Here is a 58,400-nt window from a genome sequence, read left to right as displayed (position 1 = left end):
GGTTTCGTGAAGTGGGGGAAATCGAGATAAATAAAAATGGTACAAAAGTATTGTGTTTTATGTTCCATTATCCCCACTGGGTGTTAAAGTTAATCTCCATCGGTACATTATTGTGTAAGGTGGCGCTACACTGGAAAATTATCGTGTTGAGGTGAATGACTACGAAAACAAGTTGTCGTCACGCAGGTGAAGACGTGTCAATTTGAGATTACTTTGCTTTACGGTGAGTAATTATGTCGTGTTTTTAACTATGGAGAAAATCACATGTCTGTGATATGGTTTGTTTTCTCGTATTGACCTCGGAGATCTGTGACATGGTCTTCCATAGAAGGTGAATATATAAAACAAGACAAGAGTGGTGGCAAATATCAGTGCTCGTATTGTGTTCATTGTTTGTAACTATAGCAACCAGGTAACTTGAAATAAACAACGTCATACTTGCTTACTGATGTGACTATTGAATTCTATAGATTTGTATAACAATAGCAACTCTCCACGGATCACAAAGACCCAATGTGTTGTTTATCAATAACAATAGATAGACGGAACCATTAAAAAAACAATAGGGTGGTGACAAAGACGTTGTTATCGTATCAATCCCTGTAATTTTAGTTTGTTGTATCCATGTAAATTCGAAATTCACATAACATTTCATCACTTTTCGAAGTGTTGCGTACCGCAAAATAAAAGGGACGAAATTTTGTCCCCTCCGAGCTCCCCCTCTGTCAAATAGTCGATACGCCCTTCTGATGACAGCAGGGAAGGAATTTTAATGGTGGAGTTCGACGGTTCTTTGACTTGAACAAGGATTATACTGTGCTCGGTGAGAATAACTGCATATCAAGTGAAACGAGTTTTTATCAGCTGTTCATTTCTATGTTTTTATATGGTAGGTTGATTTACAGTTTCGATATTGTACATTCACACCTAGGGGACTAGGTCGCCGTCCCTCAGTGAGTGCGAGAGTCGGAACTTTTAGCACAAGTTTCGTTGATAGTTAACATTGTCGGTATAAACATAGTACTAGTAAGTGGTGGGCAGTTATTATTGAGTGCCTGTTACATAATGAACACTTTCGTCACTTACATAATAGACCCCGGGTCAGTAATTACATCCAGTTATATCAAAACAAGGTACGTCGAAAATGATGACACTGAAATGGTTTCGTGTTCAACTTCTTGTATTGTGTAGAAAACGTGCCGATGCCAATCAGAACACTACATAAGCTGGTGTCTCACATCTGTTAATGTAAATGTTGCTTCAGATAAGTTGTTTTAAAGATAAAACGGGTGAAGTATGAAATGTCTTATATTATGGGGGAGGGGTCCGTTAGTCGCCATCTAAAGTGGATAGTATCAGTCCCCGGGATTGAACCGTGGCATCACGGGACACAATTGTCTTTATTTTTCTCAATGCGTATTGCTTCCTATTGAGATGACAGGGTGTCAGGTAAAAATTACCCGCTGTAAATGAAACTTTCTAGGCTGGGAGTTTTTTTTTCGTGAAGGTACGGTACCATTCCTGATAATTCAACAAAACTACCCTTGTTAATAACTGGGGTAATAGCTTTACAAGGATATCCCGCTTTTTACAATATATATTTCATTATCTTGTGTGAACTGAAGTGAACTGGAGCGTACATTCATTTGTACTTTTCATGGTCAAAGCGATAATACTTTGAGTGAGACGGAATAGATCGAGAGCCGTCTTGTAATGTTCGGGATATGGATTCCATTAGGTATCATTCTTTCAGGCTTTCGTCTTAATTCCAGTTAAATTTACAATCGAATTAAACATGCAGCTTAGTTTGGCCGGTGGTTTTAATTCGGTTAGATTTTTAATCGGTTCATTGACCTATGGTGTGTCGGCGTGGATATGGCTGTGTCCTGTATTAGACAATTTACTGAATAGCAATAGCGCAATCGACAAAGTTAACTGTCGTTATTTTTTATACACTGTAGTAAGTTGTATTCCACTTCGGGAAAGACTTGGTACGGCCATGGAGATAAAAAAAAAGATCAACTTCGTGGGTACAGCTAATTTGAATTGCAAATGAGTTAGCGTGGGTCACGTCACAGAGAACACCGATATCACCTGTTGTTGACGTACCTGGTCGTTGTGAGCGATTCTTAAATCAACTTTCACTCTGTTTGGACATACTTAACAGCGGTAGTATTTCACGTTTATTTGCAGATTTTCAGACAATGTGAATTGCAGTGACGGATAGCACAACTGGGTTTACCATGTGGGCCGTATTTAGCGGGAATAAGTGCAATAAATGGAAGATTAACTCCGCGGTGCACCTATCAATATGTGTCTCCTCTTCTAACAATGCGTTCGCAGGGTGCCCGTTACCCTATTCACAGGATTATAGCTCAGCAAAGTACATTGCTTGTCTACGCCCTGGCGTTTATTACACTTTTTCCCGTTAAACTAACAGTGGCCGGTAAGTTTTCAGACATCAATATTATTACACGGTGTTCCGTTACGTGTTACGTCATTCAACACCTATACCACACAATGATATGACGTTGGATAAATATCGATCACGTGAAAACTATGTACGATAACAATTATGGAACATTGGTTTATCTGGTTCGTACTATAGCGATGGTGTGCTGGGTCAAATGCGGTCATTTGAAAACAAAAAAATTGTAGTCGCGTACTTATACGGTGCGGTACTTTGATTTCATATCCCATGTCATAATTAGGTTACACATGGACCTACAAATGTCCTCGAGTTACGTATATAGCCAGGTGGTAACCATGGCGATTCTCATTAGCTAATAGTAGACGGTCGTTACTTGGCGAATACTTGCAATATTCGACAAATACCATTGTGGCTCGTGTTTTTGTAGCTGAGAGGACCAGTCTGCTTCTTTGTCAGTGTCGCCGTCTGACGAATGTCTTGTTGACGTAAAATGTTTAAATAACTTGAATTCTTTTATTTTTGTTATACACTGAAGTGTTTCGTTTGAATACTGGATTGTGACTTTAAATGACAGCCACAACCTTTCGAAGTACGCTAATATGCATTGCACATCCGGTTGACTGGAAACTTACAACTAATAACGCTGGAATTCTCGCTGTCACGAGTGATGCGAACCTGAGTTGTTTATTAGTCAGTGCTTGATAATACACATGCCTTTGGGTTGAACAATGCATTGCCCTTGATTCAGTCGACTTTGTGGCCCAGAAACGCCCTGCATTCAATCTATCATCCGAGTCTAATATTTTCTCCAGACAAAAGTCACCGATTCCAATAGTTCGCGTTAACAGGTGGTAGTAGTTTGTTCCGTTATATTCGCGTGAATTATAGCAATACTTTTGACTCTAATAAATGTTCTTTTTATCAATAATATCTAATATATTAATACATTTAATATTCAATTTGAAAAATATTTAATATATTTAATATTTAATTTGGAATACTACTAAGTATTTCAAATCAAATCTAAGTTGTCAAGCGTTAATTATATAATATACTTAAACAGTTTCTTTGTGAATAGATAATATAGACATGTATTTTTCTCCCCTTGTTGCCAGAACATATCGTAGATTGAAATGGCTGTGTACAATACATATAAAGGGTGTAGCTAGTAAATGAAGACGAACATAGGTCACTGTTTGAACTATTGATAGAGTTGTGCATAGCCATCAATATGTGTATTGTCATTATTATTTTTTTCATTTGACCATATCGATTTCAGACCGTTGAGGCATTACACATGATTATGTAGTTAGTATGCATATCTCTACCAAACAGTCATATAAATAGGATAATGCGAGTAAACACTACACCAACTTTTGTTGCGGGCCGAGTACAACCCTTAAACGCAGGTGAAACCAAAATGGGACCCACTTGTGTCCTGGGTGAGCGAACCATATATTGAATCTCAGACAACTATAATAATTTAAGAACGTTTGCGAGAATCATTAACGAATTTATGCGAATCTTTATTAAAGCGCGGTAGACGTCGCGCAGCGCGTGTTCGAATTTCATGTAAATAAACAATGTATTTTACACGCGTTGCATACGTCGTTATGAGTCCCATATCGAACAGAACGCGGCGCGACGACTGCCGCCCTTTAAGTTCTGTCGGTGATTGTGTTCCGGTTTCGATTCTGATTCAACGACAGGTTAAAGAATTATGCCTTATTTGGTGAAGTCAATATAAATGTAGATGAGACTGCCAGGATAAAATTCATCCAAAAAATGCTATAATGCTACAGCTACACATCCGTCTCATGTAGTCCCAAACATGAAGTACACATGGTTTGTATGTTAAAATGCAGTAAAATGCACCGTGACGCACGTGTAATAAAATTCAGGAGATACAACAGTTCCTTTCAGTCTCCGGAATTGTCGCCTGCCACCTATAAAATAAACACAAACAAAAACAACAAAAGACAAATCGTATTAAACATTGTCATTGTGTTTCACACTATATTGTATTTTTGAGGTCGTTTGATGCCGACCTCCGTCTGAACTGAGCACCAATATGAGTGTAACATGGGACCCATTTGGAACAAGGCGCGCCGCGACGAGTAAGTTAACAATACCAGTTTCAAAAATCACGCCACGATACGTTGTTTTCTACAGTTCCCGCCACGATTAATCTGGCGACCCAACTATAGACCGATTATTACAACACAATCAGTATAAAACAAATCAATCATTGACAGAGGCGGACAAAAATATTATAGTTATTTATTAGGAAGTCCATACTTTGTCAAATCAGTTTTATTTTCATTAAATCAGTACATTAATGTTTGTATTATTATTTACCTTATGATATGTAGATTTGGGTTAGTTATATACTCATATTCCTATTATGTGATACTGTTCCCCTGGGACAACGCATTGACGACTTAAAGACAAAGTGTGTTGTCAGGGTTGTCTGTGACAAAAACGCACTCGACTTCGTGTCTATTAATGTACCGCGAACGACAGTTGCATAGACTGATAGACTGTCGTCTAGTCGTCTCGCCCAGTGGAATAATTGTCCTTTCTGTAAGAGCGCGAGATGAACACCGAATGTTAATACGAGAGCGATTGTTACACACTGTAAACGCCTTTGCGCGACCCTGTGACTTCTTCAGAATCTCGCGCTGTATACCCACTTACCACAATCAGAATTTGAATCTGAATCGACAATACTAATATTCAGCCAAAAAGTGGATCTTATTCACTAGACGTATCTATGCCAGAATTGGGATCTGTTGACCTGGGGCACATACCAATTCCACATTCCTGAATAACATACATTTGTCCTGGATCCGAAACCGCTACACAAGAATATCCCCATACACACACATTGTAAATGCGAAAAGATAAAGGCCACACTCCCCTCTATCAGATGACATTATTCTTTTAATATAACGCGTATACATGTATAACTATTGTCAAGGTTACAATATTTTCAGAAAAACTTTGTGTTTATCGAGCGGGTTCAGGAATGGTAGCTATGGTCATGTCTTTCTTGCCTAATGTATATGTGATCTTTCGACCACTATGAGAAACACGTATACGTGAACAGATTGGTACCGGTTAAATGGTTGATGACGTCATTATAGTTTGCATAACTGTATAAATATTGATTCTCGAAATTCATCACGTGGAGGTGCTTGTTGTCATCGAAACCATTGCGCTTGAATTGGAAACCATTTTGAAGAAATGTTGAAATGAAATTTTTGAAATATTATATATCCGAAAACGACCCAACCATAGAATTACGTACACGAAGTTTTCTGTAATGCGACAGCAGTGCTGGGTTGGTGGGGGAGGGCGGGACATGATAAGCATTTGGTCGCTCATATATAACTAGTGTAACAAATACTTATACCCTTTTCAATCTTGGTAGTTAAATTGTAAAATGATAGTTTGTTGATATGTTGCAATTTGTATTTTGAGCCGAAACATCTTATCTTCAAACAACTAAACAACAACAAAATCAACAGTCTCAAGCGAGGTTGGTGTCAGACGCGCTTTATTCGTTATTGTACTCTAAGGTGAAACCCCACACAGCAAAAAAAAAATGGTTTGTGTACATCGAAAAATTAGTATCATACGTTGTCAGAAACAGACATTAGGACATTAGATCATTGATCTATATGGTAATCGTTACGCGTGAGAATTTCATAGAAACAGTGTATTTTACACGCGTTATATACTTCGCATAGGATCCACCTTCGAACACGACTCGACAACTACCGCCTTTCCCACATACGTGTATTGGACTCAATTACAGTGGTCTGTTTGCGGATCTGAGACCAGTGTGTCACAAATAGTAAAAATACATGTATAATATTATAATTTTAGATTAAAAAGCAATTACAATTTGACTTGGTAAATTACTTTTTATTTTTGTTTCAGTGGTAATCACGATTGAATTGAAATAATCAGACTACATTTTGTGATAGTAGAATCAAGAGTTGCTGGGGCTCCAGAGGTCACAGCGAATCTTAATGTCGCCAGTCATGCCAGTTGCCCCGGGGTTGCACTCTAGCCTATTTTTTTTTAAAGAATCAGTTTGTGCATGGTGAGTGCAAACATGCATTCAAAGACATTGTTAACCACGGTTGTCATGGATACATGACCACCAGAGACAGGCGAAAAGGAAAGTATTGTCGCAAAGCACCGAGTGTAAACAGCACCTATACCTGTATTACAATGGGTGACGATCGTATGGACACATTGAATGGCAAACTGATAACTTACAATAAATACTATTAAACAATTTGGTGTAAAAACGTGCAACGGATTTCATGGAGATACGAATGTATGTAAATGTTTAAAATAATCATATAACATATACCGTAGAAACCCTCGAGCATCACTCCAATCCAGAGATTACGCTCCCATTGGCTATCGTGGCCATTCATTTAACACCCATTTACGGACCACAAGGTTTTGCGGGTTTTCATCAATCATTGATAGATTTACCGCCATGCATCCGTTAACACGCTATGATTCGTGTTCAAGTCGTTTTCAACTGCCATTTGAAATTTATAAAATATATATATATAGTTGATAAATAAAAACAAAGTCATTCACGCCCTCTATAGATTAACAGCTGATTGTGATGTACAATCCAGACTCCGAAAGTCACGTTACTAAGGGCCGCATTTCCCAGCATATACTGAGTAATCCATCCACTATTATGTGCATAAATACGATGTAAAATAAAATCTTCCATGTCTACTCTATTCTTATCGTATTTTGTTTTTTGAAATAACCACCATGTGGTTATAGAATAATCACACAGTGGCGACCACATTCTACTAGTCTGAGTCTAGAGTTGATACAAAGTCGGCGGCAATACAGCGATTAGTTGAACTCATTTTAAGGTTTGTGACCATTACATAGCAACACTTATTATGGCGTTATTGCTTCTTTTGTGAAGCATATCACCGAGATATGAGATTCCACTGAGATTCAAATGTTATTTCTCTTGACAAATAACGGACAGTCGTTCATTTCCATGGGTGGTCCGAGAATCTTAGCATAGATAAATAAGTAATAAATAATCTGGATAGATCAGTAAAATTGTTTCCTTATTTTGTTTATCAAGATAGATAACATATACATGCACACCGTATTGAATGTGCAAAGCAAATAATAAATAAATAAATAAATAAATAAATAAATAAATAAATAAATAAATAAATAAATAAATAAATAAATAAATAACAGTCTATACTCATTGCTAATATATGTACATGGAGCTCAGAATAATAATAATAATAATAATAATAATAATAATAATAATAATAATAATAATAATAATAATAATAATAATAATAATAATAATAATAATAATAATAATAATAATAACTTTATTTAATTAAGCGCAACAATTCCAACATATGAAGATCAAAGGCGCTGATACAATAAACAATCAGTCAAATATTAAAAGCACATTTAAATAAGTGCGTTTTCAGTCTGGATTTAAAAATGTCTACTGAAGGACTAGAACGAACAGACAGAGGTAATTCATTAAAAAGTTTAGAACCTAAATTTTCAAAAGCACGGTCTTTGTATAACACCTTGGACTTTTTACTACACACCTGACGAGTTTTAATAAGAAACTTCGATTCAGATCTTAAACTACGACTAGGTACATAAAATTCGATTAATTCACATAGATAATTTGGGGCAAAACCATACAAAGATTTATACACTAGTAAAAGTAATTTGAAATTGATTCTTTGTACAACTGATAACCAATGAAGTTTAATAAAAATGTCTGTAATGTGGTCATATTTTCGAGCACGAGTGACAAGGCGGGCTGCTGCATTTTGTACACGAATAAGAGGTTTTATCTTAGTTACAGGGAGACCAGACAATAATGAATTACAGCTGTCTAAGCGAGAAGATATGAATGCATGTACCAACTTTTCAGTATCAGATTGGGATAATGATTTACGAATCTTACCTATTCTATTCTATTCTATTCTATTCTATTCTATTCTATTCTATTCTATTCTATTCTATTCTATTCTATTCTATTCTATTCTATTCTATTCTATTCTATTCTATTCTATTCTATTCTATTCTATTCTATTCTATGCAGCTCTGTAGCTCTGTAACAGTATGGGAGATAGGATAGGTTAAAGCTAAATCAATGTTCAGGTCTCAAACTGCAAATAAACAGTTGAAATGTTAAATGGGAAGAACAATTTTTGAGACTAAGATTGAAACTCGGACAGTGACTATAAACTAACTATGATATCGAATACTAAACACATTTTATCATAACGCATCACATCTGTACACATGTTATTTGTAATAAAATAAAGTTGCCAGAATGTTGCGTCAAAATTGTTTGTTTCGTTCAAACAATACGTTTCAACCAAGAAATTACAACATCAGTTATATTTTAACACCATATTGCGCTATTGACATTATAATGAAATTTATTCTCTATTATTTATTCTTCAAAAACTACAAAAAATCCAATCACTAACATTGTAAAACCTACAGAAGATAATCAAGGTCATATAATCACGGGAATCATGAAAATCTTCTAACTCAAAAATATATCAATGATAACCGAACATGTAAGGTATATATAATTAAGTAGGTTAGAAGCATAGGCGTCGAGGTGTTTCCTCTTATTATAGTTTGTCTGCACATGTGAATAAACATCGACAAGAAAAAAAAGAAAAAACGGATAAAAACAAACAAATAAATACCCACGCCCCTCCGTCAATAACCACACATCGAAGTCCATACCTAGGGTAGCCTACACAGTCGTAAAAGCAACATATTGTTGTTGTATTTCAAGTAGTATCGTAACACTGCGCTAATTTTAAATACCAGCATATACCATATAAATCAAAAACATCAAATATAAATTCGGAAATCTGTTTAAAATCATACAATTTACCATTAATGCCTTTAATTATTTGTGGTAGTTTATTCCAAACAGAGCACGTTATTCAAAAAAGGTATTAGTTGTTTCCACCTAATGTCTTGGGTACAGCCATTTCAATAGCTCCCCTATATTTAACTGATTTATTTTGTTAAAATGTTTTTGCAGACAAGGTTGGCTATTGTCATTAAAATATCAAAAACATAACTAGCCGAAGTCATTTGCGTTACCCTGTTATTCACGTAATATATTTATTTCATTTCTTTTTCTCTGGTCCATGTGTGTTCAGCGGGTAGATTGAGACAAAATCTGACCATTTTATTCACAGACTGGCTGGTTCGTGGTTTATTTCATTTTTAGTGTTAGAACTCGACCACCTTAACCAAAATACATGCAAATAAAACAAAAACATGGAAAATATTACAATTGAAAAACGACGACGTAGCCTATAACTCCCATCTTTTTTTAATCAGATTGGCGGTTACTCGGAGTTTAACTAAACATGGAAGGTACTAACGGTTAGTACCTTCCATGAACCAACAAAATTAAAATCAACTGCGAACAAGTAATAAACAAACAACAGTGTCTACGAGATAATGATCCCAGAAAATGTTAAATAAACAATGGGTTCCCTCATATGTAATTGTTCATTCAGATATTGCACTATTTCGATGTTGAACATTAAAGGCCGGTGGTCGTCGTGTCGCGTCCTGTTCGATATGGGACTCATAGCGACGTACACAACGCGTGTAAAATACATTGTTTATTTACATGAAATTCGAACCCTGTGCGACTCGCATTAGATAAATCATAGAGGAGATCGTCATACTCCACGAAGGAGCTACGAAGACTTTCGTTTTTAACAGACCTGTGTTTTTATCTATTGCAGAGTCCGACGTTTGCTATTACGATGAAGAGGCAGAAGTCATCTTCGAAGATGAACTGTACGCAACAAGCCTGTCTTCGAGTGCCTGGTTGAGCGTGCCTGGCGTGGCTATATTCTTATTTTTGGTTGCAGGAATAGTTATATGTAGCTATGGGTCTAGTTGGTTTGTACGGTCGTACATGGAAACATGCTGTGAGAAATGTTGGAGTTGTGGAAAGGAGAGCCTTGCCGACACAGACTCGACAGTAGATCTCCCGGTGTATAAGGATAAGAAGGCTAACAATAAATACGAGAAACAGGATTATAAAAAAACGAAAGAAAACGCAAAAACTGAGAAAGAAAAAGAAGCAAAAATTGACATTGACCGAGAAGGTAGCACGGCAACAGAAACTGACTGGGAAGTGAAGGTCAATGAGTTTTTACGCGATATGCCCGATGGTTCAAGTGTCAATCACTTGTACACGGAGGATGCACGAGTACGAAAAACTAGTTCCAGTAGTTGTAATGGCCACGTGTTGAACGTCGAGGAAATACACACAGACACTGAATCTCCGAGAACTCCAGCCAAAGTTGTTAAAGTGGGAGACGAGGCGCAATTAAATGGAGTGCAATCAACAAGTGGCACTCGTGTAGTAGTTGCAGGGGCGGCAGTTACTGCACAAAAAGCCCCAAATGGGACATCTAAGAGCAATAACCGTTCTGTTACTGCCCAGAAGGCCGGCTCGGTTACCACAAAGACAACTACAGCACCGAGAACTGGTAACCAGCCCAACCGGCCTACTACAGCGCAGAGAACTGGTACCTCACCAGTGAGACCAACAACAGCGCAGAGAACTGGTACCCAGCCGACCAGACCAACTACAGCGCAGAGAACTGGTACCCAGCCGACCAGACCAACTACAGCTCAGAGAACTGGTACAGAGTCAACTAGACCAACAACAGCACATAAAACTGGTACCCAACCAGTGAGACCAGTTACAGCGCAGAGAGCTGGTACTCAGCCGACCAGACCGACTACAGCGCAAAGAACTGGTACTCAGCCGACTAGACCGACTACAGCGCAGAGAACTGGTGTTCAGGCGGCTAGACCAACAACAGCGCAGAAACCTGGTACGCAACCAGTGCGACCAACTACAGCACAGAATAATAGACCGACAACAGCACAAAAAACGGCAAAGGTTTCCCCCGAACCACCGCAAACAAGCAGACAAGGGGAACGACCACTCACTGGTAGTAGCGGAGTTTCGATTCCCACCACACCGACCAGCGCGAGACGCCGAGAAGAAAAGAAGAAATTTGACCGTGCATGGAATTCCGTCCAAACAATCCAGCCGCTTAATCTTGATGATGATGACCATTTACAAATTATTGCGAAACCCGAACCTCCTAAACCTTTGGTGGGACTCAGAAGGCCAAGTGTAATACAGCAACAGTTTCGAACAACAGGCCGTATATCTAAATCAATTCGGCGTGACAGTGTGTTACCACGTGATTCCCCGCCTAAAACACCCAGTGCCGATCAAAGGTAGCATTGCAATCACAATTATTGAAAACATCTTTTCTGGGAAAAGAAAGAAAAAGAACTTTAGTCAAGTTCAAATGACAGTCATAAACTTCTCACAGAATACGAACTTCGTGTTGCATATAACGCTTAGAAGACAGAGACCAATAATGTTATGCAAAAACGATAGCTTTAATTAAAATTCAGCGGCAGTTTTAACACCCTATTGTCACAGCTCAGACTACTTCAGTATTTTGTGACTGTCAATATATCATCTTCTTACAGCCATGGCAACCATGATATTATTATATATATATATACTTTTCACGTGTATTTTCTATGGCGCACAAATGAGTTACTCCAGCCATGTATAGGTCACGCCCTCTATGGACGAAGCCTGTTTGTGACGTCAAAAAAACACCCATTGAAAGCGGCAACTGCATGTTTCTATGTAACTGTTCAGCGCTTAGATTGTATCAATATTTCAAAGTACATTATTGCGTCATTGACGTACGACTACAGTCATAACAATATTGAAGTGTGAATCCAGTCAACCACTTACGTCACGAAACGTGTTTCGTCACAAGAGGGCGCAACTTCTTAGACTGGTGTGTTACGACTATACAAGTCATTAAAGCTGACGGTATTAGGCTTTTGTTTACGTAACAAAACGTGTCTTTTTGTGCAAGCAGGTCGATCAAGATAAGTTGGTTGAATTATTGATTAAGTTTAAAATGTTATTATTTATTTATGATATTCGTGTTCAGTAATCCAACAAGAGACGATCTTTGCCCTTTGAAATCTACAATTCACAATTGTTTTTATCATTTATCACAAATACCACCTGTACCGTACCTTTAATTTATTAAGAACATCGGCATACTCTAAAAAAGTTACGTGTCCTAGGCAAGATATTAGTATATGAACGAGCACGTAGCACCCTGGATATCAAACGACGCCGTGGTATTTATTTACATGTGTCTAATAATGAACACTAAACTTTACCAGGTACCACGGATAGTTAATTAACAATTTATAAACGTGTGACTTTTTATAATAATAAGGCACACATTCAAAAGGCGTATATTATTCACACTTATTGAGTTGTTACCGATAGTTTGGCTTGCAGGCATTCTAACCAATCTTCTCTGGACATTGACAGTTTGCATAGAAGGCACCCCAACCCATGTACGTGATGTAATTACACTGAAATATAAGCAACTATACATTTACATTTTCAGTCTTTGCAAGCTTAGAACTTAAATTGCAATTCGAATTCACCAGTGGCGGATCCAGCTAAATGTATTGGGGGGGGGGGGAGAAGCTTCGCTTAACATTACGGAGCGAAAATCGCAGAGGGGCTATGCGTAATCCAGTTGATATGAATCGTCATGCGTTTGGGGGGCATGGCCCCCCCTGGACCTCCCTCTGGATCCGCCACTTGAATTCACGTTATATCAGCACTTAAAGTAGGGATGTCATCACCTGCGCATGCGTCATATGGCCATAGCGTGTCATTGTTTACAAACAAGCGTCTATCCCTGACCCTTTGCGTTTTTAGCGTGTGTTGTTTACATCGCTTGGGACTCAATTACCGCGCAGGTGACGACCCTCCCGCTTTAAAAAGTGTACATTTAGAAATCTGCAGTCTTCCAATTGAAGCACACGACCGAAGTATTTGTATTTTTAACTTACAAATATTACTTAATTTAAATTAGCGTCCGTCCAATGAATATGTGTATCGCGAAACATTACCATAAAGACTCGTTGTTGAACAAGAATGTTTTATAAATATCATCTTGATAATAACTACATGCCGGTGTCAACAGTTACGAAGTTATTGAACGAACATGCACGACATTATGTAGTGTCGGTTCTAGTATGATTGGGGAACAAACTTAACCGTGGATTAAATAATGCGCCGTGTAGTACAAGACTGCAGTACTTGTTACTCATGAAGAACACGTTCTATTTGAAATTACCTTGAATTTTCCACGCATTTTTGTACGATGTAAAAAAAAGTTATAACCAATTTGTATAATTTTATAAGTGTTTTTAAGTCAAAAAGAAACTTTTTTTACAAACTGTTTACAACTGTCTGCTCGTTACACAGTGTATATCGCAAGATATTCTGTCCTTTCATTCTTTGCAGAATATAGATTAATAAGTTTTCATGGTTGTTGCATCCCATTGTTCATTACAAAAACAGTGCGTGATTTTTGCCGGATTTTTGCTTGACGTAGCTTATAAAGTAATCTACTCCAAATCGCATGGATATGAATCTGTGAAGACGTAAATAGTGCACATATCTCGTTGTCGTCCTGGGTCACGTCCCGACACACCATCATTTTTATAATCAAAGTAGGACACGTCTCTGTTATTACCAAATATCGTTGTGATCCACGTCTTGTTATTACCATTTGTCGTAGTGGGCCACGTCTCTGTTATTACCAATTCTCGTCGTAGGCTACGTCTCTGTTAATACCAGTTGCCGTCGCGGGCAACTGAACCACTCAGTTATTACCAATTGTCGTTGTAGGCCACGTCTCTGTCATTATCAATTGTCGTTGTAGAATATAGATTACGTTTCCATGGTTGCTGCATTCTATTGTTCAATACAAAAAAATGGTGCGTGACTTTCGAAGATTTTTTGCCTGACATAGCTTATCAAGTAATCTACTCCAAATCACATGGATATGAATCTGTGAAGACGTAAATATTGCACACATATCTCGTTGTCGTCCCAGGTCACGTCCCGACACACCATCATTTTTTATAGTCACAGTAGGACATGTCTCTGTTATTACCAATTATCGTTGTGATCCATGTCTCTGTTATTACCAATTCTCGTAATGGGTCACGTCTCTGTTATTATCAATTGCCGTAATGGGTCACGTCTCTGTTATTACCAATTGTCGTTGTGGGCCATGTCTCTGTTATTACCAATTGTCGTTGTGGGCCACGTCTCTGTTATTACCAATTGTCGTAATGGGTCACGTCTCTGTTTTATCAATTGTCGTAGTGGGCCACATCTTTGTTATTACCAATTGTCGTAGTGGGCCATGTCTCTGTTATTACTAATTGTCGTTGTGGGCCACGTCACTGTTATTACCAATTGTCGTAGTGGGCCACGTCTCTGTTATTACCAATTGTCGTAGTGGGTCACGTCTCTGTTATTACCAATTGTCGTAGTGGGTCACGTCTCTGTTATTACTAACTGTCGTTGTGGGTCAAGTCTCTGTTATTACCAATTGTCGTTGTGGGCCACGTCTCTGTTATTACCAATTGTCGTAGTCGGCCACGTTTCTGTTATTACCAATTGTCGTTGTGGGTCACGTCTCTGTTATTACCAATTGTCGTAATGGGCCACGTCTCTGTTATTACCAATTGTCGTTGTGGGTCACGTCTCTGTTATTACCAATTCTCGTAGTGGGCCACGTCTCTGTTATTACCAATTGTCGTTCTGGGTCAAGTCTCTGTTATTACCAATTGCCGTAATGGGCCACGTCTCTGTTATTACCAATTGTCGTAATGGGTCACGTCTCTGTTATTACCAATTGTCGTAATGGGTCACGTCTCTGTTATTACCAATTGTCGTTGTGGGTCACGTCTCTGTTATTATCAATTCTCGTCGTGGGCCACTCTGTATTATTACCAATTGTCGTAGTGGGCCACTATCTGTTATTACCAATTGTCGTAGTGGGTCACGTCTCTGTTATTACCAATTGTCGTTGTGAGCCACTCTCTGTTATTACCAATTGTCGTAATGGGTCACGTCTCTGTTATTACCAATTGCCGTAATGGGCCACGTCTCAGTTAGTATCAATTGTCGTTATGGGCAATGTCTCTGTTATTACCAATTGTCGTAATGGGCCACGTCTCTGTTATTACCAATTGTCGTTGTGGGTCACGTCTCTGTTATTACCAATTGTCGTAGTGGGCCACGTCTCTGTTATTACCAATTGTCGTTGTGAGCCACTCTCTGTTATTACCAATTGTCGTAATGGGTCACGTCTCTGTTATTACTAATTGTCGTTGTGAGCCACTCTCTGTTATTACCAATTGTCGTAATGGGTCACGTCTCTGTTATTACCAATTGTCGTAGTGGGTCACGTCTCAGTTAGTATCAATTGTCGTTATGGGCAATGTCTCTGTTATTACCAATTGTCGTAATGGGCCACGTCTCTGTTATTACCAATTGTCGTTGTGGGTCACGTCTCTGTTATTACCAATTGTCGTTGTGGGCCACGTCTCTGTTATTACCAATTGTCGTTGTGGGTCACGTCTCTGTTATTACCAATTGTCGTAATGGGTCACGTCTCTGTTATTACCAATTGTCGTTGTGGGCCACGTATCTGTTATTACTAATTGTCGTTGTGGGTCACGTCTCTGTTATTACTAATTGTCGTAATGGGCCACGTCTCTGTTATTACCAATTATCGTAATGGGTCACGTCTCTGTTATTACCAATTGTCGTAATGGGTCACGTCTCCGTTATTACCAATTGTCATAATGGGTCACGTCTCTGTTATTACCAATTGTCATAATGGGTCACGTCTCTGTTATTATCAATTGTCATAATGGGTCACGTCTCTGTTGTTACCAATTGTCGTTATGGGCCATGTCTCTGTTATTATCAATTGTCGTAGTGGGCCACATCTTTGTTATTATCAATTGCCGTAATGGGTCACGTCTCTGTTATTACCAATTGTTGTTGTGGGCCACGTCTCTGTTATTACCAATTGTCGTTGTGGGTCACGTCTCTGTTATTACCAATTTTCATAATGGGTCACGTCTCTGTTGTTACCAATTGTCGTTATGGGCCATGTCTCTGTTACTACCAATTGTCGTAATGGGTCACGTCTCTGTTATTACTAATTGTCGTAATGGGCCACGTCTCTGTTATTACCAATTGTCGTTGTGGGCCACGTCTCTGTTATTACCAATTGTCGTAGTGGGTCACGTCTCTGTTATTACCAATTGTCGTAGTGGGTCACGTCTCTGTTATTACCAATTGTCGTTGTGGGCCACGTCTCTGTTATTACCAATTGTCGTAGTGGGTCACGTCTCTGTTATTACCAATTGTCGTAGTGTGTCACGTCTCTGTTATTACCAATTGTCGTAATGGGCCACGTCTCTGTTATTACCAATTGTCGTTGTGGGCCACGTCTCTGTTATTACCAATTGTCGTAGTGGGTCACGTCTCTGTTATTACCAATTGTCGTAGTGTGTCACGTCTCTGTTATTACCAATTGTCGTAATGGGTCACGTCTCTGTTATTACCAATTGTCGTTGTGGGTCACGTCTCTGTTATTACCAATTGTCGTTGTGGGTCACGTCTCTGTTATTACCAATTGTCGTAATGGGTCACGTCTCTGTTATTACCAATTGTCGTTGTGGGTCACGTCTCTGTTATTACCAATTGTCGTTGTGGGCCACGTCTCTGTTATTACCAATTGTCGTTGTGGGCCACGTCTCTGTTATTACCAATTGTCGTAGTGGGTCACGTCTCTGTTATTACCAATTGTCGTAGTGTGTCACGTCTCTGTTATTACCAATTGTCGTAATGGGTCACGTCTCTGTTATTACCAATTGTCGTTGTGGGTCACGTCTCTGTTATTACCAATTGTCGTAGTGTGTCACGTCTCTGTTATTACCAATTGTCGTAATGGGTCACGTCTCTGTTATTACCAATTGTCGTTGTGGATCACGTCTCTGTTATTACCAATTGTCGTAGTGTGTCACGTCTCTGTTATTACCAATTGTCGTAATGGGTCACGTCTCTGTTATTACCAATTGTCGTTGTGGGTCACGTCTCTGTTATTACCAATTGTCGTTGTGGGCCACGTCTCTGTTATTACCAATTGTCGTTGTGGGCCACGTCTCTGTTATTACCAATTGTCGTAGTGGGTCACGTCTCTGTTATTACCAATTGTCGTAGTGTGTCACGTCTCTGTTATTACCAATTGTCGTAATGGGTCACGTCTCTGTTATTACCAATTGTCGTTGTGGGTCACGTCTCTGTTATTACCAATTGTTGTTGTGGGTCACGTCTCTGTTATTACCAATTGTCGTTGTGGGTCAAGTCTCTGTTATTACTAATTGTCGTTGTGGGTCACGTCTCTGTTATTACCAATTGTCGTTACGGGCAATGTCTCTGTTATTACCAATTGTCGTAATGGGCCACGTCTCTGTTATTACCAATTGTCGTTGTGGGTCACGTCTCTGTTATTACCAATTGTCGTAGTGGGCCACGTCTCTGTTATTACCAATTGTCGTAATGGGTCACGTCTCTGTTATTACTAATTGTCGTTGTGGGTCACGTCTCTGTTATTACTAATTGTCGTTGTGGGTCACGTCTCTGTTATTACCAATTGTCGTTGTGGGTCACGTCTCTGTTATTACCAATTGTCGTTGTGGGCCACGTCTCTGTTATTACCAATTGTCGTTATGGGCAATGTCTCTGTTATTACCAATTGTCGTAATGGGCCACGTCTCTGTTATTACCAATTGTCGTTGTGGGTCACGTCTCTGTTATTACCAATTGTCGTAGTGGGCCACGTCTCTGTTATTACCAATTGTCGTTGTGGGTCATGTCTCTGTTATTACCAATTGTCGTAATGGGTCACGTCTCTGTTATTACCAATTCTCGTAATGGGTCACGTCTCTGTTATTACCAATTGTCGTAGTGTGTCACGTCTCTGTTATTACCAATTGTCGTAATGGGTCACGTCTCTGTTATTACCAATTGTCGTTGTGGGTCACGTCTCTGTTATTACCAATTGTCGTAGTGTGTCACGTCTCTGTTATTACCAATTGTCGTAATGGGTCACGTCTCTGTTATTACCAATTGTCGTTGTGGGTCACGTCTCTGTTATTACCAATTGTCGTAGTGTGTCACGTCTCTGTTATTACTGTCGTAATGGGTCACGTCTCTGTTATTACCAATTGTCGTTGTGGGTCACGTCTCTGTTATTACCAATTGTCGTTGTGGGCCACGTCTCTGTTATTACCAATTGTCGTAATGGGCCACGTCTCAGTTAGTATCAATTGTCGTTATGGGCAATGTCTCTGTTATTACCAATTGTCGTAATGGGCCACGTCTCTGTTATTACCAATTGTCGTTGTGGGTCACGTCTCTGTTATTACCAATTGTCGTAGTGGGCCACGTCTCTGTTATTACCAATTGTCGTTGTGAGCCACTCTCTGTTATTACCAATTGTCGTAATGGGTCACGTCTCTGTTATTACTAATTGTCGTTGTGAGCCACTCTCTGTTATTACCAATTGTCGTAATGGGTCACGTCTCTGTTATTACCAATTGTCGTAGTGGGTCACGTCTCAGTTAGTATCAATTGTCGTTATGGGCAATGTCTCTGTTATTACCAATTGTCGTAATGGGCCACGTCTCTGTTATTACCAATTGTCGTTGTGGGTCACGTCTCTGTTATTACCAATTGTCGTAGTGGGCCACGTCTCTGTTATTACCAATTGTCGTTGTGAGCCACTCTCTGTTATTACCAATTGTCGTAATGGGTCACGTCTCTGTTATTACTAATTGTCGTTGTGAGCCACTCTCTGTTATTACCAATTGTCGTAATGGGTCACGTCTCTGTTATTACCAATTGTCGTAGTGGGTCACGTCTCAGTTAGTATCAATTGTCGTTATGGGCAATGTCTCTGTTATTACCAATTGTCGTAATGGGCCACGTCTCTGTTATTACCAATTGTCGTTGTGGGTCACGTCTCTGTTATTACCAATTGTCGTTGTGGGCCACGTCTCTGTTATTACCAATTGTCGTTGTGGGTCACGTCTCTGTTATTACCAATTGTCGTAATGGGTCACGTCTCTGTTATTACCAATTGTCGTTGTGGGCCACGTATCTGTTATTACTAATTGTCGTTGTGGGTCACGTCTCTGTTATTACTAATTGTCGTAATGGGCCACGTCTCTGTTATTACCAATTATCGTAATGGGTCACGTCTCTGTTATTACCAATTGTCGTAATGGGTCACGTCTCCGTTATTACCAATTGTCATAATGGGTCACGTCTCTGTTATTACCAATTGTCATAATGGGTCACGTCTCTGTTATTATCAATTGTCATAATGGGTCACGTCTCTGTTGTTACCAATTGTCGTTATGGGCCATGTCTCTGTTATTATCAATTGTCGTAGTGGGCCACATCTTTGTTATTATCAATTGCCGTAATGGGTCACGTCTCTGTTATTACCAATTGTTGTTGTGGGCCACGTCTCTGTTATTACCAATTGTCGTTGTGGGTCACGTCTCTGTTATTACCAATTTTCATAATGGGTCACGTCTCTGTTGTTACCAATTGTCGTTATGGGCCATGTCTCTGTTACTACCAATTGTCGTAATGGGTCACGTCTCTGTTATTACTAATTGTCGTAATGGGCCACGTCTCTGTTATTACCAATTGTCGTTGTGGGCCACGTCTCTGTTATTACCAATTGTCGTAGTGGGTCACGTCTCTGTTATTACCAATTGTCGTAGTGGGTCACGTCTCTGTTATTACCAATTGTCGTTGTGGGCCACGTCTCTGTTATTACCAATTGTCGTAGTGGGTCACGTCTCTGTTATTACCAATTGTCGTAGTGTGTCACGTCTCTGTTATTACCAATTGTCGTAATGGGCCACGTCTCTGTTATTACCAATTGTCGTTGTGGGCCACGTCTCTGTTATTACCAATTGTCGTAGTGGGTCACGTCTCTGTTATTACCAATTGTCGTAGTGTGTCACGTCTCTGTTATTACCAATTGTCGTAATGGGTCACGTCTCTGTTATTACCAATTGTCGTTGTGGGTCACGTCTCTGTTATTACCAATTGTCGTTGTGGGTCACGTCTCTGTTATTACCAATTGTCGTAATGGGTCACGTCTCTGTTATTACCAATTGTCGTTGTGGGTCACGTCTCTGTTATTACCAATTGTCGTTGTGGGCCACGTCTCTGTTATTACCAATTGTCGTTGTGGGCCACGTCTCTGTTATTACCAATTGTCGTAGTGGGTCACGTCTCTGTTATTACCAATTGTCGTAGTGTGTCACGTCTCTGTTATTACCAATTGTCGTAATGGGTCACGTCTCTGTTATTACCAATTGTCGTTGTGGGTCACGTCTCTGTTATTACCAATTGTCGTAGTGTGTCACGTCTCTGTTATTACCAATTGTCGTAATGGGTCACGTCTCTGTTATTACCAATTGTCGTTGTGGATCACGTCTCTGTTATTACCAATTGTCGTAGTGTGTCACGTCTCTGTTATTACCAATTGTCGTAATGGGTCACGTCTCTGTTATTACCAATTGTCGTTGTGGGTCACGTCTCTGTTATTACCAATTGTCGTTGTGGGCCACGTCTCTGTTATTACCAATTGTCGTTGTGGGCCACGTCTCTGTTATTACCAATTGTCGTAGTGGGTCACGTCTCTGTTATTACCAATTGTCGTAGTGTGTCACGTCTCTGTTATTACCAATTGTCGTAATGGGTCACGTCTCTGTTATTACCAATTGTCGTTGTGGGTCACGTCTCTGTTATTACCAATTGTTGTTGTGGGTCACGTCTCTGTTATTACCAATTGTCGTTGTGGGTCAAGTCTCTGTTATTACTAATTGTCGTTGTGGGTCACGTCTCTGTTATTACCAATTGTCGTTACGGGCAATGTCTCTGTTATTACCAATTGTCGTAATGGGCCACGTCTCTGTTATTACCAATTGTCGTTGTGGGTCACGTCTCTGTTATTACCAATTGTCGTAGTGGGCCACGTCTCTGTTATTACCAATTGTCGTAATGGGTCACGTCTCTGTTATTACTAATTGTCGTTGTGGGTCACGTCTCTGTTATTACTAATTGTCGTTGTGGGTCACGTCTCTGTTATTACCAATTGTCGTTGTGGGTCACGTCTCTGTTATTACCAATTGTCGTTGTGGGCCACGTCTCTGTTATTACCAATTGTCGTTATGGGCAATGTCTCTGTTATTACCAATTGTCGTAATGGGCCACGTCTCTGTTATTACCAATTGTCGTTGTGGGTCACGTCTCTGTTATTACCAATTGTCGTAGTGGGCCACGTCTCTGTTATTACCAATTGTCGTTGTGGGTCATGTCTCTGTTATTACCAATTGTCGTAATGGGTCACGTCTCTGTTATTACCAATTCTCGTAATGGGTCACGTCTCTGTTATTACCAATTGTCGTAGTGTGTCACGTCTCTGTTATTACCAATTGTCGTAATGGGTCACGTCTCTGTTATTACCAATTGTCGTTGTGGGTCACGTCTCTGTTATTACCAATTGTCGTAGTGTGTCACGTCTCTGTTATTACCAATTGTCGTAATGGGTCACGTCTCTGTTATTACCAATTGTCGTTGTGGGTCACGTCTCTGTTATTACCAATTGTCGTAGTGTGTCACGTCTCTGTTATTACTGTCGTAATGGGTCACGTCTCTGTTATTACCAATTGTCGTTGTGGGTCACGTCTCTGTTATTACCAATTGTCGTTGTGGGCCACGTCTCTGTTATTACCAATTGTCGTAATGGGCCACGTCTCAGTTAGTATCAATTGTCGTTATGGGCAATGTCTCTGTTATTACCAATTGTCGTAATGGGCCACGTCTCTGTTATTACCAATTGTCGTTGTGGGTCACGTCTCTGTTATTACCAATTGTCGTAGTGGGCCACGTCTCTGTTATTACCAATTGTCGTTGTGAGCCACTCTCTGTTATTACCAATTGTCGTAATGGGTCACGTCTCTGTTATTACTAATTGTCGTTGTGAGCCACTCTCTGTTATTACCAATTGTCGTAATGGGTCACGTCTCTGTTATTACCAATTGTCGTAGTGGGTCACGTCTCAGTTAGTATCAATTGTCGTTATGGGCAATGTCTCTGTTATTACCAATTGTCGTAATGGGCCACGTCTCTGTTATTACCAATTGTCGTTGTGGGTCACGTCTCTGTTATTACCAATTGTCGTTGTGGGCCACGTCTCTGTTATTACCAATTGTCGTTGTGGGTCACGTCTCTGTTATTACCAATTGTCGTAATGGGTCACGTCTCTGTTATTACCAATTGTCGTTGTGGGCCACGTATCTGTTATTACTAATTGTCGTTGTGGGTCACGTCTCTGTTATTACTAATTGTCGTAATGGGCCACGTCTCTGTTATTACCAATTATCGTAATGGGTCACGTCTCTGTTATTACCAATTGTCGTAATGGGTCACGTCTCTGTTATTACCAATTGTCATAATGGGTCACGTCTCTGTTATTACCAATTGTCATAATGGGTCACGTCTCTGTTATTATCAATTGTCATAATGGGTCACGTCTCTGTTGTTACCAATTGTCGTTATGGGCCATGTCTCTGTTATTATCAATTGTCGTAGTGGGCCACATCTTTGTTATTATCAATTGCCGTAATGGGTCACGTCTCTGTTATTACCAATTGTTGTTGTGGGCCACGTCTCTGTTATTACCAATTGTCGTTGTGGGTCACGTCTCTGTTATTACCAATTTTCATAATGGGTCACGTCTCTGTTGTTACCAATTGTCGTTATGGGCCATGTCTCTGTTACTACCAATTGTCGTAATGGGTCACGTCTCTGTTATTACCAATTGTCGTAATGGGCCACGTCTCTGTTATTACCAATTGTCGTTGTGGGCCACGTCTCTGTTATTACCAATTGTCGTAGTGGGTCACGTCTCTGTTATTACCAATTGTCGTAGTGGGTCACGTCTCTGTTATTACCAATTGTCGTTGTGGGCCACGTCTCTGTTATTACCAATTGTCGTAGTGGGTCACGTCTCTGTTATTACCAATTGTCGTAGTGTGTCACGTCTCTGTTATTACCAATTGTCGTAATGGGCCACGTCTCTGTTATTACCAATTGTCGTTGTGGGCCACGTCTCTGTTATTACCAATTGTCGTAGTGGGTCACGTCTCTGTTATTACCAATTGTCGTAGTGTGTCACGTCTCTGTTATTACCAATTGTCGTAATGGGTCACGTCTCTGTTATTACCAATTGTCGTTGTGGGTCACGTCTCTGTTATTACCAATTGTCGTTGTGGGTCACGTCTCTGTTATTACCAATTGTCGTAATGGGTCACGTCTCTGTTATTACCAATTGTCGTTGTGGGTCACGTCTCTGTTATTACCAATTGTCGTTGTGGGCCACGTCTCTGTTATTACCAATTGTCGTTGTGGGCCACGTCTCTGTTATTACCAATTGTCGTAGTGGGTCACGTCTCTGTTATTACCAATTGTCGTAGTGTGTCACGTCTCTGTTATTACCAATTGTCGTAATGGGTCACGTCTCTGTTATTACCAATTGTCGTTGTGGGTCACGTCTCTGTTATTACCAATTGTCGTAGTGTGTCACGTCTCTGTTATTACCAATTGTCGTAATGGGTCACGTCTCTGTTATTACCAATTGTCGTTGTGGATCACGTCTCTGTTATTACCAATTGTCGTAGTGTGTCACGTCTCTGTTATTACCAATTGTCGTAATGGGTCACGTCTCTGTTATTACCAATTGTCGTTGTGGGTCACGTCTCTGTTATTACCAATTGTCGTTGTGGGCCACGTCTCTGTTATTACCAATTGTCGTTGTGGGCCACGTCTCTGTTATTACCAATTGTCGTAGTGGGTCACGTCTCTGTTATTACCAATTGTCGTAGTGTGTCACGTCTCTGTTATTACCAATTGTCGTAATGGGTCACGTCTCTGTTATTACCAATTGTCGTTGTGGGTCACGTCTCTGTTATTACCAATTGTTGTTGTGGGTCACGTCTCTGTTATTACCAATTGTCGTTGTGGGTCAAGTCTCTGTTATTACTAATTGTCGTTGTGGGTCACGTCTCTGTTATTACCAATTGTCGTTACGGGCAATGTCTCTGTTATCACCAATTGTCGTAATGGGCCACGTCTCTGTTATTACCAATTGTCGTTGTGGGTCACGTCTCTGTTATTACCAATTGTCGTAGTGGGCCACGTCTCTGTTATTACCAATTGTCGTAATGGGTCACGTCTCTGTTATTACTAATTGTCGTTGTGGGTCACGTCTCTGTTATTACTAATTGTCGTTGTGGGTCACGTCTCTGTTATTACCAATTGTCGTTGTGGGTCACGTCTCTGTTATTACCAATTGTCGTTGTGGGCCACGTCTCTGTTATTACCAATTGTCGTTATGGGCAATGTCTCTGTTATTACCAATTGTCGTAATGGGCCACGTCTCTGTTATTACCAATTGTCGTTGTGGGTCACGTCTCTGTTATTACCAATTGTCGTAGTGGGCCACGTCTCTGTTATTACCAATTGTCGTTGTGGGTCATGTCTCTGTTATTACCAATTGTCGTAATGGGTCACGTCTCTGTTATTACCAATTCTCGTAATGGGTCACGTCTCTGTTATTACCAATTGTCGTAGTGTGTCACGTCTCTGTTATTACCAATTGTCGTAATGGGTCACGTCTCTGTTATTACCAATTGTCGTTGTGGGTCACGTCTCTGTTATTACCAATTGTCGTAGTGTGTCACGTCTCTGTTATTACCAATTGTCGTAATGGGTCACGTCTCTGTTATTACCAATTGTCGTTGTGGGTCACGTCTCTGTTATTACCAATTGTCGTAGTGTGTCACGTCTCTGTTATTACTAATTGTCGTAATGGGTCACGTCTCTGTTATTACCAATTGTCGTTGTGGGTCACGTCTCTGTTATTACCAATTGTCGTTGTGGGCCACGTCTCTGTTATTACCAATTGTCGTTGTGGGCCACGTCTCTGTTATTACCAATTGTCGTAGTGGGTCACGTCTCTGTTATTACCAATTGTCGTAGTGTGTCACGTCTCTGTTATTACCAATTGTCGTAATGGGTCACGTCTCTGTTATTACCAATTGTCGTTGTGGGTCACGTCTCTGTTATTACCAATTGTTGTTGTGGGTCACGTCTCTGTTATTACCAATTGTCGTTGTGGGTCAAGTCTCTGTTATTACTAATTGTCGTTGTGGGTCACGTCTCTGTTATTACCAATTGTCGTTACGGGCAATGTCTCTGTTATTACCAATTGTCGTAATGGGCCACGTCTCTGTTATTACCAATTGTCGTTGTGGGTCACGTCTCTGTTATTACCAATTGTCGTAGTGGGCCACGTCTCTGTTATTACCAATTGTCGTAATGGGTCACGTCTCTGTTATTACTAATTGTCGTTGTGGGTCACGTCTCTGTTATTACTAATTGTCGTTGTGGGTCACGTCTCTGTTATTACCAATTGTCGTTGTGGGTCACGTCTCTGTTATTACCAATTGTCGTTGTGGGCCACGTCTCTGTTATTACCAATTGTCGTTATGGGCAATGTCTCTGTTATTACCAATTGTCGTAATGGGCCACGTCTCTGTTATTACCAATTGTCGTTGTGGGTCACGTCTCTGTTATTACCAATTGTCGTAGTGGGCCACGTCTCTGTTATTACCAATTGTCGTTGTGGGTCATGTCTCTGTTATTACCAATTGTCGTAATGGGTCACGTCTCTGTTATTACCAATTCTCGTAATGGGTCACGTCTCTGTTATTACCAATTCTCGTAGTGGACCACGTCTCTGTTATTACCAATTGCCGTAGTGGACCACGTCTCTGTTATTACCAAATGCCGTGTGGAAATACATTGTTTATTTACATGAAATGCGAACACCGCCCTGTAATGTTCGGTTCCACCACATAACACACGTATAGTAACCAACGCCCTCTAACCGCGTTGATATCGATTAAAATGACATCCCTCACACCAATTACGTCATTTTGCGTCACGGAAGGGTTTAGTCACTAGACAGCACGCTATATTGAGAAATATTGTACGTACGACAACACTGTTGGGGGACTGTTGTACGAATTGTATGCAGGAGGCTAGTAGGAACTTAATAATGGGTACAAAAACATGCAAGAGGGTTATATTCTGTATTCACCATTGGCTGCAAATTGTCTTTTTTTGTTTTTGACTTGTTTTATTTTTTTTTTAGAAAAGTTTTTATGTTTTTAAGTTTTTTTTTTTATTTCTTTCTGTAAGACCCTTTTTATCCTTTCCTAAGGATTTTATGCGTCTAATAAAAAAAATATCAAATATCAAATATATTTTTTTTTAAATAAGCGACTCATTCGACCGAATGCGCAAGCAATGTGTGATTATCGGTAGGTACATTTCAAAAATGGTTTAAACTGTTCTTTGAAAAAAGTAAAATATATCATTGTACACTTCGGAAATATCAATGCTACGCACCTTGGACAACACCTTCACTCTAATCGGACATTATAGTAATAACCTTACAGTACCTTGCAGACACACCAGATTTATGCAAATATTTTCGATCACATGATATTTTAATGCAATAGACATGCTTTACAGTCGTATATTTGAGTATGAGATCATGATTTGATAAGATACAAAACTAGTGTATACAATAGTTACTGAATATTACATTGGCACTAAACAATATCAAACAAACAAACAAACAAAAACTGAAATATGCCATAGATCACTGAGTAGTTTGCAGAGACCAGCTGCTGAAATTAAATACTGGAACATCATATCTAATTGTATTTTACAGTAAATGACAACCCCCCTTCCATCCCTCACTCCTGTAAGTCTTCACTCAGAGATACGATGTGAACTGATTAAAAACATAACTAAATATTTAAAATAATTTAATAAAAAACATCTTTGGAAGACAAAATAGCATTCAATATATTATTGGTTTATAAATAAAATAAATTACAAAGGTTTGGGGTAAGCTGAAACTCATCAAATTATTCGTTATAAATACGAAATATTTAGAGGGATGGGATGAAAGAGACAGAAATTTCCAAAGTGTCACCTGCACACACGTCCTAAGCCACGACAACACATACTAAAAATGCAAAGGAACATGGGTAGACACGCATTTTTAAATGACGATACGCTATGACCGTCTGTCTCATGCACGATTCCCACCACTTTAAGGTAGCAACAAGGGTAAAACGTGTTAAAAATTCATAAAAGTTACTAAGCATGTTATTATATACCAACCTGTACATCATCTGAAAGGTTAAATATAGACGAATACGGAGTGCATATGGCATACCAATGTTTGTCTGATAGATTATCTGAGGGCCAATTACGCTATTTTGACAGCAGAGTGTTGGCAGCTTGGTTGTAGTTTGTCATAGCTGGAAAAACAAGCTGCAATCTTCTAACCTACAGCCTTACATTTAGCCTGTACCACATAGGTGTGTGGTTGAAAGTGTTAAAAAACAGTATTTTTAATAGTGAGAATAGTCAAAATAGCACAATACCAACATTTTTCATATGGTAAATCCTTCGAGGAACATTGGTACAGCATATGCACAACACGTTTTATCCCAGTTGTGCATTAACAATAGGTTTCTAGTTGAAGGCCTCCATCAGAACATGAACAGTTTGATGAGGAGTGGATGTGGCTAACAAGTAAACACTGTATTTACTCAATTAGAATACAGATTAATACAGATAAACCAAAGAATTGCATTTAAAGTATAACAGATCATGAAAATACAACTTTTGACCTTTGACATGCCTTTATCATTTGCATAAACACACACGCTATTAAAACACGCAAATTAAAAAGCTCTAAAAATTCCTGATATTTTGTCGTGCTGAAGGTTAAATATCAAATGAAGGTTCAATTAAATGAATGACAAAGAGCGGATACATGTACCTGAACTTGATAACTTGAAAACAATGACATTGTACTCTGGCTGCCATTTTACAAATACATACATGTACAATAAAGGTTCCTGATTAAAAAAAAAATAAGTTTGGGTCTTTTTTCCTGGACTTTGAAAAAGCCAGTCACAGGAAATAATTTAGCCAAAGTTTTTGTCAAGTGTGATAGATGTGGCCATTCTCAAGGAAGAATCAAGATGATAATGAACAACTGAGATGTACAATGGAGTGAAACTTACAAGACTTGTTGATAATGCGTAGAAATCATGTGTGCATCTTTTGAATGGGAACTATAGTTTTCACTTTCTTCAAGGAATGAGAGAGCGTGTGCTGGATTCAGAATAACACTCTTTATATTGTGATACGCATAATGGAAGACAGAAAACACACTTTCATTTATGTTTATGGGCATATCTATTTATCGACACATGCAAGTTTTTACACTATAAAAAAAGGAAGATAGACTGATCAAAAGCAGGATGTGAAACTGTCCAATTATACAGTATTTGCTCTTTCAGAAGTCAATGCAACTCTGGGTGATGTGGAATCCCACTGCAACATTTTTTTGTTTTGTTTTTTCACACTTATTTTAGGGATGCACGTCTAATAGAGCAAATACAGTAATGAAATCAAGAGAAATGCTAGAAATGTACAACATTAGGTGACCTCATGGATCAAATTCAATGTCAGCAGTGTCAACACAATAAAAATAATGGCCATATTTATACATGTACACACACACATACACACTGTATTCATTTATAAATGTAAATGTACAGACTTGTAGAAAACACAAAATTAACATTTGTTAAAATCATCAAACACAGAACAGCTGTGGGTCACACATCATTTAACCTTTTCACTACCAGTTCCTCTCTTTACATCGTAAATTCACAAAAAATAGTCCCATTTATAGTGTGTACTTTCCTCCAGAAAATTGGGACAAAGTTAGTCAAATTTTTTGAGTAAAAACTGAAAATTGAATCAAATTTTGTCTGTTGACTTCAAAATTAGGGTTCATTTCCAGAAATATTGAAGTATATACAAAAAAAAAGTGCAGAACAATTTGGGCGAGAAAGTCAGGTGGTAAAGAAACAATCATACTTCATTCACATCATTTGAGACCAAAAATATTTCGAATACTTTTGTATGCTCTATCGTAATCTGCATGCAGCTAATTGCCAGTCGTCGTATCATGGCATTTAGATGCATCAATGAAATGTGCACATGATTGTAACACTTGGAAATTGAACCATTTAGTTTCAATTGAGAATAAGTAAGATTTTCTAAATGACAAGACCCTGTTTACAGTGAAAGGCAGAAAGCTGGGAACGTGATAAATGTTTTAAAAATATAAATCAAAATGGCTGTTAGATTTCAAATTCGGAAATCCAGAAATAGCGTTGTAACATCATTGTAAGTTCTGAATTAATATGAATGACTTAGTTCGATTCATCCAATGAACAAACACTTTTTTATCACAATTAAATATTTGAATGATGATTGGTATTTACAATATTTTTATAAATATATTAAGTTACACCTTTCTGCCCTTCACTGTACAAATTACAGTATTATTTTATACATTATGTACATTGGTACATGCAGCATTGAGAAATGTAATCATCATGAAAACAACACCACATATTGTTTACTCCTATGATTCAGGATCACAGCATTATTTGGTATATATTGCACATTTAAGAATATCTTGACACCACAGTTATGATGGCAGTGGTGTTTCAACTGGAGTCTTCCTTTGAGACATTCTCTCACATTTCAGACATTCCCCGTTATTCCTACTGTAACACACACTGTGAAATAACATAATATAATCTTTGTAAATTGCATATAGTATATATCCAAACATGATCACATCATTATTTTAACATGACCAAACATGATTTAATATGATTCAACATGGCCAAACATTACTAAACGTGATTCAACCTGAACATACATAATTCAACATGAACAAACATGATTCAACATGACAAACATGATTCAACATGACCAAACATGATTCAACATAAACAAACATGATTCGCCATAAACAAACATGATTCAACATGACCAAACATGATTCAACACGAACAAATGTGATTCAACACAACCAAACATAATTCAACACAAACAAACATGATTCAACACGAACAAACATGATTCAACACGAACAAACATGATTCAACACGACCAAATGTGATTCAACATGATTCAACATGAACAAACATGATTCAACAGGACCAAACATGATTCAACATGAACAAACATGATTCAACATGACACTACCCGGTTATATAAGACCCAAAATATGACCCAACAAGCAGCCTGTCGGCCGAGATACCTTCGCTGTTAGCAATGCATTAGAAAATGAACAATATGTATAGTATCAAAGTAATCGGACTTGCTGTTTTTAACAAGAATTTGAAAAAATAACTTTTTACAAAAATGAGAAAAATATTTATCAAAATTAAGAGAATTAAAGATATCATCACAAAATGAACAAATCTGAGAGGTCTACCTGAGGTACCTATATGTATAATATCAAAAGCAATCAGACTTGTGGTTTTCAACAAGAAGTCAAAAATATTCATCAAAATTAAGGAATTGAAGATATCATCACGAAATAAACATATCTGACAGAGGACTACCCCAAGAATCTATGTTGCAAATATGAAAGCATTTGGTTTTAACGGTTTTGTAGAAGAAAAAAAGTATGTAAAAAATTGACGACAGACTACAGTCAAACTACATAGACTACAGACACCAGATGACGACAGACAATCAGTAATATGAAGAGCTCCATGTTTTCAACTTTGTCAGCAGCAGAGCTAAAACATAAATGCAACATGAGCATAACCGGTCTAACCCATTCTATGGAAAACAATACAATAACACTAGAATGCTATCTATGCCTACACACATAGCTTATAGATATAGATGTATTGGTACTTACGTATGAAATACAGCATTACAATGAAGACACATACTTGCTAATACATCAAATGGATATAATACCTCATCAGTACCACAGAGTTCACATATAAAACCTTTGGCTTGACATAACTACAACATAATCAAAGTTAACAGTTTTTTTCATATTAAATACAGTTTACTTGTAAGCAAATTTTCAATCAACTAACCCAGCCTACTTGTACAACAGGCCAGTTAGTTTCACCAACCACCCTGTTATGAATATAACCAGCAAAAATAAATATAAATAAACCAGCAAAACTGAGCACTAAGCCACTTAGTCCCACCCTCCATTATGTTGTGTCATTTCGGCCCCAGTCACCCCAGCTATGACCAATCTAGTCCGACCAAGCCCAGGTCCCACTATCAATCATGTGGTGACAAAACTATTGATTCTAGGTCCCATGTCAAGACTGACAATGAGCTTACTAAAGGATAACAGTTCACATTGAGTAATTGAATAATAATTCCAAAAATACACATGTGAGTTTGCCAAAATGTTAATGTAGTTCGTAGTTAGCTGATAGTATATGACCTCAGAAGCTTTGGAAAACGTTCAGGCATATGGTTATATGGTGATATGGTTATTTGATCTGCCCAGTCTTACTTCACACTTATGTATATGATGACTCTGCATACCTGGCAGTCTTGTTTGATATGTTTTGCAAATTCTGTATGAATTTCATGCAATTCAGATAAAAGTACCCCATCATTGGTATCTTTCAAATCTTGTAAAGAATAAATCTCAGAGTTATCAACAAAATGTTGACGTTCTTTGAGCTGGAGAGAGAATGAGAAGACAATAAATATACTGTCAATGTATTATTAATTATTCACAAATTTTCACTGATACGTTAAATCCTCTAAATTCAATCCATGTGAAACAATAATTGAACTCATTGTTTCCCTGCAAAATTCATGAAATTAAAAACCAAGTGAATATGCACAAAATATCAAAACAGTGAAATTACTCGTACATGTCAGTGAAAAAATAAATGATTTTACAGTAGTTGCTGACATTGTCAAACACATTTCAAGAACTTGGTTTAAATAGCAGTATGCAGTCAAAAAACTTGTATACTCAAGAGCTTAATTATCAGCTGGGATTATTTTTCTCTTATTTATAAAAATAAATTAATCTGCAAAGTTAACAATGTATTTTTTGCTTCACAAATCAGTGTTAAAACCTAGTGGATATCCACTGCAATATCAAATGTACTAAACTGAAATAAGTGAATATTTTTCTTTATACATAATATTGGGATGATAATTACCAGCAAAAGAATTCGACTTTCCAAGGCATTTTTACAGGACAGGAAATAAAGCTTCATTATTAAAATATCTTCTCGAAGTTTCTATTCAGAGAGAATAAACATGAAGTTATTGTAACTGATGTTTTCCGGTATGGCGAGATTTCATTACAAATGATTGTTTTTTATTGTTATAGAGCATATACCTTACAGTGATGTCATAGGGCATAGGTCATATAGTGATATCATAGAGCATACTGGTAGGTCATATAGCGATGTCATAGAGCATAAAGTGATGTCATAGAGCATAGGTCATACAGTAATGTCATAGGGCATAGGTCATACATTGATGTCATAGGGCATAGGTCATATAGCAATGCCATAGGTCATATAGTGATGTCATAGACCATACAGTGATGTCATAGGGCATAGGTCATATAGTGACGTCATAGAGCATACTGGTAGGTCATATAGTGACGTCATAGAGCATACTGGTAGGTCATAGAGCATAGGTCATACAGTGATGTCATAGGGCATAGGTCATACATTGATGTCATAGGGCATAGGTCATATAGCGATGTCATAGAGCATAAAGTGATGTCATAGAGCTTAGGTCATATAGTGATGTCATAGAGCATACTGGTAGGTCATATAGTGATGTCATAGGGCATAGATCATACAGTGATGTCATAGGGCATAGGTCATATAGTGATGTCATAGAGCATAAAGTGATGTCATAGAGCATACATGTAGGTCATATAGTGATGCCATAGGTCATATAGTGATGTCATAGACCATACAGTGATGTCATAGGGCATAGGTCATATAGTGATATCATAGAGCATAGGTCATATAGTGATGGCAATACCAATGTGGAGACTTGGTTTTGATCTTTGGTCTCTTCTCATGGGAAGCCATCATGGGATGGTCTAGATATAGATATTGAATTGTCAACTGTACTTGGAAAGCAAACATTTCACAAAAATAATACTCATCGAGCGACAAAACAGTGCCGCAAAAGGTTCTTCTCACACTACTGTGGATTGGTGACACTGCATCAATGAGGTCAACTCAACACAGTTTCAATATAAAGCTACCTACATATTTCATTTCATTTCTTGTCTAGTATAACCCATATCATGTACATGTATACTCTATTGAGATACATATTCAATATAACATTTGTGGGGAGATTATATGTTTGTATCAAGTGACACCACTGCAATCTGTCACGGTTTCCACTCATCCAATGTGGCCAATGAGCTCAACCGTCAGAAGTCAGTTGTCAAGAACAAAATCGCTGACCAATTGGTGTGTTCTATTTCATTGGTTGACGCTATAAGAAAAAGTCAACAGCTGGCTTGTACTGGAAGTACAGTGACATAGGGAAACATACCATATATTAGCCATGCCATCAAGATGTCATGGAGCATATGAAATGAAGGTTAATGTCAAGGAAGTGGATTAATATTGTCAAGAGGTGCTGGGCTGCATAGACACAGAGCACTGGATTACATGGCAAGATTTCATCAAGAATAAACACAATATATGTCTCATTTGTCCTTACCCTAATTTGACCAAGCTCTTCCACATAATTGAACAACATTGGATTTATATCATGTATCCTAATTACTGCCTTTTTCATCATTAATTTTAAAAATTGTCTTGACTGTCGAGATACCTGAAATCAGAAAATACATTGTCTAAGAACATGCAACACACAAAGCAACGCCTGAAATTAGGTTCTCAGAGCCCACCTATTCACATAGTTTATACCCACCATAGACTCCGGTCAGTTAAAATGAACTGTAGGGCATTATTCTGCGATTCAGCCAATGACGGTGAGAGAAATCTAGGTCAGGGGAAACCCATGACCTCAAGATTTTTTCCTTTACGTCACGAACCACATGACCGAGGTAATGAGGCAACGCTATATTGCCTTCCCAACCAGTCTGGTTCTTTTTCTCCGCACCAAGGACTAAGCCAACGCTACAGAAAAAGTGGGGTGGTCGGGGGGAGGCCGAGTCTATGGTGGGTATGAACTATGTAAATAGGCGGGTTCTGAGAACCCTCTGCCTAAATTCAGTACGTTCAATTACCCACCATAGACTCCAGTCAGCCAAAATGACTATTTTGAACTGTAGGCAGAGTTAGACGTCAATAGGTGGTGAGTTTCCGAGCTAACCGAAAATGATAAAAAGAGTGTCCCAGACCAGGATAATACCCTCTACCTATGACCACCTAGTTGAGACCAGTGAAGAAATGGTGTCCTACCTTGCCAGTGCCGTCCCTGGAACAAAGCCAAAATGCTGAACGGGGTTCGGTATGCCCAAGAACACTAGACCTGAATTCTTGGGTAACTAGCCTTCAAAAGAAAAGACAGTTCGCATGAGGGCATAGGTTGAAAGCGAGACGTTGAAGGTTCCAAAGAACGCTTGCCGGAAAAACTTTTCTGCACAAATCTATCTCCTATGCGCAGGGATCCCTGAGGTCGTCCGGGCTGGGTCAGTAACGAAAGCCTAACCCACTACTACAGGACCCTCCCTAAAAAGACCCTCAATGGATTGGATATCTCCTAGGTAAAGTGGTAAAAACGTTTGCATTCTCCAGAAGCCTGCCCTCTGCACATGCTCAAGGGGGTCACCTGACGCAAGAGCAAATGAGTTAGCAATCGCACGGACCTCATGCGCTCATACTTGGTGTCTCTGAAAACTCTGTGTCGAGGAAACTGAACAGTTGAAACCTTGAGCCTGGTCGCAGTGATCCACCTGGTCATGGGAGTTGGGGAGGCTAGTCTGTCCTGCTTACCCTGGCTATAACACAAAAACCTGTGCTTGCTGCCATGCCTCAACTCCTTAGTACAGCTCTCGTAGCAATTCAGCGCTCAAACCGGGCACAGAAGCAACTCCTCCTGATCCTGTGGGTTGGCAATGTTGCCAGCCGGGGCATGACGATCAGTTGTGGATTGCGTCTTGGGATTTGCTTCCTGCCGAGAAACCCGATTCGTGTCTTTATCACAACTTGATTGTCCATAAAGGTGGCTCAGCCGTTCGAGAAGGACATGGCCCCTAGTTCAGCCCGACGCCTACCTGAGGCGAAGGTGAGTAGGAAGACTGTTTTCCACGTCAAAAGTTTGAGTGGTGCTGATCGGAGAGGCTCAAACGGCAGTCTGCTTAGAGACACAACTGATAAGTTACAATTGGTTGGTTCCCTTGTTTGGGGTGTAGGCCTCTGATTAAACAGTAAACAGTCTCCTAATGGTAGGACAACCGGCTAGCCACGTCCCCAGAGAATCTCAATGGTGGGTGACAAACCAACAATCACTGAAAATACAAGGATGAACGAAAAGTCAGCTGCCTGCCGAAACAGTCTTCTGGAGGCTACCCATTGGGGTATCTGCCATTCTGGTCCCCCCTCCTTGTACATTGTAGCTATAGGAGACCAGCGCTGTGTTGTCCGTGCCTAGCAAGACTCTGTGGTCTCGAACTATGGGTAAAAAGAGAATCAGTGCTACGTGCACCTTTTTCAGTTCGGGCAAGTTGATATGCAGGGGCCATATTTTCCATTGGGCTTGTTCGTCCAATAGGTGCGCTCCACAACATATGAGGGAGGCATCCGTGTCCAGAGTCATGGCCTTGCGAGTGGGTCCAGGGGGACCCCCTGTGAGGCTGTCTGAGGTTGACAATTGCCGACCACCAAGGCAAGGCATCCTTCGCTTGGTATGAGAGGGTTACTCGCACCTCCAGTTCCCGTAAGTCCGCCGGTGTTGCGACAAAGTGCGCTATACCAGACGGCTGTGTAACGCCACCTGGGGGAACTATCCTGCGAACTGAGGGCATCATCGATCGAGAAGGGAGATTTGACTCCAGACTAAGCTGGCTGTAGTCTCAAACATCTCTGGATCAGGTAGCAGAAAGGGTTGAGCATAGAATTGCCCTACCCTTAGGCCTCTCTATTCCGCGAGGGACCAAGGCCCTCCCATCAACACAGTCTATGCATTCCCTCCTACGTCCAGCACTCGGCCAGACCAGGAGGGTACTGCAGTTGATATTGCTTTGGATCCCATCGTTTGGATCCCGGAAGTGACAGTCCTACTGAAAGTGACTGTTTCAAGATCGAGGAGGGTAGGGATCGGGTCACTGGGATCGATGTTCCCCCTTCACCCCATGGCGTGACTCACGGAGTCATTACGAAGAACAGACTCCAAGGGGCCGCCCGAGGTTGCACCCGCCGTGATGGCCAGGCAGGTACCCCCTGGGAGCATCTTTTGGTCCTTGAAGGAGGGGGCAGGACTCAGGAAAACAAAATAAATCACTTGTGGCTTGCTGGCAGAATGTACAAATCCCTCGTCGTTGCCGGTATGATGTGGCAAACCATCGCCTGTTCGTACGTGGCCAAATTGCGTCACCCAAGTTTTTTCTTTCTTGTATAGCAATGCAAACAAAAAGGCGACACGGGCGTAAAAAATAAGAAAGACACACGCAGGTGACAGCTAGTCAGACCAAAAACTCAGACAGGAAAAAATCTGATGACTGATCGCATCGTTTTTATCGAGCACCTCACACGGTACAGAGAAAAACAAAATTGGTTGGGAAAGCAATATGGCACTGCCTCATTACATCGGTTACATGGTTCGTGACGTAAGGAGAAAATCTTGAGGTCATGGGGCTTCCCCTGACCTAGATTTCTCTCTCAGTCATTGGCTGAATCGCAGATTAATGCCTACAGTTCAAAATAGTCATTTGACTGACCGGAGTCTATGGTGGGTAATTGAACGTAGTTAATTTAAATTATTCATAACAGTTTCTAGCACATACTGGCCACATAGAAACTACTGCAGCTCAGAATAGAAATCGTGGAATTTCTCTCACCTTTTTGGGTTCAAAGTCCCAATTATGTACTACCCTAGCAGGTATGATTTCACAGTCATTCCAATGACACTCTTCACAATAATAACTACCACTATAATCACACAGACGTGCTTCTGCATTTGTACTTTCTGAAAATTACAAAACATCCAATCAAAACTTTGCATCTAGTTAATTTCACACATTAGATTTATTACATCATATTCTGGGAGCTGAAAATGATATTGAATGGGCATGTGTACAGATACACGTAGAGGCATGTGCTCAGATACACGCATGTGCACAGATACACGATGTGACGAATGAAACACCAAATAAGTCTACTAATAAATGAAGAGCCTATCAATTATCATCAACATTTCAAGTTTCATCAGTCACTCTTATTGTCTGATGCTGTGACTGGATAGGGACTTAACATTGCATGTTCGGAAGGAATTAATATTACAATAACAGAATAAACTGTTTACTTACTGACGGCAATTTGATTCTTACATTCAGCACATCTGAAAGTCTGTGATGCTAATCCTGATTCAGGACAAACATTCATGATAAAAGATGCCGTAGAAATCTGCAATAAAATCAACACCAGATTATTTTGTATATATTGCTGTTTGATCACAAAGAATTAATTAATTTTATAAAGATTTGTTTACTTTCATTTTCATCCTTTTTCTTCTACCAGTAAAGAACATCAGGGTTATCGATTTCATGGTGAATATAGTAACGTTGAACCATTTATTATGCAAATGAGCTTGTTAATTAAATTGAAACTTAATATTGCATAGCATATATCTTATATTGATAAATCAAGTCTCTACTAAGTTTGATCTGATTTGGACTATTAGTTCACAAGATATTAACAAGAATTCAAATTAATAATTAAATATGCAAATGAGCTCATTAATTGATTCCTTGAAAAAATAAATCAATGTGCATCTGTACCAGTGGTCACTCTGTCTTTGTACCAAATCTCAGCAAAATCGGTGCAGGCATCCCCGAGAAATGATGGACACACCCAAAAAACTGTATTTTACATGATTTTGACATTCAAAATGGCCACCAGGCAGGCATATTTTATCAAATCAGGAAATAAATCCATGTGAATATGTATACCTCCCTCACTGTGTCTTTGTACCTAGTATCATTGAAATCAGTCAAGGCATTTCTGAGAAATATTAATGGACGGACAAAAGCCATTATTAACGCCAGTCAGCCATATTTGATCATTTCAAAAAAGTAAAAAAAAACATGCATTTGTATAGGTGGTCCCTTTGTCCAAGAAATGACGATGCACACACATGAACCAAAGTTGACCGAATTTTGGCATTAAAAATGGCCACCAGTCGGCCATATTTGATCGAATCGGAAAATAAATTGAAGTGCACATGTATGGTTGACCACTATGTCTTTGTACCAAGTTTCAAAAAAATCGGTCCAGCCATCACCGAAAAATCGTTCCGGACGTTCTGACGAAGGCAAAACTACGGGGGGTTAATTAATGTGTTTACAGGACTAAACTGCTACATACAACACTTAACACTGCCACAAGATCATAGGCGGTTGTGCTTTGCTAGCCATGTGACAAATTATCACTACTGTTTTCAAAGCTTGGCTGGTAATACGAAACTGAACACCAATATACATATATCACACTTACCTTGCTACTAATACAAGTCCTTGTGATGGAAGGTAAACACTTTGCATGGCAGATATAGCCACAACCTGAATTGTCAAAAAAACAGAGTTAAACAAATTTAACAAATCATAGACTAACAGATGAGATATAACTTTCATCTAGTGAAAGGTAAAAAAAATGTAAAGCAATAGATTCTATTCTTCTTCCAAGTCACATGCATGCATGTGGTCTCCCATCTGTCATTTGATTGGTCCTTGCATGCCTCCCCTCTGCAGCAATTTCATTGGTTCTTGTATGCCTTCCATGAGATGACATCATGGGAATCCCCAACAAGGTGAAACATAATTTACATATAAAAGAAATTTTCCCATTTTTTTTTACAGTGATTGGGGAATCATATACAGCATCTCATTGCATGACTCCATAGGTATGACAGGGTGTGATGGATAAGACAATATCACATTGTAACACGTACCTTTACATTTATACCAGGTCTGAATCATACCCCATATTAAACCCACACATTTATCGCAGTGATATTTAGAGCTTTTACTATTTTTCTTCCTGAATTTATGCCCTAGTGCTACTTTGATGTGTGGCTCATCTTCTTCTGGACCTTCCTTAAGTTCTTGTAATTTCATGCGTAGTTGTACCAACTTTTTCACTAATTCTCTCCGTTTATCGGTGTGTTCAGGAGCTTCTTTGACCATATCTTTACAATTCTCAATTGCCAATTCCAACTCTTCTATTCTCGTGAATCCAAAGTAACCCTAGCAACAACAAAAAACTATTACAATCAATATTTGTACAACAGCATAAATGGCAGATATAGGTGGACATATGTATTTGGGGACAAAGTTCACACTGCATGATGGCAGATTTCTTGATATACTGGTAATATTAAGTTATACTAAATAAAAACATTTGTATACTATAATACAATTTGACTGACAATACAGCAGTGTTGCAAGCATAGGCTTCCTGAAAGCAACATTGATTACAACACAGCTGTATTTTCAGCCAATTATCTAATGATATTGTTGGTTAGGTGTATGAAACATTTTCACATCCGGAGTAGAGAAGAAACAAAATACCATGCATTGGGCCTATGCATATACATTTAGTACTGTAAAATCTGTATTAGAAACCATGGCTTCTATTAAAATGGTACAATGCAACAGAGGGAATGCGGCTTCTATTAGAGCATCTACACATATGAGAAATGGTGAATTTTTGGTTCTCAATTATTCAAAAATAATGGGTGCGACTTCTATTAGAGATGCGGCTTCTAATACAGATTTTACGATATCATTTTTTAAAAAAATCCATCCACAGGTGAGAGAGAACTGGTTCCATTATTACAGAAATGCATGATTTTCAACACAAAAATGGCTAACATTTAGTTATAGTGAATCCAATCACCAAACAAAGTATGACATGATGTATGAGGTATGTGCAAAGTTTGAATGGGGAATAATATAAGTTCCTGTTTTCAGACTTTGTAGAAGTATCCTACCTCTGGATGTGAGAAATGGTCTTCAGTTAATCCTAGTTCAGCATTACTTATACATATATCCGTATCAAATTCAGCAAAACTAGATGGTATACTTGACTCTGTCATAGTCTCACTGGTCTCACTGGATCTTGAACTATGGCCTCCATCATTATCCATTGCAGATTCAAATAAAGGTCCTGGCAAAAAAAATGTTTACAGTTTATTCAAGATCACAATTACAGATACATCATAGAATACCACCAATACATCATAGAATACCACCAATACACCATAGAATACCACCAATACATCATAGAATACCACCAATACATCATAGAATACCACCAATACATCATAGAATACCACCAATACACCAGAGAATACCACCAATACATCATAGAATACCACCAATACATCATAGAATACCACCAATACACCATAGAATACCACCAATACATCATAGAATACCACCAATACATCATAGAATACCACCAATACATCATAGAATACCACCAATACACCAGTGAATACCACCAATACATCATAGAATACCACCAATACATCATAGAATACCACCAATACACCAGAGAATACCACCAATACACCAGAGAATACCACCAATACATCATAGAATACCACCAATACATCATAGAATACCACCAATACACCAGAGAATACCACCAATACACCAGAGAATACCACCAATACATCATAGAATACCACCAATACACCATAGAATACCACCAATACATCATAGAATACCACCAATACACCAGAGAATACCACCAATACACCAGAGAATACCACCAATACACCAGTGAATACCACCAATACATCATAGAATACCACCAATACATCATAGAATACCACCAATACACCAGAGAATACCACCAATACACCAGAGAATACCACCAATACACCAGTGAATACCACCAATACATCATAGAATACCACCAATACATCATAGAATACCACCAATACACCATAGAATACCACCAATACATCATAGAATACCACCAATACATCATAGAATACCACCAATACATCATAGAATACCACCAATACATCATAGAATACCACCAATACATCATAGAATACCACCAATACATCATAGAATACCACCAATACACCAGAGAATACCACCAATACACCAGAGAATACCACCAATACACCAGAGAATACCACCAATACACCATAGAATACCACCAATACATCATAGAATACCACCAATACATCATAGAATACCACCAATACATCATAGAATACCACCAATACATCATAGAATACCACCAATACATCATAGAATACCACCAATACACCAGAGAATACCACCAATACACCAGAGAATACCACCAATACACCAGAGAATACCACCAATACACCAGAGAATACCACCAATACACCAGTGAATACTACCAATACACCAGAGAATACTACCAATACACCAGTGAATACCACCAATACACCAGTGAATACTACCAATACACCAGAGAATACTACCAATACACCAGTGAATACCACCAATACACCAGAGAATACCACCAATACATCATAGAATACCACCAATACATCATAGAATACCACCAATACACCAGAGAATACCACCAATACACCAGAGAATACCACCAATACACCAGAGAATACCACCAATACATCATAGAATACCACCAATACATCATAGAATACCACCAATACACCAGAGAATACCACCAATACACCAGAGAATACCACCAATACACCAGAGAATACCACCAATACACCAGTGAATACTACCAATACACCAGAGAATACTACCAATACACCAGTGAATACCACCAATACACCAGAGAATACCACCAATACATCATAGAATACCACCAATACATCATAGAATACCACCAATACACCAGAGAATACCACCAATACACCAGAGAATACCACCAATACACCAGTGAATACCACCAATACACCAGTGAATACCACCAATACACCAGAGAATACCACCAATACACCAGAGAATACCACCAATACACCAGAGAATACCACCAATACATCATAGAATACCACCAATACATCATAGAATACCACCAATACACCAGAGAATACCACCAATACACCAGAGAATACCACCAATACACCAGTGAATACCACCAATACACCAGTGAATACCACCAATACACCAGAGAATACCACCAATACACCAGAGAATACCACCAATACACCAGTGAATACCACCAATACACCAGTGAATACCACCAATACACCAGAGAATACCACCAATACACCAGAGAATACCACCAATACACCAGAGAATACTACCAATACACCAGAGAATACTACCAATACACCAGAGAATACCACCAATACACCAGTGAATACCACCAATACACCAGAGAATACCACCAATACACCAGAGAATACTACCAATACACCAGAGAATACCACCAATACACCAGAGAATACCACCAATACACCAGAGAATACCACCAATACATCATAGAATACCACCAATACACCAGAGAATACCACCAATACACCATAGAATACCACCAATACATCATAGAATACCACCAATACATCATAGAATACCACCAATACACCAGAGAATACCACCAATACACCAGAGAATACCACCAATACACCAGAGAATACCACCAATACACCAGAGAATACCACCAATACACCAGTGAATACTACCAATACACCAGAGAATACTACCAATACACCAGTGAATACCACCAATACACCAGTGAATACTACCAATACACCAGAGAATACTACCAATACACCAGTGAATACCACCAATACACCAGAGAATACCACCAATACATCATAGAATACCACCAATACATCATAGAATACCACCAATACACCAGAGAATACCACCAATACACCAGAGAATACCACCAATACACCAGAGAATACCACCAATACATCATAGAATACCACCAATACATCATAGAATACCACCAATACACCAGAGAATACCACCAATACACCAGAGAATACCACCAATACACCAGAGAATACCACCAATACACCAGTGAATACTACCAATACACCAGAGAATACTACCAATACACCAGTGAATACCACCAATACACCAGAGAATACCACCAATACATCATAGAATACCACCAATACATCATAGAATACCACCAATACACCAGAGAATACCACCAATACACCAGAGAATACCACCAATACACCAGTGAATACCACCAATACACCAGTGAATACCACCAATACACCAGAGAATACCACCAATACACCAGAGAATACCACCAATACACCAGAGAATACCACCAATACATCATAGAATACCACCAATACATCATAGAATACCACCAATACACCAGAGAATACCACCAATACACCAGAGAATACCACCAATACACCAGTGAATACCACCAATACACCAGTGAATACCACCAATACACCAGAGAATACCACCAATACACCAGAGAATACCACCAATACACCAGAGAATACCACCAATACACCAGTGAATACCACCAATACACCAGTGAATACCACCAATACACCAGAGAATACCACCAATACACCAGAGAATACCACCAATACACCAGAGAATACTACCAATACACCAGAGAATACTACCAATACACCAGAGAATACCACCAATACACCAGTGAATACCACCAATACACCAGAGAATACCACCAATACACCAGAGAATACTACCAATACACCAGAGAATACCACCAATACACCAGAGAATACCACCAATACACCAGAGAATACCACCAATACATCATAGAATACCACCAATACATCATAGAATACCACCAATACACCAGAGAATACCACCAATACACCAGAGAATACCACCAATACACCAGAGAATACCACCAATACACCAGAGAATACTACCAATACACCAGTGAATACCACCAATACACCAGAGAATACCACCAATACATCATAGAATACCACCAATACATCATAGAATACCACCAATACACCAGAGAATACCACCAATACACCAGAGAATACCACCAATACACCAGTGAATACCACCAATACACCAGTGAATACCACCAATACACCAGAGAATACCACCAATACACCAGAGAATACCACCAATACACCAGAGAATACTACCAATACACCAGAGAATACTACCAATACACCAGAGAATACCACCAATACATCATAGAATACCACCAATACATCATAGAATACCACCAATACACCAGAGAATACCACCAATACATCAGAGAATACCACCAATACACCAGAGAATACTACCAATACACCAGTGAATACCACCAATACACCAGAGAATACTACCAATACACCAGTGAATACCACCAATACACCAGAGAATACTACCAATACACCAGTGAATACCACCAATACACCAGAGAATACCACCAATACATCATAGAATACCACCAATACATCATAGAATACCACCAATACACCAGAGAATACCACCAATACACCAGAGAATACCACCAATACACCAGAGAATACCACCAATACACCAGAGAATACCACCAATACACCAGAGAATACCACCAATACACCAGAGAATACCACCAATACACCAGAGAATACCACCAATACACCAGAGAATACCACCAATACACCAGAGAATACCACCAATACACCAGAGAATACCACCAATACACCAGAGAATACCACCAATACATCAGAGAATACCACCAATACACCAGAGAATACCACCAATACACCAGAGAATACCACCAATACACCAGTGAATACTACCAATACACCAGAGAATACTACCAATACACCAGTGAATACCACCAATACACCAGAGAATACCACCAATACATCATAGAATACCACCAATACATCATAGAATACCACCAATACACCAGAGAATACCACCAATACACCAGAGAATACCACCAATACACCAGAGAATACCACCAATACACCAGAGAATACCACCAATACACCAGAGAATACCACCAATACACCAGAGAATACCACCAATACACCAGAGAATACCACCAATACACCAGAGAATACCACCAATACACCAGAGAATACCACCAATACACCAGAGAATACCACCAATACACCAGAGAATACCACCAATACACCAGAGAATACCACCAATACACCAGAGAATACCACCAATACATCAGAGAATACCACCAATACACCAGAGAATACCACCAATACACCAGAGAATACCACCAATACACCAGAGAATACCACCAATACACCAGTGAATACCACCAATACACCAGTGAATACCACCAATACACCAGAGAATACCACCAATACACCAGAGAATACCACCAATACACCAGAGAATACCACCAATACACCAGTGAATACCACCAATACACCAGTGAATACCACCAATACACCAGAGAATACCACCAATACACCAGAGAATACCACCAATACACCAGAGAATACTACCAATACACCAGAGAATACTACCAATACACCAGAGAATACCACCAATACACCAGTGAATACCACCAATACACCAGAGAATACCACCAATACACCAGAGAATACTACCAATACACCAGAGAATACCACCAATACACCAGAGAATACCACCAATACACCAGAGAATACCACCAATACATCAGAGAATACCACCAATACACCAGAGAATACTACCAATACACCAGTGAATACCACCAATACACCAGAGAATACTACCAATACACCAGTGAATACCACCAATACACCAGAGAATACTACCAATACACCAGTGAATACCACCAATACACCAGAGAATACCACCAATACATCATAGAATACCACCAATACATCATAGAATACCACCAATACACCAGAGAATACCACCAATACACCAGAGAATACCACCAATACACCAGAGAATACCACCAATACACCAGAGAATACCACCAATACACCAGAGAATACCACCAATACACCAGAGAATACCACCAATACACCAGAGAATACCACCAATACACCAGAGAATACCACCAATACACCAGAGAATACCACCAATACACCAGAGAATACCACCAATACACCAGAGAATACCACCAATACATCAGAGAATACCACCAATACACCAGAGAATACCACCAATACACCAGAGAATACCACCAATACACCAGAGAATACCACCAATACACCAGTGAATACCACCAATACACCAGTGAATACCACCAATACACCAGAGAATACCACCAATACACCAGAGAATACCACCAATACACCAGAGAATACCACCAATACACCAGTGAATACCACCAATACACCAGTGAATACCACCAATACACCAGAGAATACCACCAATACACCAGAGAATACCACCAATACACCAGAGAATACTACCAATACACCAGAGAATACTACCAATACACCAGAGAATACCACCAATACACCAGTGAATACCACCAATACACCAGAGAATACCACCAATACACCAGAGAATACTACCAATACACCAGAGAATACCACCAATACACCAGTGAATACCACCAATACACCAGAGAATACCACCAATACACCAGAGAATACCACCAATACACCAGAGAATACCACCAATACACCAGTGAATACCACCAATACACCAGAGAATACCACCAATACACCAGGGAATACCACCAATACATCATAGAATACCACCAATACACCAGAGAATACCACCAATACACCAGAGAATACCACCAATACATCATAGAATACCACCAATACATCAGAGAATACCACCAATACACCAGAGAATACCACCAATACATCATAGAATACCACCAATACATCATAGAATACCACCAATACATCAGAGAATACCACCAATACACCAGAGAATACCACCAATACACCAGAGAATACCACCAATACACCAGAGAATACCACCAATACATCATAGAATACCACCAATACACCAGAGAATACCACCAATACACCAGAGAATACCACCAATACACCAGAGAATACCACCAATACACCAGAGAATACCACCAATACACCAGTGAATACTACCAATACACCAGAGAATACCACCAATACACCAGAGAATACCACCAATACACCAGAGAATACCACCAATACATCATAGAATACCACCAATACACCAGAGAATACCACCAATACACCAGTGAATACCACCAATACATCATAGAATACCACCAATACACCAGAGAATACCACCAATACACCAGAGAATACCACCAATACACCAGAGAATACCACCAATACACCAGTGAATACCACCAATACACCAGAGAATTCCACCAATACACCAGAGAATACCACCAATACATCAGAGAATACCACCAATACACTATAGAATACCACCAATACATCATATAATACCAAAAATACACCAGAGAATACCACCAATACACCAGAGAATACCACCCATACACCAGTGAATACCACCAATACACCAGAGAATACCACCAATACACCAGAGAATACCACCAATACACCAGAGAATACCACCAATACACCAGAGAATACCACCAATACATCAGAGAATACCACCAATACACCAGTGAATACCACCAATACACCAGAGAATACCACCAATACACCAGAGAATACCACCAATACACCAGTGAATACCACCAATACACCAGAGAATACCACCAATACACCAGTGAATACCACCAATACACCAGAGAATACCACCAATACACCAGAGAATACCACCAATACACCAGTGAATACCACCAATACACCAGAGAATATCACCAATACACCAGAGAATACCACCAATACACCAGAGAATATCACCAATACACCAGTGAATATCACCAATACACCAGAGAATACCACCAATACACCAGAGAATACCACCAATACACCAGAGAATACCACCAATACACCAGTGAATACCACCAATACACCAGTGAATACCACCAATACACCAGAGAATACCACCAATACACCAGAGAATACCACCAATACACCAGTGAATATCACCAATACACCAGAGAATACCACCAATACACCAGAGAATACCACCAATACACCAGAGAATACCACCAATACACCAGAGAATACCACCAATACACCAGTGAATACCACCAATACACCAGTGAATACCACCAATACACCAGACAATACCACCAATACACCAGAGAATACCACCAATACACCAGAGAATACCACCAATACACCAGAGAATACCACCAATACACCAGAGAATTCCACCAATACACCAGAGAATACCACCAATACATCAGAGAATACCACCAATACACTATAGAATACCACCAATACATCATATAATACCAAAAATACACCAGAGAATACCACCAATACACCAGAGAATACCACCAATACACCAGTGAATACCACCAATACACCAGTGAATACCACCAATACACCAGAGAATACCACCAATACACCAGTAAATACTACCAATACACCAGAGAATACCACCAATACACCAGTGAATACCACCAATACACCAGAGAATACCACCAATACACCAGAGAATACCACCAATACACCAGAGAATACCACCAATACACCAGAGAATTCCACCAATACACCAGAGAATACCACCAATACATCAGAGAATACCACCAATACACTATAGAATACCACCAATACATCATATAATACCAAAAATACACCAGAGAATACCACCAATACACCAGAGAATACCACCAATACACCAGTGAATACCACCAATACACCAGAGAATACCACCAATACACCAGAGAATACCACCAATACACCAGAGAATACCACCAATACACCAGTGAATATCACCAATACACCAGAGAATACCACCAATACACCAGAGAATACCACCAATACACCAGTGAATACCACCAATACACCAGAGAATACCACCAATACACCAGTGAATACCACCAATACACCAGAGAATACCACCAATACACCAGAGAATACCACCAATACACCAGTGAATACCACCAATACACCAGAGAATACCACCAATACACCAGTGAATACCACCAATACACCAGAGAATACCACCAATACACCAGAGAATACCACCAATACACCAGAGAATACCACCAATACACCAGTGAATATCACCAATACACCAGAGAATACCACCAATACACCAGAGAATACCACCAATACACCAGAGAATACCACCAATACACCAGAGAATACCACCAATACACCAGTGAATACCACCAATACACCAGTGAATACCACCAATACACCAGTGAATACCACCAATACACCAGACAATACCACCAATACACCAGAGAATACCACCAATACACCAGAGAATACCACCAATACACAATTAAAATACCAATATTCTGTAGAATAACTCTAATATTATTTTTTGCTCAAGCAAGCCGAAATTAAATTGATTTATTTTATTTACATTTGTATTCAATAACACATTTCAAGTTTTCTGCATCTTGGTTCCACATTTCATGCTTGTTTGAAATTACCTCCAAATAATAGTTTACCCGCATACAACTTTTTTACAAAATATCCAGCCACTTCCATAAATAATTCCTTGTTTACGGTATTATTAATGGATACCCTATCTGTACATGCTAACATTTTACCCCATCTGTACATGCTAACATTTTATCCCATCTGTAGAAGATAACATTTCATCCTATCTGTACAAGCTAACATTTTACCCCATCTGTACATGCTAACATTTTATCCCATCTGTAGAAGCTAACATTTCATCCTATCTGTACAAGCTAACATTTTACCCTATCTGTACAAGCTAACATTTTACCCTATCTGTACATGCTAACATTTTATCCCATTTGTACATTGCTAACATTTTACCCCATCTGTACAAGCTAACATTTTACCCTATCTGTACATGCTAACATTTTATCCCATCTGTACATGCTAACATTTTATCCCATCTGTACATGCTAACATTTTACCCCATCTGTACAAGCTAACATTTTACCCCATCTGTACAAGCTAACATTTTACCCTATCTGTACATGCTAACATTTTACTCTATCTGCACATGCTAACATTTTACCCTATCTGTACATGCTAACATTTTATCCTATATTTACATGCTAATGTTTTACCCTATCTGTACAAGCTAACATTTTACCCTATCTGTACATGCTAACATTTTACCCTATCTGTACATGCTAACATTTACCCTATCTGTACATGCTAACATTTTATCCCATCTGTACAAGCTAACATTTTACCCTATCTGTACAAGCTAACATTTTATCCCATCTGTACATGCTAACATTTTATCCTATATTTACATGCTAATGTTTTACCCTATCTGTACAAGCTAACATTTTACCCTATCTGTACATGCTAACATTTTACCCTATCTGTACATGCTAACATTTACCCTATCTGTACATGCTAACATTTTATCCCATCTGTACAAGCTAACATTTTACCCTATCTGTACAAGCTAACATTTTATCCCATCTGTACATGATAACATTTTACCCCATGTGTACATGCTAACATTTTACCCTATCTGTACATGCTAACATTTACACTATCTGTACATGCTAACATTTACACCAGCCGTACATGCTAACATTTTATCCTATCTGTATTCATTTGATACCACAATAGCTATTTTGGCCCAATATTTCATAGAATGAACAAAACCCTAGTTTATGTTCTTTAATAAGATGGAGATGAAAATTGAATTACATGTAGTGATGAACAGTGCATTCTGGGAAGATTCAACCCTAATTGTACCATCCCTATAGAGTTTTTAAGGATTTTGTTACAATTAGGATTAAAACAAAATCCAGAATAGAACTTAACTACATTTTAATGATGATGATGGCTACATGTTCCTAGAATATTTTCAGATCATTATAAACAAATAAGCAAATTAGTGAAAGTTGTTTTGATGGGCTGCATGCAGGGATTACAGGACAGAAACAAATGGTACACTTATAGGTAATTACAAATACCTGTACCGATCAGTTTACTTTTGAACAGAAACATGCCACCAGACGGTGCTCTTGGAGTGTCAGAATCAAAATGATTCTCTTCAAGAAAAGGAACTCTGTTAAAAGGGTTACATCGCTCACTTCTCATTTTGGCAATCTGATCACTGATTTCGTCTTCGCAAGCCTCAGAATTATCATTAGTATTCTGATCACTGTATTTATTCTTCAATGACTCACAATCTTCTGGTGTTGATATAGCAAGAGGTGTTGTTTCATTGTCTAACCTCAGTCTATTGTCGGGTTTGTTTATTTTCATATCCACACTCTGCGTAACAGTTTCAGTTTCACTTCCCTTATTATCATTTCCTTGCAATTCACATGTACGTTCAGTTGTAAGTGGAGAACATTCTTGTGCATGGTTCCTGACTACCTCTGTGCCCCCGATTGAATTTTCAGCCTCATTTTGCGCCTCCTTTCCAGACACTTCGTCCTCCCCTTCTTCAGAGGATGTTTCATCAGAAACACTGCCAAAGTTTATAGTGATAACAGCGGTTTCTGTGTGGTATGTGGTCAACAGTCCATCATGGGTCACCTTCACTGGGCTTCTAGTTCCTGAATGGTGATTACTTCCATCTAAAGGATCATCGCAATAACCAGTTTTCAATTTACTATTTGCATCATCCATTGCTATGGTTGTTTACTGTTGTAAAAAAAATATTTCAGTCACATATAACTTTCTCAAGTTAGCAACATAGTGCACCATATACTGTAAAGTACTTTATTTTCACTTGGAGTTTATTTTTTCTGAAGGGATGCATCAAAGGCATCTCATTTTACATTGTATAACCAACTTCTAAAATGGTACAAGTAGCAACAATATTCTCAATTTAGTCCCTATTTTTGTATTTAGTTCACAATGTGTAATCTGAAAATCTAGTTTATAATAGTGGGGAAGTTGAAAAAATAACACAAATATATACTAGTACTGTTAAATCTCTATTAGAAGCCGCATCCCTAATAGAAGTCACACCCATTCTTTTTGAATAATTGAGAACTAAAAACTCATCATTTCTCATAGAAACAGCATCCCCTCTGTTGCGATATACCATTTTAATAGAAGCCACAGCTTCTAATACAGATTTTACAGTATATATTTTTAAATACTGTAAAATCTTCATCAGAAGCTGCTCCTTCTTTCAAAATGGTACAATACAGAGGAGGACATGCGTCTACACTTATGAGAGATGATGAATTTTTGGTTTACAATTGTTGAATGAATGAATTGGTATTGCTTCTTTATTCTTTATTAAAAATAAATTATACGTCCTCTCTCGGGAAGAACGTACTACAAAGCTTTACTTCCTCTTACGAAAGAAACTTTGAAGAAACTTTCAGCAGTTGCTTTCGTTCGATCAGCTATGGTTGATAGCAGGATATCACATTAAAATGCCATAATGACAAGGAAGCTGGTCACACAGCCCTGGCATGTGACAAAACTCCACTATATGTACCAGTAGCACTTGCAATTTGCACATAAGAAACAACATCTAGACTATAAATATATCTTACCTGTAACCTAGCTTTTTTCAGAGTTCCTTAACTATATACGTTTGTAGGTTTTACCTTCATGACGTAAACATGTAGTTAGTCCTATGAAAACAATGATATAACATTTGGTGATTAGAATTGGATGATGAGATTTGTTGATTAGAATTGGATCATGAAATTTGGTGATTAGAATTGAATCATGAGATTTAGTGATTAGAATTGAATCATGAGATTTAGTGATTAGAATTGGATCATGAGATTTTGTGATTAGAATTGGATCATGAGATTTGATGATTAGAATTGGATCATGAGATTTGGTGATTAGAATTGGATCATGAGATTTGGTGATTAGAATTGGATCATGAGATTTGTTGATTAGAATTGGATCATAAGAGTTGTTGATTAAAATTGGATCATAAGATTTGTTGATTAGAATTGGATCATGAGATTTTGTGATTAGAACTGGATCGTGAAATTTGTTGATTAGAATTGGATCATGAGATTTGGTGATTAGAATTTGATCATGAGATTTGTTGATTAGAATTGGATCATGAAATTTGTTGATTAGAATTGGATCATGAGATTTTTTGATTAGAATGGAACCATGGAATTTGTTGATTAGAATTGGATCATGAGATTTGTTGATTAAAATTGGATAATGAGATTTGTTGATTAGAATTGGATCATGAGATTTGATGATTAAAATTGGATCATGAGATTTGATGATTAGAATTGGATCATGAAATTTGTTGATTAGAATTGGATCATAAGATTTGTTGATTAAAATTGGATCATAAGATTTGTTGATTAGAATTGGATCATGAGATTTTGTGATTAGAATTGGATCATGAGATTTGTTGATTAGAATTAGATCATGAGATTTGTTGATTAGAATTAGATCATGAGATTTGGTGATTAGAATTGGATCATGAGATTTGGTGATTAAAATTGGATCATAAGATTTGTTGATTAGAATTGAATCATGAGATTTATTGATTAAATTTAGATCATGAGATTTGTTGATTAGAATTGAATCATGAGATTTATTGATTAAAATTGGATCATGAGATTTGTTGATTAGAATTGGATCATGAGATTTAGTAATGAGAATTGTATCATGAGATTTTGTGACTAGAATTGTTTCATGCGATTTGGTTGGTGATTATAATTATATCATGGTCAATGCTTCATCTGTCAAGAGCAAATACTTTCGTCTTTCTTTTTCTCAAAATTAGAAATGAAATTATTATATACACACAAATGTTAGGTATTCTTCGCTTTTCAAATCTGTCAAATTATACAGTTTACTATTACAAGAAATGACAACATTCTGAGAGAAAAGAGCTAGCAGAATTCCTCAGCATTGGACCTCTCCAACATTATGTAATCAAAAAATATAGAATACATTTGTACATGGCTGTTGCTGTATATGTGTAGAGGTGATATTTACTTTGAGACTTGACAGCCCTCAGTGAAAACAAACACCTCAACATTCACATACCTGTACTCACCACTTAGCACTAAGATAGAATGGTGCTTTATTACAACTTCAAGAAAAATTGATAACATTTTGAGGTTTCTACACACGTAGAAAGAAATAAAGCATTTATCTTAAAACAGAAAAAAAAAAACATCAATAAGACGCTTGTATCGTAGTCGCTTATAACATGTTTGTGATAAAAGTCGTATTTATTTTTATGTTTCAAGTGATTGTGTTTGAAACACACAAACTAAGACTGGTAATGACGACCACATCAAATACATGCTGGTACATTTGTTTTTAATGATTTAGAATTATTTATTTAGCTGGTTTGTTCTTTAAATTTCTATTTGGTGGAAATTACGCACCTGGGATTATGTACGTTGCAAATAGAATATATTTTATTCAGTAAAAAGACAGTATTACATCACAGTCTTTCTGTCTATGATAGAAGGACTGTGATTACATGTAAACCACAATCCCAACAGGTGTACAATACGTATTCACGAAGCAACTCGGCTTTCCAAAGAATGGTCGTTAATAATTACAGTGAAAAGGCAAATGGTTAATAACTTACGACATTGAATCGGCGAAGTTACATATCATCACATGACGCGGAAGATCGATATATCCCTGATCTGGGCGATAAAAAACCCATTCGCAGCTGACGATCAATTCAAAACATTGCTGAAACGTCGTTTTTTCAGCAAAAACTAGTGTAAAATTACTCTTGCTGATTTACATTTTTCGAAGAAGTTGTGCACATGCTGGTGGATCGGTAGAATTCTTTTAATGGCCCTACAGTTACTTGCATTGACAGATACGAAAAAAATAATCACATAAAAGCAGACATTTTGAATAATAGTTCAGCATCCGGGTGATATATAATTCGGAGTCCCCAAGATGACAAATATAATACAAAATAAAAACCATGAAACAGGTTCGTTTGAAGAATTATGACGAAATAACGTGACGTTAGCAGTATTTTTTAGTACTTCAACTCGTTTGGAGATATCCAGAACATTTGTTGCTTTCGATACTTTTTCCTGAGATAATTTTCAAGCGCCCTACGGAGTTCAGTGATTTGAATGCTGGGTAATATCCACTGGCGGCCATTATTTACCGGCGTACGTGAGGTCGTGTTTTGAGAATATATCAGAAAATTGAGTTGCACACTTTTTGAAAATGGTTGCGGCTTGGAGACAGGCGGGTATGAGGTAAATAACTGTAATATATCATACAACCTAAAACGACTATTTTTTTTAAATATTTTAGCTGTCGCAAATGCCGTATCATATAAATCGTGGGTCAGTTCAGGAGGGACTGTCCTTAGTTGTAAAAACAAGTCTACGTTTATTAATTTGTAATAGTTATTCGGCCGGTTTTTTGCCAACAAAATGTACACCATTCCATAAAAAGGGACCTTATGATCATCATTCGTCTTCCTTGCAAGCGTGTATCTGCCAGTATATTAGTGAACAATATTTAGAATTGATGAAAACGTGTGTTATTACGCCCTCTGGTGGTGATATCGCAGTGAGTGATTCTTGATAGCACTTGAAGTTTTCATGGCTGATTTGATTTCCCTGATATGGCACATTGCCATATGTTATGCTCTAGTAAAATGAGATGTATATGGAGCAAATTGATGCGCATTGTTTTGGACCAAACATATGACAAATTAAATGTTAATCTCATTTTGCTATACCAGGGTTCATTGTGGTGTTTGAGTTGGTAGCCAGATGATTGAATGTGAATATCATCATCTGACAATGTTGTGTATCGAGGGACATACTAGGGACTTCCATGCCCTTCAATGATTGCCTGAATTACCCGATTGCCCTTTTTTGGCTCTCAGAAGCTCAAACATTGCCTATTTTTTCTGTATTTCAGTTACATTCAATACTCTTCACTATGTGCAAGGTTGCTTAGGAGGGCATTAAAGCCAGATGCACAAGCAAAAGCTATGAAGAAAGAAGAAACTTTTTCAAAAGTTAATGTATGGAAGGATGGAAAACCTGAGAGTGAGTACAGCTTCCTTTTCCTGTGAAAATTGTGTAGATTTCCATTCCTGTAAACTCAACAACCCCATAGACTGCCAAACCCTCCAAAATCAGAACATTTCCATACCTGAGATCTTGCTAAGTTGGTGAGAACCATTGCCCCAAAGAATTGATAACTCTCTAAAGAATATCACACATTTTTGGTGTGACAATGAAAAATTGGTATCCAAACAGCACATTTTAACATATAAATATGATACAAAGAATATGAAATGAAATATCACCTTTTTTGTTTGATATGTGGACATTTTTTTTTTATTATAAAAGTCAGGTCCACCTTTGCACCATACAAGAACATCGCCTTTTATTTCCTATACTGCACCATACCTACCCGGTACATGTATATTTTCTTTTTTGGAAAATAAATGATGTCAGCATCTATAATATAAACAATGGCACTAATTAGCTCTCTGCTTGCTTGCAGGGCTTTTCTATAATCAAATATTTTTTTGAGATCTAACATTTGTGAATTTCGCTTTCATTCTCATTGTTCGATACCCACAGACACCAGTTTCATTGCTATTCACTGGTCTTCCACCCTCAGTAGATTTATATTGTGCATCATTTGCACTGCAAACAGCAGATATTCACAAATGTGATTTTCAACGTTGCTGTTTGTGTGGATAGAATTTTTTCATATTTCCATTTTGTTCCAACCACCTATTTTATCTGAGATTATACATTTCACTTTTCAAGTTACAAGACAAGTATATTCACATTTATTCAATAAAACAGTACATGTACAGTATCTAAAATAATGCCACTGCTCTATCTGCTCTATTATGTGAACAACCAGATTTCATTAAACATACTCAAATTATATATTTGTCCAATCAGTCGAATACACCTAAATAATTTGCATAATCTAAATAGTTTGCTACTGTACCCCTAACAGCGAGGGGGGCAGTAATTAATAATTGCTCCCATTCGATTACATCATCCTGTACACATGCTTATCTTAGCAGTTTCTTGCACTATACTTGTTTCTTATTATGTACAACTTTTTATATCTTTCAGAAAAAGACTAAGATTTGTTAAATGGTGTGCGTGTGTGTAAATTCATAATTTTTCTGATGTAGAACCTGTAGTGCTTTGAAGATTGGATAGGATTCAACACGTCAATTCTCTCTAATAGGCCGTTTTCTCCTTGCATTCTGCTCCAGTTGCCATTGAAATTAAGTCAATGTATTGTTAAAATGTGACTTTCACAATTATATATAAATAAAGGTGAAGTTTGTATTGACTTTTAAGCTTGTCGTCTTGCTATACCTAGATTCTAGTGACTTCCATGTATACTCACAGGAATTAATGTGTTGCCAGGAAATACCACACACTTTGTGGTTGGATGCCATTATTGAAATTTTTAATCAGATCTGCGAAGAACCCATAATATCTAATGTACCAAGTGTGAATGAAATCTGTCAATACACAACCAAGATTTTGCATAATTGCTCTATTTTCAGCACTAAAATGCCAGTCATTCAGCCATGCATGTGTACCACATGGTTTGCATTGCATACCATGCGTCAACACAACCCATGATGGGACTGAAGAAATAAAACCTAAACCAGACTTCTCCGCCCTCTTTGTCGTCTACCAGTGAAATATTCAGGCCACACAACCCCTTGCCATTGTAAACTGCAAGTTTGGAGTTAAATCCTCAACTATTTCAAAATAAGATGGCAAAGGGTGGCGTTTGAATCCACAACTTCATCCTCTAGCGATGACAATTTCTTGTGACAGA

At 38.6% G+C, this 58,400-nt stretch overlaps 3 protein-coding genes across 5 annotated transcripts; 2 read left to right on the top strand and 1 right to left on the bottom strand.

Moving 5' to 3' along the window:
* Nucleotides 1-735: 735 nt before the first annotated feature.
* LOC102801318 (uncharacterized) lies at nt 736-13,936 on the top strand. Of its 3 annotated transcripts, none has more exons than XM_006814725.3 (3): nt 736-889; nt 2,194-2,446; nt 10,267-13,936. In XM_006814725.3, the coding sequence occupies exons 2-3, from the start codon at nt 2,332-2,334 to the stop codon at nt 11,790-11,792; spliced, it is 1,641 nt and encodes a 546-aa protein (XP_006814788.1). In that variant the 5' UTR covers nt 736-889; nt 2,194-2,331; the 3' UTR covers nt 11,793-13,936. The 3 variants fall into 3 exon arrangements, with proteins under 3 accessions (XP_006814788.1, XP_085356222.1, XP_077864185.1); XM_078008059.2 differs by having other exon boundaries at nt 752-823; XM_085500096.1 differs by lacking the exon at nt 2,194-2,446.
* A 13,191-nt stretch (nt 13,937-27,127) lies between these two features.
* Nucleotides 27,128-55,447, bottom strand: LOC102801439 (differentially expressed in FDCP 8-like). The gene is made up of 13 exons (XM_085500095.1): nt 55,171-55,447; nt 53,135-53,215; nt 51,707-52,265; nt 40,752-40,927; nt 39,711-40,005; nt 39,257-39,321; nt 38,071-38,167; nt 37,603-37,730; nt 34,299-34,412; nt 32,756-32,836; nt 32,121-32,261; nt 31,465-31,574; nt 27,128-30,322 (listed from the first exon to the last, which is right to left on the bottom strand). The coding sequence occupies exons 3-13, from the start codon at nt 52,248-52,250 to the stop codon at nt 30,232-30,234; spliced, it is 1,842 nt and encodes a 613-aa protein (XP_085356221.1). The 5' UTR covers nt 52,251-52,265; nt 53,135-53,215; nt 55,171-55,447; the 3' UTR covers nt 27,128-30,231.
* Nucleotides 55,448-55,682: 235 nt separating this feature from the next.
* Nucleotides 55,683-57,906, top strand: LOC144342550 (ATP synthase F(1) complex subunit epsilon, mitochondrial-like). The gene is made up of 3 exons (XM_078005609.2): nt 55,683-55,810; nt 56,487-56,617; nt 57,674-57,906. The coding sequence occupies exons 1-3, from the start codon at nt 55,779-55,781 to the stop codon at nt 57,682-57,684; spliced, it is 174 nt and encodes a 57-aa protein (XP_077861735.1). The 5' UTR covers nt 55,683-55,778; the 3' UTR covers nt 57,685-57,906.
* Nucleotides 57,907-58,400: the final 494 nt, after the last annotated feature.

Source organism: Saccoglossus kowalevskii, chromosome 6 (genome assembly GCF_978046115.1).
Source record: "Saccoglossus kowalevskii chromosome 6, keSacKowa6.1, whole genome shotgun sequence".
In the NCBI taxonomy this organism is placed as follows: domain Eukaryota; kingdom Metazoa; phylum Hemichordata; class Enteropneusta; family Harrimaniidae; genus Saccoglossus; species Saccoglossus kowalevskii.
This window is presented reverse-complemented; position numbering and strand designations above follow the sequence as displayed.

What these genes read in the sequence shown, in the direction of transcription:
- LOC144342550 (XM_078005609.2), top strand. Translation starts at nt 55,779, where the DNA reads ATGGTTGCGGCTTGGAGACAGGCGGGTATGAG. An exon ending in TGGAGACAGGCGGGTATGAG is followed by an intron (nt 55,811 to 56,486) that starts GTAAATAACTGT and finishes TCTGTATTTCAG; the next exon opens with TTACATTCAATACTCTTCAC.
- LOC102801318 (XM_006814725.3), top strand. Translation starts at nt 2,332, where the DNA reads ATGCGTTCGCAGGGTGCCCGTTACCCTATTCACAGGATTATAGCTCAG. An exon ending in CGTTAAACTAACAGTGGCCG is followed by an intron (nt 2,447 to 10,266) that starts GTAAGTTTTCAG and finishes TATCTATTGCAG; the next exon opens with AGTCCGACGTTTGCTATTAC.
- LOC102801439 (XM_085500095.1), bottom strand. Translation starts at nt 52,250, where the DNA reads ATGGATGATGCAAATAGTAAATTGAAAACTGGTTATTGCGATGATCCT. An exon ending in TAAGAATCAAATTGCCGTCA is followed by an intron (nt 37,731 to 38,070) that starts GTAAGTAAACAG and finishes TGTAATTTTCAG; the next exon opens with AAAGTACAAATGCAGAAGCA. An exon ending in ATATCAAACAAGACTGCCAG is followed by an intron (nt 31,575 to 32,120) that starts GTATGCAGAGTC and finishes ATTATGTTGTAG; the next exon opens with TTATGTCAAGCCAAAGGTTT.